We start from the raw sequence: 58,694 nt of genomic DNA on the forward strand, positions 1-58,694 counted from the left end.
TGGGGGCTGGAGAGATGGCTCAGTGGTTAAGAGAATTGCCTGCTCTTCCAAAGGTCCTGAGTTCAATTCCCAGCAACCACATGGTGGCTCACAACCATCCGTAATGGGGTCTGGTGCCCTCTTCTGGCCTGCAGGCATACACGCAGATAGAACACTGTATACATAATAAATAAACAAAATATTTTTAAAAAAAAAGGGATCGTAAAATGATGCTAGGCAGAAGCTCCAATTCCTCCAAGGTCAGTGTCTTAGGCTCCTTTTGCTGTGACGAAACACCATGACCAAAGGCGACTTGGGGAGGAAGGGGCTTTTATTTTGCTTACACTGCCAGCTAGGGAAGGAACTCAAGGCAGGAACCTGGAGGTGCAAAGACCATGGAGGAATGCTGATTACTGACTTGTTCCCCATGGCTTGTTCAACCAACTTTCTTACAGCACCCAGGACTACCACCCCAGGGTGACACCACCCACACGTGAGCTGATTATTAATTATTAATGGATTATTAATCAAGAAAAGGCACCACAGGCCAGTCTGGCAGGGCTATACTCTCTACTGAGGTTCCCTCTTCGGAAATGACTCTAGCTTGTGTCAAGTCCAGTAGCGCCAACTAGCCAGCCGTCGGGGGGACTTGAAATCAAATGCGTGTTCAAGGCTACACTCAGTGCTCAGAATGTATTCTGCTTGTCACTTGCCGCACATTTAATCACCGAATCATGTAATAATTGGAGGCTGATCTCTGATCACTCACAGGGCACAGGACCCCTTTGTGTTAGGAATAAAACTCACCGGGACCCTCTTGCCTTCTTGATTTAGCACAGCTAGACAACCTTCTACAGAAGTCAAGCTTTTGCATTGCCAAAATACTCTGGATGTGATGGTCATTTTCTTGAGACACGGGACCCATTTCTTAAGAGTGCAGAGATTTACCTTGCTGTTCTTATTGCTTAATTTAGGGTTTTATCCCTTGAGACAGTTTCCTGCTAGATAGCCAGGCTGGTTAAACCCGTGATCATTCTGCCTCTGTCTCTGGCATGCTGGAATTATGGGAACACACCACCGCACACCCAGGGTACTAGTTTCTTTACATTGCTGCATTTGAGATCTCTCTAACCAATGGGCACCTTCATTCCTTCTGGTTTTTCTCTGTACATACCACAGTGAACACATGAACCTCTGGGCACAAATGCAATGATTTGAGCTGGATCCAGTTCTAGAAAAGTGATGTCTGGTCAGCGTAGATACTTGAGATGTGGAAATACTGTCCTCCGAAAGAGGCAGTACGCTTGTACACTTCCACAGCCGTGTGGGAAGCCAGCATCACTGTGTTCCTGCTGACACTGAACATTACTGGTCTTTTACATTTTTTTCCCAGGCTTGGGGTGCTGATAATTGTTAGAGAATCTGCCTAGTATGTGTGAGATCCTAGGTTCCGTCCCCAGCACTACACACACACACACACACACACACACACACACACACACACACACCAATCTCCTAGAAACAAGCATTAATTTACTAGTGTTTTAATATTGTTTTTTTCTGGATTTGCCATGAAATAAACACTTGATTCCATGTGTTCACCATCCATCCTTCTACAGAGATCTTTTGTCTACTTTTCTATTTTCCCCTTTTGTCTTTTCTTGATTTGCTGGGACTGTTTGTAAGCCAGACTATTAGCCCTGCGGCCGCAGACATTGAAAAACGTTTTTCTCGCAGTCTGCCACATCTCTTTTGTGTCCTTTGGACAGTGTCACGCACGCAGGACTTTCTACTCTGTAGTCGAACCTCCCCATCTTTTCATCTGTGCTGAGCTGGCGTGGCGATGTTTACGAGACACTTTCATTTCCATTTTCCCATGCAGGCTGGGGTCACAGGGGATCGCTGTCCTGCCTTTTATCCGCTGTATAGATAAGAGAGGGAATGATGGGAGGGCAGGCATCTTATCGGGGGTCCCACAACTGCTTTGGGAAGAGTTGGGCGCAGAATTGAGTCTCAGACCCAGGTAAGGGGTTGTTGTCCCGGCTATCCAGGTGGGATGGTTGGTACATTTTTCTCCTGCACAACTTCTACTGCTGGAAAGCTGTGGGCCTGCACGTCCTTAGTGAGGGCACACTACCTCCCCAGGGCACCCACCCGTCCCGCCGCTGTCCTGTGGATCCCCAGAAATCCTGTTTCCTGCTCTGAGACAGCTCTGCAGTGTTGGAAAGACAGACCCTGTGGCTGTCCTGGCTGTGTCCTTAGACCCTTTGGAACAGGCTCTCCAGCACATCCGGTCTCCGCACCCCTCATTACATCTCCAGTAATATGCGTCCGTGCCACGCTCCCTTCTTAGTCTGACACGCTTGGAGGCCAGCAAGTGTGGCTGTGACAGAGACAGGAGATTCTGTGGAGGTTTCCAGAGCAGCGGTGCCTGAGCTGACCTTAAGGAGGAAAGGGGTCCTCTGTTCCAGAGGACTGTCTCAGAGAAGGGATCGTGTTGGGACAGAGGCTAGTCAGAGTAGGAGTAATGAGAGGAAGAGGGGGGTGAGGCCTGTGTTCAAAGACTTCTGACCCAGCTAGGAGATCAGGCCTAATCATGTAAGTGATGGCATCTCAGTGGCCCAGAGGTCTCCAAGAGCAATGTGGGAACACGAATCCTAAAGTCGCAGGCACACACAGCAGACACTGGGACCAGCCAGCTCTGCTACCTTAGAAGTGGATGGGGAGGCTGACAACATGCACAGCCAATCTCTAGGGGTTCCTTATTGCTGAGGCCACTGCCCACCCACATCTACGGGCACTTGGCATACTCACTAGTGCGAAGACCCTAGGTCACTGTGTTTCCTGGTGTTTATCAGCACAGGCTGGCTGCCTGGTTTCAGTTAACTCTGCCATCCCCAGGAATCTGGGTAAGGAACCACACCTCTCTGGGTCTGGATTTCATTATTCACAAAATGCTGATCGTGAAAAGAATGGAGCCTCGTGGGCTGAGATCACTGTGTGAGATAATCACACAGAGGGCCTTGCACGGGGCCTGGTGCAAAGTCTCAGTGGGTGGCCCTGGGTGAGGAGGTCTCAATGATGCTGTCGGGAGGACGACAGACAAGGACCGAATAGTTCTTCCTGAGGTAGAGTAGAGTTGAATCTGAGTCCAAGGATTAGGAAAACCTGCTGAGAGTAAAGGGACACACAGTGTTTCTGCACCTGTGGAGAGACCAGCCTTCATCTCTCCGTTTGGCTCCTGGAATCTCTAGATGCCACGTGCCCTCATACTCTGGAACCCTCTGGGCTAGAAACCAGACAACCAACATCAGGGTGGCTTGGCAGCTGGTTTGTATCAGCTCCAGGCCAGAGAGGGCTAACCACACCTGGCTCTGGGGGTGAGTGTTAAGTGGTTTCCACTGGAGGGTGATGGGTATCTCTCCAGTCTTCCAAGCCAGTCTGGAAGGGATCTCACAAGCACCTTTATGCCCTACCCCCTGCTGAATGGCCTCTTCCTCTCTGTCCCTCCTACAAACAGCCCTGAGTAGTGTGTATTTTCAGTTTCTTCCTGTGCCACTGTGCCTTCCTCCTGTCTCTGTCTTGACTGTGGATACCCCTCTTTCTTTCTATCTTCTATCTCTGTGTCCATCTTTGACATCCCCAAGGCTTTTCAGCTCTCATCCAGCGTGAGCACAGTTGTGAGGGTGGTCACTGATACCCTGCGAAGGTGACACACACCTACCCAGCAGGAGCTCCCTGGTTGGAGCTGCAACAGCTTTTGTCTTTGGCCATGCCTGGCAAAGGAGAACTCAGTCCCCACCAGATTGCATGAGTAAATGCATCAAAGGTGAACAAGCCAAGTAGAACAAGACTTCCTCGTTTCCAATAACCAATTCACTTAATGAATACTTCATATGTTAGGCTTTGCTTGGGGCTTGGGGAGCCCGGGGTTCGGCACTGGTCCCTGCATATAGAGCCTTTACCGGCCTGGGAGATGGAAGAGCAAGTGGCTAGGGTGGGGGCAGTTATGATAATAAGCTGGTACCAATAAGCATCTAGAAATAGACTCCCTGCCATGGAGTCTGAAGGTTCCAAGAACCAAAGGGGGTAAATATGGCTGGGCTCCCTACGTGTGTTCACACATCTAGCGGCAGATGCATCTTACCTAAATGAAGATCCTGGAGACCGAAAGGGTGACACGAACCTTGCGCCGATGCAGGAAGAAAGAGTTCTGAGACTACGCAACGGTGCCAGTCTCTCGACTGAGCTCATTCACGGTCTCTGTCTTCTGGAACTCACAGCCATGGAACTGGAATGGAGGCATGGGCGTGTTGCAGGAGGTCCTGAGGGCACCAGAAACTGTGCTGGGGAAGAGCTAATCAAAGCTAAGCAGGCGGTAAGAGTGAGCAGGAGCGTGGAATGTTCTAGCAAAGAGAAAAAAACGTGACAGAGGCTTGGTAGTAAGAGTGCTGAGGACATCAGAGGTCAAAGTCACTGAAAAAACAAAACAAAAACCAAAACAAACCACCACCACGAACGACAAAAACAGCCCTCAGAAGGTCCACACTCAGCACAAAGACAGGAAAGTTTGTGGAAGAGGCAGCCTCTGCTGCCTTAGGACTTAAGCAAGATGACCCTTTACCACAGAGGCTAGGAATGCCAGGTGGTAGGTGACATGCAGAGGTCAGCAAGTGTGTGTCTCACATAGCAAGGATAGACTTTGAAAGGACAGAGAGGTGGAAGAGGGAACAGCAGGGGGTGGGCTCATGGCCAGGATGGGCCTTGGATACCACACGCCAACTGGGTTGGGCTGTGAGGAGCCACTGAAGGTGTCTGAGGAAGGAGAGTAGGTGTTACCTCTGCATCACAGGTAGACAACCAGGAAGCGGAGAAACGCAGCCCTAGGAGCTCCCTCTGGCCTCTGAGGAGGGGAGGGGACGCTGACAAGCTGAAGATCTTCCATAAGCTTTGTTATTCCCCTGTGTGTGACTTTTCTGATGTCTTGCAGTGACTGCCCCAGAATCTGTGGAGCTGCAATGATAGAACCAGAGAAGTTAACAAGGGGCAGCCTGCTCCACGCCTGCCAGGAAAACAGCAGGCCCTCAAGTGGACACAGAGGAGGAACTGGAGGGTACGGACCTGCATGTCATCGCACACAAGAGAGAAAAATGATACTGGAAGACTGTATGGCTTCCAATTCCCCCACCCCTAAATCCTTGACCAGAGCTGGGACCCCTGACCAGGCTCTGAAACACCCAGAAAATTATACTCTCAGTTGTTATCATACCCCCTTAGCCCAGAGTGGGCTGAGAACCCCGTCTCATAGAGGAACCCCCCCCATCTTCATCCCAGTCGGCACCATAACCCTAGGCTCCACCCACTGTCTTTAAGGAGTTATGGCCTGAGCCAGAAGGCAATGACAAAGAAAGACATGTGCAACCCACCCAGGCCCTAAGGTTCCAGGTCATCTGTGTGTTTTTCTTCAGTTTTTCTCCTCAGCTCATGATGAGGACTGAGTAGTCCCCAGAACTTTAAAGTGTGAGATGGGGTACCCCCTGAAACCTGGGAGGGAGGCCCAGCCTGGGGAGCATCAGATGCAGCATGGGGCCATCTGCCTGGTCAGTGGCCCTGGGGCTTTGGTCAGTGAGATCTTGATCTGTGTTCCCTGCTTGCTTCTGGCTGTTTACAGTAAACCTGACAGGTTCCAGACTTCCAGTAAGGCCAGGACACCTTTGCTAGATCCAGTATTATTCTCATTCTCATGTTGAATTTTATTTTATTTGTTTTTTTGAGGCAGGATTTCTCTGTATAACAGCCCTGGCTGCCCTGGAACTCACTCTGTAGTCCAGGCTGGCCTGAAACTCACAGAAATCTACCTGCCTCTGCCTCTCAAGCACTGGGATTAAAGGCATGTGCACCACCATTTCCAGTGGACTTTTTTTTTCCCCTTAAGCTTTCTAGAGGCCCTATGTCTTTGCACATTTTAATTCTCTTTTTTAAATACTCTTATTTATTTTCCATTTTACACGTATGCATGTCTTGTTGCATGTGTACCATGTGCATTGCAATGCTCTGTGGGGGCCAAAAGAGAGTATTGGATCCCCTGGACCTGGAGTTACACATGGCTGTGAGCCCCCATGTGGGCGCTGGAAGCCAAAATGGGGTCCTCTCTCTGTAAGAGCAAAAAGGATTCTTAACTTCAGAGCCACTCCTTGAGCTCTAACTTTGTGTGTTTTAAAGGGAACTTTCAGTGGAGTGTGGTGCTTCGTGCAGCAGAAGGATCAGAAGAAGTTCAAGGTCATTCTCAGCTACATTGAAAGTTGTAGGCCAGCCTGAGCTACTTTGGGACCCTAACTCAAAAGCCCAGGTATTAGGAAGGCAGACTTTGGGTTCTAGTAACTCTTTGATGTTGTTGTTTACTGGAAGAGGGAGTCTCTCTATGAAGCTCAGCCTAGTCTAGAATTTGCTATCCTGCTTTCACTTCCTGAGTGCTGGAATTACAGTTGTACACTACCATACCCAATGCCAGGAGAGAGAGACTGAGAGACAGAGAGATGAGGAGAGAGAGACAGAGAGATGAGGAGAGAGAGACAGAGAGAGACAGAGAGATGAGGAGAGAGAGACAGAGAGAGACAGAGAGACAGAGAGAGACAGAGAAACAGAGATGAGGAGAGAGAGACAGAGAGAAAGAGACAGAGGCAGACAGACAAAGACATGGGCTTACTATGATGATCCTCCTGCCTCCACTTCCTGAGTTCTGGGATTATTGGTGTGTGCCTCCTCTCCTATATTTTTAAATAGGTTATCCTCTACTCAGTAATTCTGGCTGGAGATATATCCTACGGAAACAAACACAGATGTGTAAATGCAGCGTGTTTCAAGTCAGGGTTGTTGCAGTGTAATTTATAGGTGGGAAATTGGAAACGACGTAAATGCTCATCAGTAGCTACTTGATGCTTTAAACCTCATGCAGCTCTAAGGATGGATGAATTTATGTCTGTATGTTTCCCTGAGCTAAAATACTGTAAAGAAAAAAAACCAAAAAGGTACAAAATGCTAGTGGTAGCTTTAAAAATGATTATAACTTAATTATTTACAAAGCAAAAATGTTAACATAAATACAAAGAAGGAAAAACCCTAGATAAATGTAACTAAATTTTGCAACGAGAAAAAAAGAATTCTTGTAAGATAATTTCCTATCCCCGCGTAAGCAGAGAGGGTAAGCATTTACAGTGTTATCAGAATTTCAACCATGAGAGCACATAAGAGGGTTCGAGGGTGGTGGTGTAAATTCTATAATAATTATAAACTTAAAACACATCCACAAAATGAATGAATTGATGCAAACCTAAATAACATACTCAGATAAACAAGGCCTTATGGGGACAGGGCCCTAGCCTGGAGAAGGGGTGCTGATAGGGGCTGGGAACACTTCATCGGGGCATACAGGGCCCCACAGCCACAGCGTGTTTCAGTATTTCCATCTTTTTTCCAGGAATAAAGGACTCCTGGCTCAGAGTGGAATCTGGAAGAACTGAATGGCCCAGGTGGCTCATTTGTCTGGAAGGAAAATTCCAGCTCATTTATTTTCCCTGTGTGGCGAGGCTAAGAAGCAGGAACCCAAACAGGCCTCAGAGATTCAAGCTCCTCTCCAAATATTTTTCATTAATTTTACGCAACCTCAGTGGCACTGGATAGAAACACAGAAAAGGGCAAAGCGTACACAAGGAAGAGTCGCGCCCACCCCCACTTTGACCTTTTGTGGCCTGAGTCAGGAGTTTCTACATACAGACTAGAAACTTCCCTACACAGAAACCATATGCAGAACTATACTCTCTTCCTAAGAATACCACAAACAAGGCTATAAACACAGCTGACAGAACATGCTTAGGATAAAAACACAGGTCTTCATCTATTGGTGGAATCTGTGTAAAGCAAAACTCCTTTTAATTTTTTTAAATTTTGATCTACATGGCTAGAGAGAGTGGTTAAGAGCACTAGCTGCTCTTGCAGGGGACCTGAGTTCAATTCCCAGCACCCACATGGTGACTCACAACTGTCTGTCACTTCAGGTCCAGGGGACCTCACGCCCTCTTCTGGCCTCTGCAGGCACTACACGCACAGGCAAGCTAAACACCCATACACATACAATGAAAAAGTAAATCGTGGGGAGCAGAGGAAGCCCTGAGTATATGAAGGTCTAAGAGAATGTGTGTTGTAGACATGGACATAGCCATGTCAAAGGCCCTATAGCTTCAGACCTGGCAAAGCCTTCCTCTAGTTCCTGTGTGGATGTTGACCATGTATGCAGAAAAGGACCACTGTTCTTCCATGGATGTTTACCACCTAAAGAAAGTTCCATCCAGAGACTGCTCCTACTGAAATTAGCTTAGACCACCTGATCCCATGTATTTCTGCATGTCTGTCTGTCTTTTTTTTTTTTTTTTATTCCCTTGCCTCCCCAGTCAGGTCACTCCTGGGAGCCTTGCAAGGATGAGGCATTGTGTGTGTGTGTGTGTGTGTGTGTGTGTGTGTGTGTGTGTGTGTACATATATATGTATATATGAGAGACAGACAGACAGACACAGAGAGAGAGAGAGAGAGGGACAGAGAGAGAATTTCTACTTTTTCCCAGCATCCACAGAACAGCTCAAGATGGTCCATTACTCCAGTTATTGAAGGGGGAAGGGGGTTTCTGATGCCATCTTCTGGTCTCTGTAGGTATTGCATGCAAATGATAGCCATATCCTGTATACATAAATCTTTTTTTTTTAACTTAAAAAAAAAAAGTAGGCGTTGTGGTACCTGCCTTTAATCCCAGTAGAGGCAGAAGTAGGTGAATTTAAGTCTTTGTCTTAGCTGAAGTTCTTCCAGGAGTGGATGCCTGATGAAGTAACTGCATGAGCCACCCTGCGATTCCATTCGTTAATATAAAGACGTTTCCAGTAAAGATGTGACGAGGACAGCACACTTTTCTTCCCCCTCGCTTCAGTTATGGGCTACCTGCCTTAAACGGTGTAACTCTAAGAGCTCGGATCCCTTCCACAGCAGCTGCCGGAGCCTTTATGTGTGTTCTTCCGGCGCCCACACGGCTCTTCAAGGGCCTGCCCTTCTGCCTAGTCAGGGCACTCTGATTTTGTTGTATTTTGACTTGTCCTGAAACCCTGTTGCTCTCTGGAAGTCAAGAATCCCTTCCGTGTAGAGGCCCCTGGGGCTCTGATGGGCACTCCTCAAGCTGTGTTTAGCTGGGTTCCCCTTGGATGCTAGTGGTGGCACTGCAGGTCACTTAGCTCCCCCCTCTTCTACCCGGCACTTCTAACTCATTCTTTTAGGGGACACACAGATCCAGAAAGGCCTGGAGTCAGGAGACAAGAATTGGGTCCCCAGCTATCAGATATCTGCTTCCTCACCCACCTAAGTTGAGGTGGGAGACAACCAGACCACAGTTTCTTGTCAGCCTGGCACAGCAACCACACTGGGAAAGTCGCTTGGGATGCTCGTCTCACTTGGACTAAGTACAGTGTCCATGGGACTGAGGTGGGGGCGAGAAGATAACGCACATGCTACAGCCAGCCAGCGTTGGCATAGCAGCTGTTGGGTGAATGGCAGCCAGCGTTCTAGCGCACTTCACTCTCGGTGACCTTGACAGTTCCATACACGGTGGAGAAACTAAGGTCTGAGGGGTGTCGTGCATCTGCAGTCCTAAGAATCAGTCTGAGATGGGTGGCTGGGGATCCTGACTTCCAAGACCAGGGTTAAGGGCATCCCAGACACAGAAAGTCTTGTCTGAAATGTGAGTTTTGCTTTTTGCAAGGCAGATTGGGATGTTGCTTTATTCCATGCCTACCACAGCCAGGGCAGAAGGGTGTCTCCGCCTCGGGGTGTCCTCTAAAGCTAGGAGTCCTGAGAGAGAGGTAGCAGTGTGTAGCTAGGTTCCCTTGTCAGGCGGTTTCCCCTGCCGTGTCTCAGCTGCCTCTGAGCCGGCAGCTGTCTGTGAGTCAGGGCTATCGCATAGCATAACTCCACTCTTACTCACGCTGGGAGCCACGGCCCGAAGCTCCAGAATCCAGAGCTGCCCTCCCCTCAGTTCACACAGAGTGAGGGAAGGCCAGACAGACAACAAGGAATGACAGGCCTCAGGCGAAACTTGCTCCCATCTCAAGTGACCCCCGCCGAACAGCTGAGGTGGGAGGGTCTGGGAACCCCAGCCTGAGTTGGAATCCTTTCCCCATTGCCTGTCCCGGAAGCTCTAATGTCCCTGGTCCTGAGCTGATGTCGGTGTCCCACAGGCCAGTGTGCTGTAGGCTGCGATCAGCAGAGTGACCTAAAGCCAGGACCCAGCAGAAACCAGATTGCTTATCTCATGCAATAGATATGCCGACCCCATAATCTCTGGGATGCTGAAACCACCTGGGTCTGCACCCCTCTGTCCTCAGTCAGCATGGTTCTTCCCCTCCTGCTAGCCCACTCCACCACACTGCCCCTCAGTGCTTCGTCTCTCCCCCACCCCTAATCCTTCCTTTCTTTCTCTTGCTCTCTGGCCCTCCTGAGTATTTGGTCTGAGCTGCTCCTACCTGGGTTCCAGTGACGACTCTCAAGGACCTAGGATTCGGACTCTGGTAGGCACCTCTCCATAAGCTACCCCAGCTCAAATCTGGCTGTGGGCAGCAAGAAGTGGGACAGGGAGGGTGACTCAGCTTAGTGGCCAAAGCCAGAGCACATGGTGAGGCGGGCAGGGTGGAGAAGGCTTGGGCATCTCTGTAAGCCCACGCTCTCCTTCCAGATACCATGACCAGAAAAGCCTCGCTTCACACCTGGAAACCCAAGCACAAGACCTAGGCGGTCACCCAACCACTTCCCAGGATGGGAGGAAATGAAACTCACTTTTTAAAAAAAGGTAACTGTGAGTCGGAGCCAAAGGGACAGACCTGCCTGGAACAAACTGTCTCCTCAATCCTGGACACACAGACCGAAACCCAAGAGAACAGTCTCTCAGTGAGAAGCACCAAGTTTAATATTACATTTTTTTTCCTTTTAAAAAAAAAGTACAGATAGGAAAACTTAACAGCATATAAAATAGCACTTCTGGTGTCTAAATGTGGGTTATTGTGAGTCCTACAAGTACTTGTAAACCTAGGTGATTACATCTTTGGTACCGTTGTGAGCAGTGCTCTCCATCCTCCAGCAACCTCTGCTGCTCCGGGCAGGGAGCTGCCAGCCAGCAACCCAGCATGGGAGGGCCCCCAGAAGGGCTGACTTCCCCTACACTGTCCCATCCCACCCCTCACTCCCCAGGGTCCTCCAGTGTCCATTGGTTCAGGGTTAGTGAGAAGCCAGTGACAGAAACATTCCCGTGCAGTGCTGCCTGAGGCCTGGGACAGCTGCCAGTCAAGATGGCAGCCCCCATAGCGTCTACTTCTCATGCCCACCTCAAGCCTCCCTCTGTCCTCGCTCACTCTCTATCATGTCTGTACACACTCCTGGTGACAGTGGCCTGGGATGACCTGGCTTGCCTTCTCTGCCACTCTTGCTGACTCCAGAGTTTACCACAGCATAAGTAGGGTCTCGTGGTCCTTCTGTGTCCTCAGGACAGCTGTAGGGGGTTTTCCTAAGACGCTGACTGTTAGGCCAAATCAAGGCCTGGGCAGTTACACTTGGGGACCTGAAGAAGAGGCTCAGTTCCTGAATCCCCAGATGTGGTGTGTTTCTGGAGTCTTTCCAGAGTTCAGCTGACTCCCAGAGAGGTGGCTTAGGGACTTGACCCCACTTTGCCCGGATAACTGCAAATCCCTGGGGCACTCTGGAATTATAGTATTGACAGGGCACTCAGAGTCGATGAGTCCAACTTGTTCATTTTTCAAAGGGGAAAGAAAACTGGTACCCAGAGAGAACAAGGCACCCTCCAAGGTCTCACTGCAAGTCCAGTGCAGAGTCAGGGCTCCCAGTGAGGCACACTTCAGGGAGGTACAGATCACTTCAGTGAGGCATATCCCAGGCGTGGATTAGAGGGCCTGCAGACTCTGGTGGGCAGGTCGGCTGAGAGTGAGGAGGGATACGCTCCAGCACTGAGGAGGACGAAAGGCATGGGTACTTCTTGTGGCCAGCTGTGCCCTGAGGGATGCAGGCCAGAGCATCCTGTACTAAGCTCTGCCTTCACCCCTAACCATGTTCATTAAGCATGGCTGGCCCCAGACCAGCTTGGGCCTAGGACACCTAAGATTGGCACCAGGGCAGGACCTTGACCGAGTCTGGCCTCTGTTTGACCAGGAGCCAGGCATCAGGTTCTTGCCCAGTTCTTGTGAAGATCGAAGTGGAGTGATCCAGCTGGCTACACAGGAGGAAGTGATGAACACACTGCCTTACACCCAGCACCCTCTCCAGGAATCCAAGCTCCATACCTGTCTGAGAGCCAAGCCCAACTCTTCCTCTTACATCTGGGGAAACTGAATCCCTTGGAGGAGCTCTGGCTCAGAGTCTCATGGCCTTCCAGAGGCAGAGACTCGATCCCCACAGTTCTCTTGCCTCCTAAGCTAAATTGGTCCCAGGACCTTGGGTCCGCACACCAGGGTCCTTCTTCAAGCAGCTGGTGGCAGTGCAACAGCTTGGTGGCCAGGCCAGGCCAGGAGGGTTGGGTGCTGGGAGGCATACGGGAGTTTTGGACAGGGTGGGGTGGGTCCAGTCCCTACAGGAAGCTGTCCTCTGCTTCAGCCAGGGGTTCCTGGCAGCCCGAACCCTGTGGCTGCTCTGGGTCTGCCTCGGGCTCTGCCTGTGGCTCTTCTTGGAGCTCCAGGGGACTGTCACAGGAGATGGTCGAGGAAGTATTGACTTCGTTCAAGGTGGAGCTGGAGGAAGGAAACAAGTCAGAAAGGAGCTGGGGAGAGCCTGGGAAGAACTAACAGTATTGTCTAAGAGCTTTTTTTTTTTTTTTTTTTTTTTTGGTTTTTCGAGACAGGGTTTCTCTGTGGCTTTGGAGCCTGTCCTGGAACTAGCACTGTAGACCAGGCTGGTCTCGAACTCACAGAGATCCGCCTGCCTCTGCCTCCCAAGTGCTGGGATTAAAGGCGTGCGCCACCATCGCCCGGCTCGTCTAAGAGCTTTTTGTGTATTGACTTTCCACACTGAGAGGCTGCATGCACCACTGGGCAGCACAGCTTCAAGAGTTTATATCATCGCTCCCCAATACACAGTGATGGAGTACAGAAGCCGGAACTTGAGGGCAGGACCACCAAACTCTCGAGTTTCTTTCTCATCCTCACCTGCCTTCAGGGCCTGCTAAGGCCTACATGTACTGAGAGTTCCTATAGAGAAACGGAGGCTCACAGAGGCAAGGCCTGTCCACATTTCATAATGACAGGCTAGAAATGAAAACCAGCATGTCTCCTTCCACTCCTCCATGGGCTGAATCTCGATTTGGGGAGTCCCCACTCCAGCTTGACATCAGTCTAGGAAGCAATAAGGCTGCCCCTAGAGCCCACCCCACAATGGACTTGCCACAACCCAAGGCAGACCATGGGTCTTTTCCCCTGTCTGAATTCTAAGCTGAATTTGCAGCACCTCCATCTCCTACAACCAAGTTCTCTGGAGCCCTCTGGACATGGTGTGAAGAGCAGCCATGACCCACACTAGCAGCTGGGAAGTGTTAAATGTTTCCTCTCTGTGCTCAGGACTAACATAGTACCTGAGAAGAGTCCGCTGGGTGCACCTTTAAAAGGAAGAGCTATCTTGCAAATGGGTTCTTGAACATCTTATTTCATTCTAGAATGCCCTTCCCACCTGCGGTTTCAAGGGCTGAATAAACTCCAGCCTCTGCTGGCCACTGGGCAGGAGTTAGTCCTTTCTCTAGCTAGCTGTCAGTTTTTCTGTGGCGAGTGTAGTAAGCGTGTGCGCGTGCTCGTGCACACACACACACATGCATGCTCGTGCATACACACATGCTTGTGCACACACACACATGCATGCTCGTGCACACACACATGCTCGTGCACACACACATGCACACACACACACACACACGAACACATGCACTATTCACATGATGTCTGGGAACAAAGGGTTAGGGTGGCTACCTGGCAAGGCTGGGGGAACCTTCCAGGAGGCCCTCATCAGCAGCATCAGGCTTGGGGTCAGGCAAGGGGATGATGTAGTCATTGTCACCCTCGTTGGGCTGCACGGCGGTGTAGAGGACAGAGCTGGTGTCCAGGGGAGACCGGAGGCTGTGGAACCCTGGCAAGCGGGCTTGAGACCTCAGGATGGCTGGGTGGTCACTTCTCAGAAACTCCTCATCCACCTGCTGGTATTTCTGCTCCAGAGGACAGGGAGAGAAGGAAAAAACTGGGTGAGCGACAGGCAACATCCTAGAGACCCTCTCCCCCAGTACACATGAAAGGGGTTCTGCTCAAAGCCACACCGGTGAGCTGCCTTCCTGCCTGGTATCCCAAGAAAAGGCACATGCTCAGAGTACCCTAGGGAGGGGAGGGCAGGTAGTCAGGCAGCACCATGACCCTTGCTCCTACCCCACTTCAGAGTAACTGATAGGGACTCTTATCCTGTTGTGGTCTCCCATAGCCGTCTGTTGGGGTTGGGGGTCAGCGTCCCTTGCTATGAGATAGTGGTGAGTCCGTTCTGCCTTGATCTCCCCAGATGGGAAGAAGTAAGGAGCCAAGGTCAGGACAGACTCGCTCCACTGGCCTCGTATAAGCCTGGGACAAAGTTTAAGTGGTTGGTGTGAGGACTCAGGAGAGCCTAGGGTTGCTCACACTTCTGAAGGAGCACCCAGGGTTGTCACGGTGCGCAGGTTTGACAGGGTTATCAACCGTCTGCACCTCCCTGGGTCAAATTCATCAGTTTCCACATCTTGGTTCTACTAAAATAAACTCCTGGCTCTGACATGACTCTTCTTAGTACCAGCAAGGAAACTGAGGCCAAGTGTGTGTGAAGAATATTTCCTCCCAAATACCAGCGCGTCACCCCCAGGCCCAGCGCACAGGGTTGGGACCAGAACTCTGTCCCCCACCCGCCTTGTCTCCGTACCTTTTTATAACCCTCGCCCAGCAGCCTCTCCAGGAGCAGCACCAGCTGGGAGAAGGGGGGTCGAGTCTCAAATTTCTCTTCCCAGCATTTCTGCATGATCTCATAGCTGGGGGAAGGCAGAGAGAGGGTCAGAGTCTCTGCCTTAGAGGCAAGGCCATGCAGTAGGGTTCAGAGCAAAGTGAAGGCAGAAGATGCTGGGAAGGAGCAGCACCATTGTTAACACCATCATTGCTTCTCACCGATCTCTTGGGAAGTCTTCCCGGCTTCCCCCACCCATGTGATTCTGTGTGGTCCAAGATGCCATGGTGAGCACGTGACCCGAATTTGTCTAATAGGGATTTTCATCTTCCCGGCTCAGGCCTGGATCTGACGGCATGTGACCAAACTAAGCCCTTAAAGTTTAGCTCCGGGTGGGGCTGAAGAGATGGCTCAATGGTTAAGAGAATGTGTTGCTCTTACAGAGTAGTTGGGTTCAATTCCCAGCACCCACATGTTGCTCACAGTCCCAGAGGATCTGACACCATCTTCTGATCTCCGAGGGCATCAGACATGGATGCAAGGCACACACAGGCATGCAGGCAAAACACTCATACACTTAAAAAAATATTTTTTTAAAAGGTCAGCTTTGGGTCTTTTCCTGGAGCAATGCAAGCAGTAAGATGTTAGGGCAGTACTAACGGCAGCCACATGAACAGGACAGGCTTGAATTTGAAACCAGCCTTGAGAAAGTGGAGACCTGGGCTGGGATAGAACTTTCTGATAGCGCCATTTTGAACAGCTTGATCCAGTTCTAACAGGATGTGTCTAGCCTCTGAGCTGGAGATGCACAGCCTCTGAACCCTCAGAATCCTCCCAAGTGCACAAGGTTCCACTCACATCTCGTCAGAGGCATGAGGAGGCTGGGCCATGCGGTAGCCCCTCTTGATGGCATTATAGAACTGGTCGTTCATAGGCAGCTCTGGATAAGGGGTGCCTCCTGTCATGGAACAGAGACAGGGACATTAGTGTCTCAGCATGTGGGAAGTGGCAGGGTGTCCTCTCAGGCACACTGCCCTGGTGTATACGAGAGCGTAATACCCTTGGCATTGGAGACAGAGATGGAACTAGAGAAGCAATGATACCCAAGCAGGGTCTGTGTCTGTGCCTATGGAGTCTCGGTGTAGCCCAAGCTGGCCTGAAACTTTCCATCTTCTTGACTTCCAAGTATTGGGATTACAGATGTACACCATTATAGCTGGCTTCAAGCATGCCTTTTGATATGTCTAACTCCTTTGATGCTTAGATGGGAAGATAGAAACCCAGAACAGGCTAAGAACTTGCCAAACCCATGCAATGGAAAGAGAGGCACAGCCTGGACTTGCTCCTGAGTCCCTGCTCATGTTCCAGTGTCTGCCCCACAGTCCCCTGCTTCCAGCCTGAGGAGCAGTCAGGAGGGAGGTAGGAGCAAGAGGGTAGCTGCTCTGGGGCATAGCTTGGGGCTGGGAGAAGAAGCGGCTCACCCAGCGTGAAGATCTCCCACAGCAGGATCCCGAAAGACCACACATCACTCAGCGTGGTGTAGAGGCTGTTGAAGATGCTCTCTGGGGCCATCCACTTTAGAGGTAGGAAGGTCTGCAAGGGCAAGGCAGGTACTGAGTGCATGGAGGGTCCTTGTGGCCAGTCTCTCAACCCCACCTCATCTGGGAAGGAGGAGGCCCAGCATCTCCCACACCAATTCCATCTCTCCACGGCTCAAAGCACATTCCTGGCCAGAGTGCTGCGAAGCTGTTTCCTAACTGGCTAGCTAAAGACATGGCAGCCTGTGTTCCTGGGGGAAGCCCTTGGGGTGTGTTGTGCATAGACATGGGCAGCCATGGTCATGTCCACGAGTTCTCTTTGGTCTCTGGGGTCTGCGGTCCTTCTACCCCTGGGCTTCAAGACTTAACCTATCTTACCATATCTTCTGGGCTCCTTTCTATGCTCCTTTACCTTACATTTCCTAAAACAGGGGTGTCTAAACCCCCTTCCCATTTACCCCAAGCCCACTGTAGCTGGTTCCTTGGCCCCTGCTGTGACAGTCCTGACCCTCTCCCAGTCTCTCTCCACTGTGCACAAAGCTAGGCTCCTTGTCCTGTCCCTGCTCATAGGTAGGCAGCATTGACATCTCTGCTGGTAGGATAAGCTACCAGTGGCCCCCTACCAAGCTGAGGCCACATGAATCAGGAGAAAACCATGCCTAGTGTGAGAGGCACCTGGGGACAACCCCACGGATGATGAAGGCACTCACGCTGCCTTTGGAGATGTAGTTTGAGTCGCGCATGATGTCTCGAGCCAGGCCAAAGTCACAGATCTTGACCAGCTTGCCCTCGCAGATAAGCACGTTCCTGGCCGCCAGATCTCGATGGACACACTGGGTCAGAGAAAAGGGGGGGCTGAGACTAAGGGTCAACTGTGGAGAAGATCCTCTGGGACAGAGATTTAGGAAAAATCCGTGCCTGCCCAGGTGTGGGGTTTCTCAATGTCCAGTCCACCAGAGGGCTGGGAGCTATCTCACCCATAGACGTGGGAGAGAGTAGTTGGCTAGATGACCCCTCTCCCTATAATTCTGCCTTCCCCATCAGGACCACACCATCAGGACCACACCATCAGGACTACACTTACGTTCTTAGATGCCAAGAACTCCATGCCATTGGCCACCTGGTAGCTGAAGCCCACGAGGTCTGTGTAACTAAGCACTGGAGACTCATTGATCAAGGTGGCCCGATAGGTCCTTTCAGGGGCTAGAGAGCGCAGAGGATTATGGGTTACTTTGTGTACACCACAGGCCTAGAAGACCCCTGTCTTTAGGCTTGTAGGTGACTGAGAATTCAATACAAATGGCTACTGATTTTCTAAGTGTTCCCTTAGGAGAATGAGTTTTGTTTTTGTTTGTTTGGTTGGTTGATTGGTTGGCTTTGTCTTGAGAGACAGGGTTTCATTAAAGCTTTGAAACCTATCCTGGAACTCAGTCTTGTAGACCAGGCTGGCCCTGAACTCACAGAGATCCACCTGCTTCTGCCTCCCGAGTGCTGGGATTAAAGGCGTGCGTCACCACCACCCGGCAAGAACGAGTTTTTAAGTGTCTAACCTAAACCTCTTCTGCTTTCACTGTCCTCACTGGCAAGAAAAGCCCTAGTCCCGAAACCACCAGCTAAGGCTTGCCTGCCTGTTTCTCAGGACATTAGATGATCACACGGCCAACCCAGAGCACATGTGTCTTCCTCCAGGCCCTAGAAGGCCACCTCTACCTGGCTCTCCCCTTCTTGCCAGAGTGTGCATGCTTCTGGAACCAGTTACAGGACTCCACTGCACAGCAGCAGTGGGCAGGCAGCTGGCCTCAGTTTCCACAGGCATGAAATGAGCTCTCTGCCTTCCAGGGTTGTCACAAGACTGAGCACATGAGGGACTTTGAAAGGAAAGCATCACCGTGCACATGGGATGAGCCTACACACGTGTGCCAGCACCACATCCACTTACCAGATGGGACATAGTTGTCATAAGGAGCCATGTAGTTGGAGGGCTCGATGTCTGCATATTTGATGTCTCCTTTCATGTCCAGCATAGGCACGTAGTCTACAGATTCATCCTTGCTCATGTCCATGTAGCCGCCATCGCTCTCCCCAGTCAGGGACAAGTGGCTGTAGGTGAGAGGATGGAGTCAGAAGCCATAGATTTCTCTTCCCTCCTGCTCCTGGCCCTTGCTTAACCTGAGCCCATGTGGCCTGGTCATCTGTAGATCTCCTCAGTCACTGTACCCACTGTCCTATGGTCTGCCACAATACACATGACTGAATCAACCCTTCCAACTAATCTGTGTGGCCCTGAGCTGGACCCTGGGCTGCAGGGATGATATGAGGAAATGCACCCCCGTGTTCCAGAGGTCCTGAGTTCAATTCCCAGCAACCACTTGGTGGCGCACAACCATCTATAATGGCGCCCTCTTAAGGAAGAGACCTGGTCACTCATCATCATCAACTTAGACCATGAAACCCAATATGGACAAGTTCAACAGAACCACCATATACGGGCTGCCCATGCATGCTTCAGCATTGCCAGGGCATAAATTTCAAATTTCAGTTTCATGTGTTCTCAGAGTTCACACCCAAGAGTGATTACAGCAACCAGGAAAACAATCGTACATGGGTCTACAGAGCGGTCCCTTTCTGGGCCTTTCCAGTTCCTATCCATGCCTACAGAGCGGCGAGGTGTATAGTCTAGGGTGGCAACGAGGCCTCATCTGGACCCCTCGGGTACAGCCTCAGTTCCCCACGGAATAGTGGAACCAAACATGGCATGTGCAGGAACACGTCACAGTGCTAGGACGGGGTGCATTTTCATATCCCTGAGCACACTTTTGCAAAGTTATTATCTTTGTTTTTTTTTAAATTAACAAACAACAACAACAACAAAACAAAGTAAGTGGGGCTGAAAATATGGCTCAGTGGTTAAGAGCACTGACTGCTCTTCCAGAGGACCCAGGTTCAATTCCCAGCACCCACATGGTGGCTCACAGCTATCTGTAATTCCAGAATCCAACACCCTCACACAGACATACATACAGGCAGAACACCAATAAAATGAAAATAAATAAATTAAAAATCAAAAACTAAACAAACAAATGAAAAACAAAATAAGAAATGTTCTTTATGAAATAATCAGAAGACAGAGTTGTGTTGCCTGTAGAGAACTGGGGAGGCTGGCTTGTGGATGGTAGGGAGCTAAGGCCCAGAGCCTAGTATATAGCATCTTAGAGCCTGGCTCTCAGTTTATCACTGCCTCTGCCCCTAGGTCCCTACGGCAAGAAAAAAGGACACCCATGACACGAGAATGGCATGTGGGTTCAAGGAGTCACATCTTCAGAAGGGTTAGGAAGGAGCCTGCCTCACTGAGATGACGTGGAGTAACAGTTGATCCCTCTCTCCCTCCCATCATCATTGTCTGCCTGGTTACGACCCTGTCTCTGGGAAGTGACTCTTGCCCCAACGCTCACACCCTCATCTTTGGGCTTCTGAACATGAGTGCCCATATGCTTGGCAGGTCCTCACTCGGGGCTCCCTCCCTCATACCTGGGTGGGGAGAGCCCCACTGGCAGGGCATTGCTGTAGAGCTCAGCACTGGGTGGGCACGGCTTGTTGGAATGGCGCTGCAAGAAGGTGTGCTTGTTGCGGTGCAGGTAGTCCACCAGGTCACCGTAGCGGCAGTATTCGGTGATGAGGTAGATGGGCCCTGCAGAAGGACAGGCTCAGGGATGGACTCTGGGAGAGGCCTCACTCTTCCCAGCATGGCCACAAGGCCAATCAAGAGTCTTGGGTGTGGAGACACCAATGGCAAGATGGCCAAGAGGGCTGGCACCTTGCAAACCTGGATCCCCTCTCTGCCCTCTGTGACTGTAAGCTATTACTCTCTCAGGGCCTTCTTTTGCCCTTCTAGCCAGGGGCTAACAACACCCACCCTTGGGGTTGACATGAAGACCCCTGAGATGATGCCTTTGAGGGCTCGGCACGGGGCAAGCCTATGACATCAGTTGCTGCTGCTCTTCTCAGACTCTTGGACTCTGATCTACATGAAGTAGGTAAACGTCTCTGTCAGCACCATTTACCAGTTACACTTAAGTTCAACGCACTTAAAGCCACCCAAAAGATGAAGACACTTTTGAAATATGCCCAGTACAGGCACGGACCACGCTCTGTGTGCAATGTACTTCTGTATTTAGACAGATTACACAATACCGAGGAAAATCCCAGATCTCACAACAGGCAGCTGCGAATGGTAGCAACTTCACTATTATTTTACTATGTCCACAGCCCAAGGGTAACCAAACCCTCAAGTAAACACGATGGCCAAAGTGACTTTCAACACCCATGTGAACAACCATCCTGGTTAGCCCGCTGATGGGCTCTGCTGTCTCCAAGCCGTAGAGGCTGTTACTTTCCCACGGTTTCCAAAATGTATTGCGAAAATACAAAAATGGAGGTTGAAGAGATGGTCAGTAGTTAGGAGCCTTGTTAAGAGCTCTCACAGAGGACCCTGGTTCCATACCCCACACCTACGTGATGGCTCACAACCATCTGTAACTCCAGTTCCAGAGGGTCTGACGCCCTCTTCTGGCCGCCTCAGGCACCTGGCACACACATAGTGCACAGACATACAGGCAAACATGTACTCACATAAAACTTCAGAATCTGAAGAAAATAATGTCTGGCGAGACTTGGGTTTGGAAGCTGCTGGAACTAGTGGCCCCAAGAATCTCTCTGCCCTGAAGGTATCATGATTCTAAAACCGAACCCAGTGGCTGGAGAGATGGCTCAGTGGTTAAGAGCACTGGCTGCTTTTCCAGAGATCCTGGGTTCAATTTCCAGCAACCACATGGTGGCTCACAGTCACCTATAATGAGATCTAGTGCCCTCTTTTGGCCTGTAAGCCTACAGGACAGCAGAATACTGTATGCATAATAAATAAACAAACAAACAAACAAATAAATAAATAAATTTCTAAAAACAAAAACTGAACTCATCTTGTATTGGGACTAATGAGTCCTGGCCTTCAGCTGCTCTTCCCTCCTAGAGCCTTCTAATTGAAGTTACTAGAAGCTGTGCCTAGCTTAGAGGATCAGAGGATGGGATTTTTCACCTGTTGGCCATTGACTGTAGTATATTTAAGCCTCCATGGTGCTAATAAAGAGGGGCTTTGGTATCAGTGTTTAAAGGTCTGCATGTTGGTCTGTCTCTGCGTGTGTGTTCTCAACCTCCAGCCCCTTGCCCGAAGCTTGCGAACTGAGGTCTAGCGCATAGAGCGCAGACCGGGGCCGCGGTGCGCAGCAATCTGGGATAGTGAAGTAAAAGTAAAACAACGTCACTACTATCACTATGCCAGCAGCCCAATGGGTCACCAGTTGGTGTGCTGGGCGGGCAGCAGGTGTGTGGGCACTCCCGCAAGAGCTTCCTGTTGGTGGCGGACTGAGAGAACAGGAAAGAGAGGAGCCTCAGAGTCCTCTGGGGCGTGGCTTGAGTACCTCCTTTGGTACAGGCTCCCAGCAGGTTGACCACATTCAGGTGGGGTCCGAGGTGACTCATGATCTTCAGCTCTGACATGAGGGCTTGCTTCTCACTGCTTCGGGCTGTAGCTGAGAAGGGAAAGGGGCTCAGTCTGGGTGGGCCCCACCAGGGCCTACTCTGTCCCACTCTGATGTAGGACTAGTGTCCCAGGGTGGTGAGGACCTCCCTGGAGCAGGAAGAAGGTGGAAGGAGGGGAGAGAAGAAAGAGGAATCCAAAGAGGACGCAGTGAGGAGCCTTTCTGTCTCACAAATCCAGGACCAGGGCCCTTCAGAAGAAACCAAATGTACAGGGAAGGGTAAGGCAGAGTGGGACCCTAGGTGTGAGGAAGGGGGGAGGCTGGCTCATGTTTCAAGACTCACATTTCAGCATCTTGACAGCCACTTTCATGGTGGCGTGTGAATGGCTCAGACCATGAGCCGTGGCCTCCACCACTTGTCCGAAGGCCCCAGAGCCTAGCGTGCGTCCTGGGATGGAAAGAAACTCTCAGCTCTTGGGAACTAGGATCCTTACCTCATCTTCCCACTCAGAATGGGAGACTATTCTCTTAGGTCATCCTCCACATCCTTCCAACCAGCTCATTGTGCTCCCTCTCAGGAAGCTTCCCATCCTTTTGGTCTCCTCTAGATCCTGCCTGCTGCTGTCTGCCTTCCCTAGAGCCCCTAGAAGACCTCCTGCCTCCTCAGGAAATCACAGCTCCCCTGCATCTGCCTCAGACTTCCCAGCCTATCTCTGTACTTCCTCTTTGGCCTGGAGAGGCCCCATATCAATCTCAGGTTCCTAGGGCTTCCGTGCTATCAGGGATCATCTTGTCTTCACCATATAGAGAGGATACTGAGAACCAGAGAAGACAAGATATCAGCTCTGGGCCTCAGCTAGTCGTAAGCACGCTGGGAGCAGATCTCAGGGCCCGAAGACTTCTTAGGACTGACCGAGCACGAGCTGGTCCCGTGGCAGCTCCCAGGTGGAGTCATAAGGCAACTGTACAGGGTCCACGTAGATGTATTCGTGGCCATCAGAGCTCACAGACTCAATCACCTTCCATCGGATCTCATAGCGTGGTTTCTGCAGGACAAGACCGTCAGATGAGCTGTTTGGTCAGAGGGCATCTTTGGCCTTGAGCCTATCAGGTCTAGCGCTTAGATGACAGATGGGACAGGAGACTCTGAGACCAAGAGAGGGCGGGAACATATTTAAAGGGATACAGCGAGTGACCAGCAAAACCAAGGTCTCCATGAGTTCAGAGACAACTGGTACTAAGAAGCCCCAGAAGGTAGAAAGTGTGGCTGAGATACCCCGAGGACGCCGCCTCTGAAGAGCAGCTGACAGGGTGGCCCTCACTTACTAGAACCGCTTTATCAGCTTCTCCCTGAGCCCCAGTTACTCCTCAGATGTCAAATGTGGGGGCCCCTCCCCATGTCGGGTCTGTCTCCATGGGATCTCAAAAGGATGCAGCCTTTGAATGTGGAAATCTTAGATGCTGGAGTCACAGGATTGGAATCTTATAATGACAGGATGAAGGGCACCAAAGTCCCAATTCAGGAACTGTAAGCGTTTGGAGCTACAGAACGGGAAAATGTCAGAACAGAGCGTTGCAACTTTAGATTCGTGGGGTCAGATTGCATTCTAGTGACTCATGGGTAAGAGCTGGAAGAATCATGGGGCCAGGGTAGTCCACCCACAAAGTGCCGTTTGTCCCGCGACTGGATTGAACAGGAAAGACCGATGCAGAGGAAAGAGCAGGGGTCTGGAGTCAGTCCTGGATCCCTTGCAGCAGGCCTAGGTCAGCACAGACCGCTGGGGATGGAGGGAGATAGGGGTACTACTCGGCACCTACAGGCTAGAGGTGCTTACCTTCTGCCACAGCATGATGAGAATGATGAGCGAGATGACGGTGAGGACCACCAAGGCCAGGATGGCTGAGATCACCACCACTTTGAAAGGCAGGGCTAAAGACAGAGACCAGAGTAGCCTTAAGCAAACAGCGGCTGGAGGTTGCTCTCTCCACCACGCTGTGGGCATCCAGATCCACTGGACTTGCTCTGCCTAGCACAGAAGCCCTTACTGCCTAGATATCTGGCCTCAGGACCCTCGCTCTGGCCTTACCTGCAAACCCCAGTGCCCCTCAATGATTCCCCTTCTCAGATCATGACCGGGCTCAGGCTGGCCTCGGCATCATCGCGCTAGGCTACGAAAACCCTCTTCCGGTTCCTGATCATTCTCTGTGCCTCTCACGGCATTAGGCACCCTGAGGACCAGGCCACACCCTCCTTTCTTCCAGGCCGATGCCCTGGTGGGTTGTCATGCCTGGGTCATAGATTTAAGTGCCATTTCTAACCAAATGATTGAGGCATTCACTAAGTGACTGCTCGAAAGAGCCAACCCTGAACTTCAGCAGCCTGAAGAATCCACACCCTGAAGAGTCCGTTCCTCCCAGCCCTTCCTTGGGGATCAGCTGGTGTGTGTGACAGGGCAGTCATAGAGTGCACTACTCAGGGCACTGAGGTGAACACACAACTCTGCCTGGGTCCCCTGAGCCCTGAGTCTTCTCTAGCCCAAGGTTTCAGCTTTGCTGCTCCCCAGTCACCCTGGTTGAACCCCTGTCCTTCCCCACTTAGCAATAGCTGTTGTCTTCTGGGAACTTGCTTCTTCCGCCTATGTCCCCTTCCTGCCCTCCTCTGTTCCCCAAGGAGCCTTCCTCTGGCTCACTCCACATCCTTTCCTTCTGAGGGTCCCTGACTGACATCTTTGTCATCTCTTCCCGACAGCCCCATGTCCTAGTCTTGCAAAGGGAGCCTGCAATCTCCAGGGATCCATCAAAGTCATCCTTTGTGTGATAGTACACGGTGTCCTGTCCAGGCGTCACACAATGACTTTCCTCCTGCCTTTACTCAGGCCTAGAGTGGGTCTATATGCCAGGCTGTGCACACTCTGCTGTGCCCACTTGCTCAGGGATGCATTGCACATACGAGAGTGTGGAGGGAAAATTGTGTTTTATTTTTATGTACGTGTATATGTGTGCATTTGTATGCCTGAATGCCACGTGTGTGGATGCTGATAGAAGCCAGAAGAAAGCATTAAATCCATGGGCACTGGAGTCACAGGTGGTCGTGAGCCCCCTGGCATGGGCGCTGGGAATGCAACTGAGGTCCTTTAGAAGAACAGCGAGTGCACTTAAGCCCTGAGCATCTCTCCAGCCCAATAGGATATTTACAAAGCTCACTCATCTTCTAGGACAGGTGACAGGGATGTACATAGACAAACTTGCACAAGGCTGTGGAGCAGCCTGTGTGTGTGCGCGCATGTGTGTTTGTGTGTGTGTGCGTGCGTGCGTGTGTGTGTGTGTGTGCGTGCGTGTGTGTGTGTGTGTGTGTGAAATGCCTTTTGAAGCTCTGATTTTTCTGACTTCTGTATCTTGTATCCCCACTCCTTACCACTTCCTTCCCTATTACTTCCCCTGCCTCAGATCCACGTACAGCTTGCCTTCCAGACAGTCTGGTTTCCTTGAACTTCTCAGAAATTAATCTACTGCTAGGCCTCCTTGACTGTAACACCACCCCTCCCAGGCTAACACCTAGCCATCTTTCAGCATTTGATGTAAAGCTTCTTTTTCCTGGGGTACTTTCTCAACCTGATGGTTGGCATAGAGCTTCTTCTCTTTCGGAGCTGCTTCCTGGATGTAGTGATCCAGCCCGGGCTGGTTTACTCCCTTGTCGGCCTCCTGTGTACTATGAGTTTGGGTCCCCATAACTTACTGAGCAGGAAATAGGTGAGTGATGAAGCATGCACACACGTGTGCGGGCAGGGATGAGTGACACCCACATCTGGACTCTGGCAAGCACTGTTCATACGTACAATAATCATACACATATGTGAACCTGCTGTACACATTGTCTGGAGGTGTGTGTCTACAGACTTGTGCTCAATGCTTTTTATGTTTTATATGTTGCAACTATGTGAGTGCAGACATGTATCATGCCAATTTTCACACACGCACAAGGTTTGTACATGCATGGTTTATACACATGTATGGGGATTGTACTCCCACATGTACCTGTGTGTAGATATTCATTTCATGGATTACATACAAGTCTTAGATTTGGGCAGGCTTATATACACAGCTTACAAAAGTATACCCTGCAGTTTTATATACACGGACAGTATTGTGCTTGCAGGAGCACATGCTAACATGTGTGTTCTCTGGGGATTAAGCATCCTCAACAGATTGCATGTACACATGAAGGGTGTATGCCCAGTCCCAAGATCAGCCCACTCATGTTTACATCATGTTTACATCATGCTTATATCATGTATCATGCATACCAGTTCATTTCCTACTCATGAATCAATGCTTTTCATGTCTGTGCTGTATAGACTTGTGTTTGTGTACTTGTGCCCACATAATATGTTGTGATGTGCATAGGAACATACTCTGGTGGCTTTTGTTATGTCCCTATGGGCTTTGTGAGCGTGCTGACTTGACCCACTTTGGGCATGCAGGCTCGGCATAGCAGGGTCAAGGAAAGGGTGAAAGGTCATCAGAGCAACCCAAAGCTGGGGCACTCACAATGTGGTACCACGGTGACCTCCTGCGAATCTCTGCCCATCGAGTTCTGCAGCATGCAGCGTACTGACAGTGGCTGATCCACGTGACGCAGGCGCAGCGTGCTCACCACCTCATATACCCGTTCCTCCTCCCAGAAAGTCACGTTAGTCTCTAGCTGGTTCTCCTCCTTGGAACCGTTCCCCAAGGGTATGGGTGACAGCTTTCGTGGACACCTGCTAGGAGACACAGGGGCAATAGCTTGCATCCTCTCTTAGTTCCCCTCTGCAGATGGGGAAACCGAGGCTCAAATCAGGCTGTACATTGAGTGGTGTATAGAGAAGGAAAGCATGCTTCCTTTCTATGACTGCTTGGTCCTTAAGCAGGTTCATACTGTGTTGTCTAGATGGACCTGCAGGGGGCGCTAGTACTCCAGAACTGAGAACGCCTAAATGGCAAAATTCACTCATTTGACCCTCAAGGTTAACCAGTGTATCAGGGTTAGAGGCAAACCCTGAACTCATCCTATGTCTATGTACTAGACTCAGCTCTGGTCAGGGGTATAGAACAACTACTAGATGAATTAGACACCTCTCGGAGCCAGACCCTGCACCTTCCAGGGCTGAGGATGGCTCAGGGTCAAGATAAGAAAAGGAGCTACTTAGGTTATGCACAGTATCTCCAGTAAGGCAGAGGACTGGTCTAAGATGTGGCCTGGACCTCTCAGGAGAAGAGTCTGGTCTGGATTACCATGCACTGGGTCATTCTAGGCAGATGAGGGTATTCTGGAAGGCTGAGGCTCAGGTATGCTCACCTTTTGAGGTCTCTGCAGGTAGACCAGGTGACGTTCGGCTGAGGCATGCCCCGGCCACGACAGCGGATTGTCTGCTCCCCGTTGGCAGGGTGGCTCTCACTCAGCTCCAGCACACGGACAGGAACTGAACAGTCAAAGAGTACAGGGTCAGGGAGTGGGGTGATCAGAACAGACCTTGGGGGACATGCTCCAGAATTTCCCACAGGAGACTGTGGGAGGGAATGTTATATACCAGGAGCCACAGTGTGAAAAGTGACAGCTTCCTCTCTGGGACTTCAAAGGGCAAGGCTCAGAGTCTGTCTCTAACATCAGTCTGAGACTTGCTCTTCCCTTAACAAAGAGAGAACAGGTCCAGAGACCAAGGCCCTGGGCAGCTAGGCTCATGAAGCTAGACTTTGACACCATTGCTTTGTTTTGTTTTGTTTTCCTGATTTTACTTTAGTGGTTGTTTTATATTTATGTCCTATGGCACTGAATTTACATCTACAACCAAGATGCTAAATTTTGTCTTTCAAAATAGATTTAGTTTTAGAAAGCTAATTGACAAAGCATTAAGTCTTTATCCTGTCATTTCTGTGCACAAATCCTTCGTTTCAGTCGCAATGGAAGCCAAAGCTGTACCAAGCCCACAAGCACTCACCCAAGTACCCCCCTCCATCCTTCCTCCATTTCTACCCTGACCTCATGCCCTCCATATATGCCAGAGCCCTCTGTTCAGGCCACACTGACCTTCCTGCTATTTCTCTGGCAACGTGACGCATGATCTGGAGTGCCAGTCCCTAAATATCCACTTGTCTAATGCCCTACGTCCTCAAGTCTTCTCACAAAGGCCGACTCCAGAATGAGGTCAACCCTGATCACCACACTAGAAACTACAACCCACACCACCAACAAAACCAAACACCACTCTCTCTCTCTCTCTCTCTCTCTCTCTCTCTCTCTCTCTCTCTCTCTCTCTCTCTCTATATGCGCATGTGTCTCTGTGTGTTCTGTCTCTCTCCCTCCTTCCCTGCCCCCTACAGTTACTTCTCTTCTAACCCTAACCTTCCTCCTTTCCCCCACTAGGATGCAAGCTATAAAATGTACAACTCTGAACAGACCACCATATTGAAATTACTCATCAAAGTATGAATTATATAAGTGAAGTAAAATTGTGTTGTTGACTGATAAATGACTCAGATTTGGGGGAACACCAAAACAATCTGGTGGTCATCTTTTGCCGCTGGGGAAACAGAGGCCCAGAAAGGGGACACACCAGATCAGCTGTCTAGAGTGCAGCCTCCTTGGTTCCAGGCTCTTTCTCCAGCCACTCCCATGGGTGGATGGGCAAAGAAGGAAGGGAAAGGTTTGAATGGGGAGGGAGGGAAAGAGGGAGGAGGAGAGAGCGAAAGGGAGGTAATGTTTACCGTTGACCTGCAGCTTGAACGAGAGCTGGGCCTCTGCGTCCTCGTGGAAGGCCCGCATAGTGTAGTAGCCAGCTTCTGCCACCTTCACACGTACCAAGGTCAGTTCGGATATGTACCTATGGAGCAGGCCAGGCCAGGGGACTTCAGTCAGAACTGCAGAAACCCCTACAGCATCCTCGCCTTCCTATAGTCTGTCAGGGAAGGCATGTGCTTGCCAAGGCCACGTGTGTGATGGCAGCAGAGTAAGCATTCACACTGAGTCTTCTGAATCCCTACCCACAGACAATTCCTCTAAGCTAAGAGGAAAACTTGGGGAGGATCTCGGTATCCCTCTTCCCACAACCCACCCCCTTCAGAAGGGCACAGTCTGGTCAGTCTGCCTCAGGGACTTCCATCCAGTCATTTTGCTTTTGGCTGTCACCTGCTGTCTCCTCTCATCGCAAAGTTAACTAAATCTCTAAGCAGCCGAGCCACCAGTGTGTTTCCCCCTCCAGGAGGGGCAGAGCGGCTTACTCTGGTCCTGAGCATCCCTGGCACACAGTAGATTCTCAGGCAAAAGGTTTGTGGTATCTGAAGGCCCCTGAGCTGCCTGGCAGCTTTGAAACTTGCAAAGCAAGCGGACTTGCTGGTGCTCACCGGGTCTCGGACACGTTGCGGGTGGACAGAACCATCTCGCCGGCGCTGGAGTCACCCAAGGTACGGTTGTCCTTCAGCCACAGGACAGTGGGTGGCGGATAAGCCTCAAACACCACCTGCAATGTCCGGCTCCGGTGCAGTTCAGCAATTTGTACATCACCCAGTGTGCCCAGCAGCCTCACGTAGCCGTTCTCTGTGAAGGTATACAACAGTCAAGGGTGGGTCCTGTGGGCGGGACTATGCCCAGACACCAGTGAGGGTATAGATCCAGCTAGTGGGGTGTTCCTGGTGGCCTGTACCAACTAGAGGTCAGAGAAGCCCCTTCTAGGGGCAGGGCTTCTTGAGGTAACAGACCAGGAGTTCAAGCTTGGTCTGGAATTGGAGCAGGAGTGGAATTTGGTGCTCTTAGTGTTGGGGTCAGTGCTGAGCCTGGGATTGGAGATGAAGTTTTCTATTCTGGCTCTATATTACATACAGTATATATTAGAACTTCAAACTAGTACAAGATTGACTTTGGCAATGGGACTGCCAAGGCTGGCATCGAGGGGTTGATAATGAACTAGGAGTCTGGCTAGGTGAGAAGTCTAGGTTGGGCTTAGAGCTAAGTCTGGGACTGATGCTACATTTTATTTGAATCTGATACTGAAATAGACCCCAAGCCTGTGCCAGAGTCTGGTCAGCTCAGGGTGGGGTAGAGGGCTGACTCCCAGGTACCCACCGATCACAGTGATGTTGATGGCCTTTTCATCTCCATGGTCATTCACGCTCACAGAGACATTGCAAGTATAAGTTCCCGAATCACTCAGCTCAGCAGCCGGGATGTGCAGGATGGAGCCAATTCGGGAGGGCACCCCAAAGAGGTAATCTGTCACTGGCTCCACCAGTCGCCCACTCTGCAAGGTCAAGTCCCCAAATGAGAAGCCGGTACGAGCCAGGATGTCTGTCCTGCCTTCCAACCTTGGCCCAGCAGTACCTTCATGCGGGGGTATGTCCACTGGAAGTTGACCACATCATTGCCCATCACGATGCACTTGATGGTGATGCTCTCACCCTGGCGGACCAGCGTCTGTGCTGCGTTCACAGAGACATTGATGGATGACACTGGAGTGGGGCGAGGAGATTAGATTAGGGCCATGGAGGTCATCAACAGCCACCAGCACCGAGCTTGGGAATGGGAGTGGGTGGCTGTTGTGAACGATTTGTTCATGGGTCCTATCAATAGTAATCAAACACTGCTATATACAAACACTATTCTAGACACTGGGGCTAGAGGAGTGGACACCACAGACAGAATCTCTTTCTTCATGGTGCTGACAACAGAATAACCATCTCTAGGAATTCAGAGACATTTACCAAGCACCTATCACATGCTAGCACCTTAACCTCTTTTATTTTACCTTCCCCCAAATCTGTGAGGAAGGCAGTCATAGGAAATCAGGCTCATGGGGACCACGAGTCTTGTGCAAAGTGGTCCAAATGGGAAGTGACCAAGTTGGGATCCAAACCCAGCTGTCTGCAAGCCTGTGCCTTTGTCCCCACCTTATGAAGCCCAGACTGGCCTTTAGTGAACTGTGACTGTGGACCAACTCCATCCTTTCTCTGAGCCTCGGTTTCCGTGGACATAAAAGGGAGAAAATGCTAACTAGCTCCCTCCCAAAACTACAGGAAAATCCAACGAGATATGAGGCTGTGCACTTAGTAAACCAAGGGGCTGTTCCCCCAGAAAGGGAGCTCACCCTGAAGGCTGTAGACATAGAAGGTATCGGAGTCCACTTCCCTGTCTCCAATGGTGGTTTTGCAGATGTAAGTCTTGTCCTCAAATGTACCAATGAAACCTCGCTGGTGGTCGTAGGGTATGTGTAGGGGGATATCCACTTTCTTCTCATGCAGGGTCACCTCCAGCTGGGGGTCTGTCACTCGGCATGGAATTGTCGTCTCAGTGACATCCGTGACAAAAATGAATAGGTCCTCGGAGTCCATAGGGAGGAAGCCCATGGTGGGATCTGTCAGGAGTAGAGCCAAGGAATGAAAGTCCTGGCTAGTTTTTTTTTTTCCAACTTTGACATAAGCTAGAGTCATCTGGGAAGAAGGAAGCTCAACTGAGAGAATGCTCCCATCAGTTTGTCTGTGGGACATTTTCTTGATTAATGATTGATGTGGGAAGGCCCAGCCCACTGTGAGTGGTACCCCTCCTGGGCAAGTAATATAAGAAAGGTAATATAATACCTTTGGGTAATATAAGAAAGCAGGCTGAGCAAGCCATGAGGAGCAGGGGAGTAAGCAGTGTTCCTCCGTGGTCTCTGGTTCAGTCCCTGCCTGACTTCCTGGCCTGACTTCTCTTCCCGATGGACTTCGAGCTGTAAAATGAAATAAACCTTTCCCTTCCTGAATTGCTTTTGGTCATGGTGTTTAATCGCAGCCAGGATAGTGAGTTTCTAGCTGTCTGGTGAATTGTTGTTTGACTTTGAGCAGTCTCTTCTCTCTCTGGCTCTCAGTCCACTCGATACAGAATAAGGATGCTGCTATAGTTTTGATGTTGGTCCCCTCCAAACTGCACTGAAATATAGTTGTCATTGTAACAGTTCTTACAGGTAGGATTTTTATCATTTGACAATGATAATTGTCAGCTGAGTAGTGAAGACCTATCATCATCATCATCATCATCATCCTCATCATCATCATCATTCCCAGCCTCTTGTGAAGCTCATGCAAGATGTCAGAGGACTGATTGATTTGAGACGTGCTGAAGCTACAGAGTGACTAGGGAGATTATGTCTCAACACAAAAAAGTTAAATAGCAATAGTAAGAACTGTAGAAATGGCTCAGGGGTTGAGAGCACTTGCTGCTCTTCCAGAGAATTTGAATTTATTTCTTAGGTAGTTCACAATTGCCTGTAACTCTAGCTCCGGGGGATACAACACTCTTCTGGCTGTCATGTGGCTGGCACACACACACACACACACACACACACACACACACACGAAAACAGTGCATTCACAAACACATAAATAAAAATAGCTAATTAATTTTTTTTAAAAAAAAATCACAGTAGAAAGGTCTGGGTATGTAGCTCAGTGGTAAAGTCCTTGCACAAGACCTTGGGTTCAGTCCCCAGCACCAAAAAGAAAAAGGCATGTGTGGGGGGTGATTAGCCACAAGGGCTTCATGGATGGATGCCATTGCAGGAGCGTAAGTTCAGTCCCCTCTTGCTCTTCTTGTGTTCTCTTGCCTTTCTGCCTTTTCCATGGTATAAAGTTGCAAGAAGGCTTCCGCTGGGCCAGGGGTGTGGCTCAATGGGCAGACTGCTTGCCTAGCATGCATTAAGGGGTGCACGCGTGCATGCATGTGACTCCAGCACTCAAGTGGTAGAGGAAGGAGAATCAGAGGTTCAAGGTCGTCTTTGGCCATATAACAAATAGACATTGCCTCAAAAATAAAGGAGAAGAAGCAGAGTGTGAAGGCGCACACCTTCAATCCCAGCTCTCAGGAGGCAGAGCGAGATGGATTTCTGTAAGTTTGAGGCCAACCTGGATCACAGAGGGAGTTAGTTCCATGCCAGCCAGGGCTACATGGGCGACTCACCCCTAGGGTGGGTGGGGAGAGGAGAAGAAGGGGGAAAAAAAGTGTTCTTGCCAGATGCTGGCCCCTGCCTCCAGAACTGTCTTCTGTTATAGTAGCACAATGGTAGTCAGGAAGATGTCCTCAGAGGCCGTTTCCTGCTCTGTGTTTGATGTTGATAGTACTGGCGTTGGAGGGAGGGGATAAAAAGTCGTAAACTAAAGAGTAGCTGCACCTGGATCTCAGAGAAGAGGGCACTGGGATACGGGGCCGAAAGGAACAGGTTGGGGCCAGCTGAGAATGTGGAACTCTTGGGAGGCAAGGGTGAGAGACAGACAGGAGAGAGAGCAGACAATGAGTAGACCAAGCAAGCGTGCTCCTGGACTGACCCAGGCTGGACGCTGCTCTTTGCCTGCGTCACATGGCTGCCTCTCACTGTGTCCTCGAGACACTTCCTTTTGTACTATGCGCCGTGGAGATGAGGGTGCGGGAGTAGGCACCCAGGTAAGATCCTTACCTGGCACAAAGATATAGATGCGCACCCGTTCACCGAGCTCTGGCCCCAGGGAGTTGTTGTAGGCACAAAAGTATTCTCCGGTGTCGCCCCCGGTGACGTTAGTGAGTGTCAGCACACTGGAGAAGGTGCCGTCCTGATTCACGGCTGTCTCTTGCCAGGACACCTGGGACATCTGTTCCCATATCACCGGTGCCGAGCCCGAGCAGGTCAGAACAAAGGTGCTGGAGACGTTGAGGATGAACTCCGGCCCAGGGGGCGTGATGACTAGGCTTTGGCAGGTCGGTGGTCCCAGGAGCAACAGCAGAGACAGCAACAACTGGCCTTTGTGGAAGGGAGGGTCAAATGTCAGGGAAAAAAAGATCTTAGCCACTCCCCCAGAGTTGTCCTGGAGGCCTGTCTGCACATCTTCCCATTCCGTACAGGCCACTTGACCACTGTCAGGCCCTCAAGGGTTCCTGTCCTGGGTCTCTGCCTCTTTTGACTCTGGCCTCTAAGCCGTTCAGCTATGCTATGTGTAGGCGGTAAGCAGGAGAATGGGGCAGGAAATCCTGTGGAAGCAATCCCTAGGCCTCCAGTTCCTGCATTGCAGTTCAGGTCACTCCCTAATCCTCTCTGTAGCTCCTCAGTGAGCCGCTGAGGCCCCTGGGGCTTGAAGGATGGGGCAGGTGAGGGGGTTAAGATATGTATGTTAGATGATTGGTGACGTCCCCTGGCGGAGGACCGGGAGAAGCAGCCACCTTCACCATGATACATCAGTGTTCACAGGGAGGGTTTTAAAGGCCACACCCTCGTGTTCCCTGGTAATGAAAATCAGGACAGGTGCAGCCAGTCAGCAGGGCCATCAAACCACGGTCAGTAGGGCAGGCCACTGGCTCATCCCTGGTTGCCTGGGCATTTGCCCAGATCTTGGAGAGCTTACGGCAGGTATCCAGCGGGACCAAAATGGGATGGGGGACTGTCTCAGAGGCGCTGTGGGTGCAGAGGGATAAGTGGGGAACTTGGGCTGGTGGTTCTGGACGAGGAGTGACCTACTGAGGGGATCTAACAGACCACCTCCAAATACAGGGAAACTGAGGCTCGAGCATACTACAGAGCTTCCAGATTCTCAAGTCTTAGTGCTCCTGAGCATCACCACCGCCGGCTCGCTAGGGCATCCCTGGGATCCTCATCTTTGCCCACCCCCCAGCCTCCTTACCTTTGAGGACTGAAGCTGGCATCACACCAGGAAACCCCATGGTGCCCTGTAAAATTAAACAGAGATCAGGGCCCAGGGTAGGCAAAGGCAGTGCCAGGCCCACCTTAGACCTGGCTCCTGCAGAGTCAACCCTGCTTGGGTTTCTAACCTCATGTCTCAAGGCTGCAAAGACATCCAGGGCCCCAAGCCCTCTCCCTTCTGTTTCCAACCCTCACGTAGCCTTGGGTGTGTCCTTTGCCCATGGGCCTTAGGTTCCCTATGTATTACCTTGGAGGTGGGGAAATTGGGCTAGCTAGGGGACTGCCAGCTCTGACAGCCTGTCCTCCGGGTGACAGTTCCAATACCAGGCACTTATCTGCCAGGACAAATATTTGGGAAAGTGTGATGAAAGGCCTGGGGGAGTAGGAGGGGGCGAGCCAGAGCCTGGAGAACTCCCGCAGCGCCCTCCGCAAGCACAACAGGAAATGGGACAGGCTGTGGGAAGGGAAGTGGGGAGGGGGTGAGGGTCAGGACTGAGGAATGTGGGAGTGGGCTAACCCCCCCCCCCCCACACACACACACAACACAGCGCTGCCCAGGAGGCCCGGGAGAGAGAGGAACCAGGTTCTCAGACCCATCTAATTTATCAGGTTTTGAGGTCCTTGGAGAGCACTGAAGCCAAACTTTCAACGTCCATATGGGGAAACTGAGGCTCTGAGAAGCAAAGACATTTCCACAAGGTTCCTAGCAGGGCCTGTCTGAGAGGGAAACAGAGAGTTCGATGGTGGGAACTGAGGAAGACAGAGAGAAGATCTGAGAACCGGGGTGCTGGAGCAGGGACACAGACGGGTGACTCTTTGATTGGTCCTTCCTTCACTAGCAATCAATCACCAATACTCAGGAGGCAATCACATGACAAGGCAACAAGGAGCATCCTGAGATTGTGGGCCCAGTTTGTCTCCGCTCTGCCATGTTGCCCTTTCTAGGTTCCTCCCCAGGGCTGAGGAGTCAGGTCTCATGAACTCCACTGCCCATCTCTTGTGCCAAGGCTGAGCCTGTGGACAGAGCCGCTAGCCAGCAAGGAGCTGATGAGTGTGCCACCAGTGAGGGCTATGGTCACACATGGTGCGTGAGACACAGACAAAGCCCCCCAAAGTTCTGTTTAACACAAACTCACTCTGTAGACCGCTTCTCCTCCCTCCTTTACCCTCTCTCCAGACAGCCTGCCTGGGTGCTCCCTCAGGCTCGGGGTCACCCCCCTTAGAATTATTACTGGTCCAAACCTTCCTGATACCCCTCTACAGTCATTCCCCTCGCATCCCTCCAGGGCTGGCCCCTGCAGCTGGACACCAGGCCTCCTTCGGCAGCACAGACAGCATCGGGTACCCAGGCAGCGCCAACAGGCCCTACAGAAGCCCGTCTTCCCCTTGGTGGGTGCCCCTCTGGCTCCCCACTTCCTGCCAGAGATGCAGGCCAAAGAAAATCATTAGCAGCCCAGGCTGGGGGAGGGTTCACCCTAGCCTTCTTCCCCTCCTCTCCCAGCCTCCCTGGCTGGCCACACTGTTTATTATTCTAAAGGAGGAATTTGGCCTGCTGGCCAGGAGATGGGGGGTCACTGCAAGGAGGCTGGCCTGGCTCTGGCAGGCTGTGCTCACCATGTAGGTTAGAAGCTCGCGGCATGCAGACCCCAGCCCTACTACTTGATAGCACTCAGTTGTCTCTTCTCAGGCCCTCTCCTGCAGGGAAGAAGGCTGGGGGAGCTGAAAGAAAGACTCTAAGCTGGGAAGGAGTCTTCCCAAGTGGGAAGTAGAGAGAGACCCAGAGAAGCCCAGAATCATGACCAGGTCACATAGACACAAAGTGGGTTCCAGCTGTGGGGAGGACAGACTAGGCACATGAGCTTCCAGAAGGAGAATGCAAGTCAGTGCTAGCATCAGGCTGGCTTGATTGTCTCTTGAAACCAGCTCCCCTCACCAGATCCTTGAACCCGCTGTGACAATGACTGGGTCTCCTGCCTGCTCTGGGACTCATTTGCATATCCACTCACAGAGAGGTTGTGATGGTCATCTGTTTTGTTTGGTTTTTTGAGACAGGGTCCCTCCATATAGCCCTGGTTGTCCTGGAACTCGCTCTGTAGACCAGGCTGGCCTTGAACTCATAGGGTCCACCTACCTCTGTCTCTACCTTTTTTGACTACTCAAAGAGAAGGTTCCGACTACCATTAATCTCAATGGGGTAACCTGAGGAAGTAATGATTGGTCAGGATTGCAGACATGTTTAAGGCCACAGTACCTGGGAGTCCATGACCCACATCCCACTGACTTAGTGTGTAGATTCAGACACATTGTCTAAATGGCCTCAGTTTCTTCCTCAGTACAACTGGGAGTTGGATGGTTTTTCAGGTGACTTCCCATCAGTTGAACCTGGGGTACCTCTGGGATGGCGTGGACAGCAAACTACATGTCGAGGACTCATCAGAATGGAGCCCAGGCACCCAGCATAACCTCCTGGCCATCTCAATGTCTCTGCGCAATCTTAGCTTTCCACGTGGTGCTTTATGGAACATTTTGTGCTTCTGGAAGTCGCTGTGTTCTGAGCAACCCCAGGAAGGACCAGGCAGCTAGCTGACTTGCCCTGATGGCATGCCTCTGACAACTTCCTTTCTTCAAGAGAGGGAGTTGTGCTTCAGAAAAAAGTTACCTAGGTCACCATGGGCACCACATCAAGAGGCAGGCACCCCCAACCTGCCATGCTATCCCACCCAGTGAGTCCCCTATAGTGGAGAAAATTCCTAAATCCCACTCCTTGCAGTCAGAACACCCTCAGCATTGCCCCCGTTCAGGCAAGGTCTAAAGAGGGGGTCAGGTCAGCTTCTCCCAACAGATCTGAGGCACTCCTTAGGGAATCAGAGTGAGGCCCAAGGGAGCAAGCATGCTTGGGAGTCATCCCCGGAGCCTCAGCCTTCCCACTCACAGGCACATACAACTCCCCACTCCTTTCCCACCAACTTAATCTAAATAAATCCAGCCCATCTTGGCCACATCCGCCAGCATCAGCTTTCCTCCCTCGGGGTCCCGAGGCTCCCACGACACAAGTAGTCTGGGAAGGAGGGGGGACGCTGCACTGTTGCCAGAGGGAGGCCTGCACACGGTGAACACATGCACACAGCCCAGATGCTGCCTACGCTCTCTCTCACACGCTCTTCTCAAGCGTACACATGTGTAGCTATTCGGATGGGTGCCCAACCCTCAGGCAGGCACGAACCATGTGCGTGCCCACACAGGACACACGTGCACACAGCTCCCCCAGTGCTCAGCACATGTGCCCACTGCACAGACCGATGCCTGGGTGCTTTACCACATGTCCATCAGAGACACAGTCGTCTGTGACAGTCACTCGTATTACCCCCCCATGGGACATATACAGAACACGTGTGCACAGGACCACAGTCGCCTGTATCTGTACACAGCATTGCACAAGGAGCTAAAAGCCTCATTTGCTGTGGTACTTGGCATGCACTGTCTCACTTCATCCTCTGACAGCTCAGGGGCAGGGAATAATTATGCCCATTTTGTAGCTAAGAAAACCAAGGTGGAGACTGCTTTGGCAAATTGCCAAGAAATGCAGACCAGACAAGAGGAAAGTAGAGACCAAAATAAAGCAGTGTGTCTCTCCACTGCCTGCCACCCCCTGTAAGCTGGGCAGAGGGCAGTGGGTGGGGCCTGACGAAACAGATGGCTTTGAGATTAATGTAGCTGAGAGTCCATGGGACTTGGTGACTGCATGTCAGAGGGGCCCAAGGGGCAAATTTCAGGGATGAACTATGGAGGGCAGGAGGGCAGATGACAGGAAGAGAAAGCCGCGTTCCAAGAATGAGACCGCACAGGCTTAAGAGATGCTGCTGAGCTGGTTTCAAATGTGCAAGGTTCTGTTGGCACGGACTGGAGGCAGAGAGCAGGCCAGGCAGAAATGTAACCTCATAGGAGGGGGAAAAGCCAGCTGTGGCTCAAAGGGGCACTTGGTGCATTTGGTGTCACCAGCTTCAGTTCCATCAAGTTCTGAATAAACAAGATACCCAAGCAGGAGGCCCGGTCCTGGGGTCGCAAGGTCGGAATCTTGGAATGTCAATGCCCTGCAGCCAGGAAACATCTAACTGATCCCTTCCTGAGGCTCACTGTACAGGTGGGGAAAAGGAGGCGTGGGGCAGGGAAATGAGAAGCCCCACTGGGTCTCAGCAGGATGGGTTCTGTGCCCACCTGCCTGGAGTCCCACTCCCAGCACCTGCTCACTGTCTGGAGTCTAGCTCCGCAGGGCTCCGCCCCTCCACAGAATGGTCACTTCCCTTAGCCTGTCCCAGACGTGGGGAGCCCCGTGAGAGACTCAGGGGGTGTGAGCCGCTCAATTACTGGCAAAAAGGGGAACACAAACTTGCTTCGTGGTCTTGTCTGTCTTACAAATCAGGGGCACTTCACAGCCCCTGGATGGGACGAACCAAACCTGGTTATTATTTTCTCTCTACAAGAAAGTGGAAGAACTTTCCAGGCTGGTGGTGTGACTCTCGGGACCCTTGCCCTGTGGACTTGGAATGCCGGGTTAAGAGTGGGGGTGGAGTGAGTCTCCCCAACCCCGACCGGGATGCCATGACTCAGCTCGGAAGAGGCAGCCAGCTCTAAGCTGGGAGTGTGTGGGGGCAAGAGGAATCTGCAGCCAGGGACAGAATCCTTGGCGAGTGGCTGGACAGTGAGCAAGTGGCAACAGCCTACTCTGGACCCGACAGACTTTGGCACTTCTAGCCTTCCCGTAGCCAGCTGATGTGGGTGTAGCCTTATAGTACCAGTCAGGAAGCCCAATCCTGGGAGCCGGAGACGGGTCCGGAGGGTGAGGATACCATTCCAAGTGGGAAGAGGAACCTGGGGAGGAAGAGAGCCCATCCCCTCCATCCTATGGCACATTTTATTGGAGAAGTCTCAGCGTGCTACCCCCGCTCCACAGTGGCACTCCCCAGGAGCCTCGGAGGACCACTAAAGATGGTGGACCAGCCCCATAGGTGGTCTCTGGCTGTTCCTATGTTCTTGCCCACTCATGACTCCTCAGTTTCCCTTTCCCCCTCACCTGTCCCCCCTCTCTGTCTCTGTCTCTCCTATCCATCTGACCCTGTCATTTCCCAGACCTGCCTGAGGCTCTCTGTGGCACTCAGGTAAAGGCGGCTTCTGAGCCATGGCTGTAGGAACGTAGGAACCATCTCTCGCACTCAGGCCACTGCTCCTCACTGTTGAGGGAGGAAGGTCACCGTCCCCTCAGTGGACAGTGTCCCCAGGGTCCCACACTCATCCTGTCTTCCTCTCCCCCAGGAGGCCTCCCCAGGGACACAATGGAAAAGAAATGGCCTATTTTCTGGAAGTCCAAAATAAAACGAAACATCTGTCTGGAAGGGAGCCAGGCAGATAAAGAGCGAACTGATCCCCCCTGCAACAGCACCCCCCCACCCACACAGTGTGTGTGCTGGGGTTGGGTGGCGGGTGGAACGGCCTGTGGGAAAGTGTTCAGTGTGTGCTAGGGGCCCCAGGGAGGGAGCAGCCTGGGAAGGAGGTCAGAGAGGAGGATGGGAGGCCCAGTCATGCCCCTGCCCACAACCCAGCCGCCTGCAGAGCAAGCCCTTCCTGACCCCTGCCTCAGGCACCTTGCTGGCCTCAGGCTCAGCCCCCATTGCTTCATTCCAGGCCAGATAGCCTGGCTCTGCAGATGCCCGGGGAGCCCAGGATCTCACTCCAGCCCTCCCTCATTGGTTCAGAAGAAACAGGGACGTAGAGGGCCTTGGAGAGTTCCAGGATGGCAGGCAGCAGCTCTACCTTAGGCCATTCCCCACTGTGCCCACCACCCTTGGCACAGTCACAGGGGTCCTGTTTAAGGCCTTGCCTGCCACCAGGGCCAGGCTACTCCTGAGAATGATCTTGTCAGGTTCTCAGCCCAGTCCCCTAGGTCCTGCTACGTGCCTGTCTCACAGATGAAGAAACTGAGGTACAGAAAGGGTTCACATTATTTGCTCAGTCATGGCTTGCATGCAAACCCTTGGCAGATTGACCCTGCCCCTGCCAGCATACAGGCTGAATCCCACCCACCCACTCACTCACTCACCCACCTTTCCTGCAGGACTAACAGCTACAGGCCTACAGAAAGGACAGTGGGAGCCTGGGCAGCACCAGGCACACACTAGTCTCGAGTCTGCAGCCTGCTTATTCCCATATCTGGACTTCTCAACACTGCCCTTTGAACTAGGCCAAACCAAAGTCAACAGTCATCGGGGCTACAATTTTAGGACCAGTAGGGGTCACACGTGCCCTGTTCCCCACCTCCTGTGCAATTGCATACAGCCTGTGACAGGAATCTTATCACTTCCCCCAGGGCCCTTTATACCCAGCGGCCAGGATCCTCAGAGGCCAGGCTAGCACCCTGGTCTTATACTAAGCACAGCCCGTTTCACTATGTCCCCTTCCTCTCAGTTGGTCCTGCTTCTGTCCACCAGTTTCCCGTAACCACTGAACAATACTTTTCTTCTCACTCACTGTTTCAACCTGAAAACCAAGAAAAGTCCCAACTAATTTGGAGCCAGACATTCTGCTCGGTGAAGTGATCCAGAAATTCTGTTATATCCACACAGCAGTAGTTGGGAAATGTGCTCATTATACCCATTTCACAGAGGGGAACACTGGATCTCATGGAGGTTTGGTGACTTGTCCAAGGTCAAGTGGCCAATAATCAGAAGAGCTAGAACAGTATGCAAACCCAGGCTGGTTTGGGTCCAAAGCCTGTTTTTTTAACCACTGTGACAGACAGTTGATCTCTGAACTAAGAGCAACTCTGTCCACAGGAAACTGGTTCTACCTGAAGCTCCCAAGGACAGGAGGATCCTCCAAGGTCAGGGCCCTGCCCCTCTCCTCACTGAGGGCAGTGTTCAGGGAACTGGCACCTGCACGTTCATCCAACAATTTGAGAGACAAAGTAGAGACAGAAATCAAAGCCCTTTGGAGACATCACAGTAGAACTCAGGAGAGGGGTGACTGGCACAAACCTTTAATCCCAGCTTTGGGAGGCAGAGGAAGGAAGATCTCTATGACACTGCAAGTTCTAGGCTGGCCAAGACTGTATAGAAAGACCGTCTAAAACTCAGACATCCTTGCAGAGAAAACCCCAGTTTGGTCTCGTCACTAAGGTCTCTGAGACATAATTTAGGCAGTCTGGCTCAGTGTGCTGCCAGGGCCTGCGGATCTGCCTCTACCAGCCTAGCACCCCTCGCATAGCCACAGAACAACAGAGCCTGAATCCAGAGTTCCAGCCTTCACCTCCCCGGCTGCCCTCCCTTCCCCCCACTCTCTAGAGCCTCATCTCAGGCTGGTACCATGGCAACTGAGAACACCAGGCCCTGGCAGCCGAAGGAGCCCCTGAGAGGGGTCCCAGGCTGGGGCTGGGAGGGTGCAGCAGGCACAGACAAGCAAACCTTCTGTTTCCCTGGCCGCTGCCATCGGGACCAGCCGTAGGCTGGGGGGCCTCGGGGAGAATGCGTTCTCAGAGCCAAGTGGGCAGGGGGCAGAATCCCACTCCTACTGCCCCACCAGCGCGCGGCCTTTTCGCACCAGCCCATAAACCTGCAGACCAGGCAGGAACCACTGGTTACAGAGAAAACCCACCACAGGGCTGTGCCAACTATAGAACATTGAGATTCCCCTCAGAGCCCTCCTGGGCAGTGAATCGGGAGGCAAAGCGTCCACGTTTCTATCACCCCAGCATTTTCTCAGCATCTTCCCTATCCCATCCTGTAGGCTCTGCCCTCTGACTCTCCCTTGGACTGTTTTGTGTCTTGTCCTCTACGCTAGAATCCCGGCATGTGCACTGAGTCACAGGGCCTGTGGATGAAGTTCACACAAGCCAATGCTTGGCAGAGGGCCTGGTACCCCATAGGAAGTCAGAGACCACCTTCTCCCTCCCTCTCCACCCACGGGAGCGGAGTCACTTGGCCAGTCTGGAATACATAGCTGACACCTGGTAGACTAGATTGGTCAGAGAGAGGATGCAGGTGATCCACCAGATGGCACAGGAAGCTCCAGGGGAGCTCTCCCGTGTGTTACGCTGAGGCTCAGTTAGGAGTTTGTTCAGCTATTATTCCTAAATAAGCTAAATCTGATGGTGTCTCCCAGTCCACGGCTGTCAACTTAAGTCTTCTCTGTCCCTCGAATTTGACTCCCCACAGTTCAGGGACCATACCTAATGATTATGTGGGACCTCTCCAAATTCCCATTATGGGACTGAGCCTATAGTAGGTACTCCATTGATGCTTACGCAGCATGGGATAGAACGGCTATGTGGAGTGAACTCCTCCAAGCCGCAGGCCTTGTCCTCAACTGTCCCCTAGCGACACTGCTCTCTAGGCTTGGGACTGGGTTGGGCAGACAAGGGTGACTCTTTCCTCTTGGCAGCTGGTGGGAGCAGAACAGACAGACCTACGGTGTCTCAAAGCCAGTGAGCTAGCTGTCCCTGATGCTACCCAGGACAGGGAAACAGCACGGGAGCTCAGGCAAGTTGGGAGAGCTTCTCCATCTCCAAGTCATCTAAACCACACCCGCATCCCAGTCCTCACGTCTGACAGCTGTGTGACCACTCTGCGTGTAGCTTGCCTGAGCATGTTTTCTGAGGAGTGGCGTGACAGCCTTCTGCTATTGCTATGACTGCTCAAAGTGATGCCTGTGGCATGCTGTCTCCATCAGTACACGGTAGCGACTATGATTCCGTGGGCTCTAGGACAGATGATGTCAGGGCAGGCTAACTCCAAGGCGCTCTTGTGTAAGCCACATTGAGGAAGTGGAAAGGCGTCTGGGGGAAAGGGCAGTGATGAGTCTGTTAGGCTAGAGCTGGGGTTCATCTGCAAAGTGATAGGTGACCAGCAGGAAAAGAGGGCAAACCTTTGGGAAAGGTTCAGGGTACTGAGTGACAATTTGGGCTTTGCCCTGGGTTTATCAATATACCGACTTTTAGGGGTTCAGCAGAGATGGTGAATGACTAGCCACTGATAAAGTCATAATGGTAAGCATGGGGGGGGGAGGCTGTAGGAGAGGCATGAGCAGGTATATGAGGTGGGTTGTGAGCTGGCATAAGAATGGTGGAGCTAGAGACTCCATTTTCCAGAATGAGGCCATGCTAAACCCAGACAGAAGTCTCCAGCAGGAGCAGCTATGTAGTTTGTGGTGCAGGTGTAAAGTAAGGGGGCAAGGTAATTTTTAAAAGTTATTTGTAGGTTCAAAATGCTGCTTTGAGGGCATTATGCTAAGTGTGGGCCCTTCTCAGCACAGGGTCCTCATGAGGGCCAGAGCTGATGAAGTCACCTTTATGTCCTGGAATAAAGGGAAGGTCATCTGTCCATCATCCATCTATCCATCCATCCCTCTTGACGGCCACTAATTTCCTATTCACCATAGCACTATAGTTCAGTAGACAGACCCAGGTTGGGCATTGATAAAGGCACAGGTAATACAATATTAATGTAATCTTAATACAGGTAAGACTAGAATGGCCCATATCGTTGAGCCTGAATGTTTACCTTCAAGCCCAATGCTAAGGGTTAAGAGGAGTCAGGGCATCTGTGGCCAGTTTAGAAAGCTGGTTCTTGTCCCTCTGGAGTGGTCTGGGTATCCCTGCTATCTCTGTACTTTTTATGCTCAGGAGAAGAAGAGCTGGTGGTACCACAGTTCTTGGGGACCCACTTTCCAGGAAATGAAAGTAACAAGGTCACCAACGAAATGTGGCAAACAGCCGTAATAAGCCTGGCAGAAGGGCCGGGGTGTAGGTCAGTTGGTGGAGTGCTTGCCTAAACATGTAAAAAACTCTGGGTTCGATCCCCAGCACCACGTAAATTGGGCATGGTGGTGCACGCCTGAACCTCCACCACACAGGAGGCGGAGGCAGGAAGGTCAGACATTCATGGTTAACTTCAAGTACATATCAAGTACATATCAAGTACATATCAAGCAAGCGTGGGCTACAGAAGACATTGTATACAGGAGGAGGAAGAGACTGCAGCCATGACACATGGGAGGGGTGAAAGCAGAGCTGGGAGGGCCTCTGCAGTAACCCTTTTCCCTCCTCTTTCCCTCTTCATAGAAGAGAAAACTATGGTCAGAATGGAGAAGTGATGGGCCTGGAAGCCTTCTGACCCAGAAAACCACACCCGGGGGTTCGCATCCTTCAGGCTCTTTGGGTTGTGCCTGAGTGAGCAGAGCACTTGCCCTGCAAGAAATCTTGGTCCCCAGAACTGCATAAAACTGGGCACAGCGGGGCATGCTTATAATCCTAGCACTCAGGGAGTGGAGGCAGGAGGATCAGAAGTTCATGGTCAGCCATGGCTACAAAGCCAGTTCGAGGCCAGCCTCAGATACCTGAGACCCTGAGAGAAGGGAGGGGTGGGGGCGAGCTTTGTTCCTCTTCTGCACGTATCTGTCCTGTAGCCTTACCCCCGAGGGTTGAGGAGCCTGGTCCACAGACAACAGCTGGTGCTTGGATGCCTCTGTTTTTTTTTAGGTGATGATATGGACATGGGCATGCTCCATCACCTGTGGTCTGCATAGCTTAAGATAGATCCTTTTTTTTTCTGACTTTGGGTCCACCCCCATACTGTAGCGAAATCAAACCAAATGAGTCCCGAAATCCTTTTCATCTCTGACATTCAGGCAATTCTGGAGCCTCTGACCTTCCCCAGGGACAGTGCTGTCCATCACAGAACGGAGAAGCTGGACCTCTAGGAGATGAAAGTGCCAAACATCAAGACATCAAACAGGCGTATGCTGAGGCCGGAGTGAGGGTATTAATGTGATTAAAGCCGTACACAGACATACTTTGATTTTTCACCCACCTGCATCAGGCTGAGCATTATCTGAGCCCCCAAGAAAGTGCTTGGGAGTGGAAGAGCCTTGGAGCCAAGTCTGGGGATTCAGAAAGCTGTTTTCTGTGTCTTTGGATTCAAGACTTGATGGTGGAGGGGTTATCAGGTGGGCTTCTGTGCAGAAAGTAGCAAGTGTATGAATTCTATATCTGATCCCACAGAGGTGGGTCCCTGGGCACCCATTCCCACCACTTCTGCTAATGCCCCTCTTTGTTTGGGGCCCAAGCCTACTTCCTCTTCAAACCAAAGCTCAGCCCCAAAAAAGGACATACAGGATCTTTCTTGTACAGCCCTCACACCCTACTTCCCAGACCTCCTTGCTCTCAGGAAAACAGGCTGCAGGAATATGTCCTGGGACGGGAAACTGAGCACATTAAAGGGCCCCTCTCCTGTTTAGAAAGTTCTCCTCCTTATTATAGGTTGAGGTTTTCCATTAGCAGCCATTGATCCAGACCTCTTTCTGCAATGTGTAGAGACAGGGTAAGAAAAAACTCTTTCATTGTAAAGTTAAATATGCATGATCCCTGAGTACACAGCAGGGCCTGTGCGGCTGCCAATCTGCTCTGGCAGGGCTTGGAATCCTGGGATTGTTCTGTGGTGGCAGGGAGCTTAGTGATCATCGAGGTCAACCTCTTTGTTCAACTGAGGGAGGACTGAGGCCCATGGTCACACGGTATTCTGGGACTTGAGGCCCGGCTCTAGAATGCTGAGGACAGATGAGGCCAGTCCTCAGAGTTTATGCTGGGTCCCAGGCCCCACCCAGCCTCTTTTCACAAGGCTCTGAAATCAGAAAACCCAAATGTTGATCCCAGATCCTCTTACTCCCTATCTGTGGGACTCTGGGCCACTGATTTAGCCTCTTTGGGCACTTCCCCATCTATAAAATGGGAAGAATTTGTATCTACTCCTAGAGATGGCAAGATTTTGTTAACCTAGCAGATATGTAGGAACTTCCTGAATGCCAAGCACTGAGGACCAAAGAGAGAACTTCAAGGTTTCTTCAAGGCAGGAACATGGTTAAAACACTTATAATACCTAACTGTTTAGGACTTGGTTCTGCTCACGTTAGCTGAAGTGCCACAGAGGGACCTGGGAAGGTGCCACGCCCTTCTCCCATCTCCCTGCTTCCATAGTGAGTTGTCTATGGAAAAAGTCCCATTCCAGAGACCTACTGTTCGGGATCCAGAGCCATCTGGAAGAAATAGAAGGGCCTTTCCGGAATGTCTAGTGATTCTCTCTCTCTCTCTCTCTCTCTCTCTCTCTCTCTCTCTCTCTCTCTCTCTCTCTTCTATCTTCTCTCCACACCACAAGGCCTATCCAGAACAAAAGCCAGATTCCCTCTTACGGCCCGAGGGCATCCAGTCTCAGAGTCAGCCTGTGTACTGGATCTGGAGAAAGAGGTATTAGATACGAGTCCCTTCCATAGTCAAAGGTCTTTAGGGTTGCACATCATTTTTCTAGCCGGATGCTCACGCATAGGAAGTGGAGGGCGCATGCTCTGCTCTCAGCTGTGATCACAGGTCCCACCCGACAGGTTACAGAGATCAGGCACACACCTTGTATCTTGGTAAACCCGGTTCACAGAGAAGACAGAGGCTAAGAGAGGCAAAGTGCTGGCCGGGGCCACACACTGAGGCAACAACAGAATCAAAAGTCAACACCTGGCTACGCTTGGTAATGCACAGTTTTGATCCCAGAACTCTGGGAGGCAGAGGCAGGGGATTTCTGTAAGTTCAAGGCCAACCTGGTCTACAGAGTGAGTTCCAGGACAGCCAAACAAACACCTGGTTGTTGACCATAGGGCTCACAACCCCTAGGTATGGACAACCCCTAGGTATGGAGCAACCCAGGGACGCCCACAGGGTGCTCATGCAAGAATAGGCTCAGATTTGGATCCCCTGGGCTTCCTGCTGCCTCCCTACATCTGCTAGCAATTACACGTCCATCATCCCCCCTCCTCCCCCCCCCCCCCCCCCCCCCCCCCCCCCCCCCTCCCCCCCCCCCCCCCCCCCCCCCCGCCCCCCCCCCCCCCCCCCCCCCCCCCCCCCCCCCCCCCCCCCCCGCAGAGGAAAGAGGGCTGCTGATAACACTGCCATGCTGTGGTCTGAACTGCTTCCCAGACAGCCTCCCTCCTCACTCAGGACCAGAGATGGGGGATCTTGGAGCATCTAGGCCTGATGCTACAGCTTCTGTTGGGGATGATGGAGGCCGGGAGGAAGCACTGCAGGAGGAGTGAGACTGCCCAGATGATGCAATGCCAGGATGTACAGGGCACAGAGTTTGGTTTGCTTCCCCCTCAGCCTAAACACGAGCGCTGATGTGTGAGCCTGGAGTCACTTAGCTTTGGTTTCCTCGTCTTCCTCGTCTGCAAACAGGGATAACAACACTGACTCTGAAGCCTTGTTGCAAGGCATACGAAGTGGGTGTGCACCCGGCTTGCCTGTGACAGTGCCTCTGTGACGGTGTGACCCCTATGCTGGGGCTGCAGGGGCGCCTGCCTAAAGACAGGGGAGCCTGCCTGGAGACAGGGGAGGACTGATCACTTTAGAAAGACCTGTCAGAGGCGTTAGGGAATCCTGGCCACCATATTCTCACTTCCAACCCAGGGTCAGGCACTGAGGCTGCAAAGCAGCCAGAGCTGGTTCCAGACAGGCTGTGGTGGGCAAACAGTGAACAGCAGAGAGGCCAGGTGTCAGGGTGCTAGTAGGAAAGGCACGGCAAGCGCCTGAAGACTGGAGGAAGCAGGGAGGGCTCCCTGGAAGAGGTATGGTTGGAGGGACCAGGAGAAGGAAGTGATGAGGAAGAGCATTCCAAGCAAGAGGGATGGAGGGGCGGGCAAATGCCCACAGGCAGGGTGGTGCAAATTCCTTTCACAGATCCTGGAATCTAACCATCTGGAACCAAGAAACCAGGCTGGAACCAAGGGTCCCAGTTTGTCTGGGGCAGTGGGGTAGAGGAAGTTTAGAGTCACTTCAGCCCATGGGCTGAACTATGGTTCGGTGGTCATCACATCAAGGTAAAGGAAGAAACCATCCCTGCATCCCAGAGGACATTCAGAGTGCTGGGACATTCCTTCTGCAAGAGGAAGCTGCAGAGAGATCTGGGCAAAAGGGAATTGTGATGAGACTCAGTTCAGATTTTAGGATAGAGTAGAGGGGAAGGAGCAGAGTCCTCAGGGAGAGAGCGAACTGGGAAACAGACCTGGAATAGCAGGAAATGGGCCAGCCACCAGCCCCTTCACAGAGCAGCCCCCCAACCTGATAGCCCCGAACTAGATCCCACCCCAGCCACAGCACCACTAGGCCGGTTGGTAAACTTCCCTCCATCCAAAACTTTGGGACCCAGAATTTTCTCAGTGGCTAGGGTTTTGGAAGGACATCTTAGGAATCTGGAAAATTTGCAAATCTATTTAAAATCTCTAAAGTCGGCCTGGCAATTGACTGGCCTAAAGCCAGCCTAAGTCTTAGGCACAAGACTTGGTCCAAGGGACAGGGGCTAGGATCCTGAGGTCCCCACTTCTGCGAAAGCTATTAGCCACCTCTGGATCACCCTCCCCTGGCCCTGCTATCTCTCCCATCCTCCACAGTTTTTGCTGTGCCTTAGAGGTCCTGCTCAGTTGGCACCCAGGAAGCTCTGGGGATGTCCGAAGAGGTCTGGCAGGCAGGCAGCATTGAGGGAGCAGCAGGTAACCATGGGGGGGGGGGGAGAAGGGCAGCCCTGCTATCAAGGGGAGTTCCTGCCCTCCTCCCATCTGATTTTGTTACAATGTTTCCCTCCCCCCCCCCCTGCACAAAGAGGCACAGGCTGGGGTGGAGAGGAGACAAGAAGACATGGGATGGGTTTTCTGCTCCCTGAACTTACCAGGCTACAGATGGCTTCTGGTGTGGGCTATCACCCCCTCCAGGAAGTCCTCCTCACTGTCCTCTGTTATTTTGCTGGACCCAAAATGGACAGCAGTAGAAGGGCTGGCCTGATTGCGGCAAGCCCTGGGAGAGTCAAGGGAACGGCCAGGGTGCTCAGGGGCGAGTTGCAGCCCGGGCCCCTCCTCACTCCAAATGCATCCTTTGGGAGGAGCGGAACAGCCTGGAGGGGCCGCCCTGGGTCTCGCTGGCAGGCAGAAGGCTGACGACTGGTCTGGGCCCGGTCAGGCTCTGGCCTCCTCTCTGTTCTCCTCTTTCTCAAAGTTACTCCCAGAGCAAGCTTAAGTCTCAGATAGGGCAGCCGGGACTGTGACCACAGTCAGCCCCAGCGCTCACACCACTGTGGGCTTTACGTGCCTCCCCCCAACACCACACACTTTGGGGGAAAGGCTGCAGGGCCGATTCTGATTGGCCAAGCTGGGGGAAGGGGGGGGGGAGGTGGAGCAGGGAGGGTGGATGGCGTGTGTCTGTTTTCAATTTCAGGGTTTTTTTCCCCCTCTCTCTTTCTTTTCCCCCAAGTTTCTTGTTTTTCTTCCTCCTTTCTCTCTGCTCCCTCCCTCCTCCACCGGCTTGCTCAGGATGTGAGGGGATGTTTAGAAATTCCGCTGCCCACGCCAGCCACTGAGTCACTGTATTAGACTGGCCTGTTCTACTTGCCTGCTGCCTGTCAAAAGGAGTCTCCCTTCAGCACAGCACCTGGGGTGGGAGGGGGTGTGGTGTCCCTCTATGCCTTAGTTTCTCCATCTGTAAAGGAAGGGCTGATGAGCTGTGTAGCAAACTCAGCTGTGACTCAGTGAACAAGCCCACTGAACATTCGCCCTGTGTGAGGAACTGTACTATAGTACGAGACCACCTGAGTCAGAGAGACATTCCCAGACAAGCAGGGACCCCCTAGAGGAGTGGCCGACAACTCCATAGAGGAGACCTGAAGGAGGCTAGAGGCGATCAGACTTGGTCATAGGGCCTTCAAGACTGCTACCTCGGAGTCCTGACTTTTCACCTGGGGCTGGAGCTGTCTCCAGGCTGTCTTACACTTTGGGTCTGATTCCTGTCCATCTCTGCATACAGATGAGTCAATCACCAGAGGAGTGTCTGACTAAGCACTCGCCGCAAGATAAGAGCCACGAAGCCGCTGAGAGTGGTGGAGCATGCCTGTGACCCCAGACAGGCACACCAGAAGACCAGTCTTAACTATACAGGGAGACACTGTCAGAAAAAAACAGCATACTCTTAGATTCCAGAAACAGACAGTCTTACAGGCAGACCACCCCAAGCGTGATGGGATTCTCGCAAGCTGCTGCAACCTCCCAGGAGCCAGTGGGACCCTAGAGGACCAGCCCCACGAGCACGAGGAGCCGGAGCACCGGATGGTGGGAGACAGCCTGGTTTGTGCATCCCCTCCTCCTGGTCCCTGCTGTAGATTATTCCCCTCTATCTCTTGTTAGTTCCACAGACAGGGCTTAGGAGGACAGTGCCTATCTCCCTGGAGATACAAAGGCTTTCCTGGCTTCACTGCCACGTTTCTGACTGGACTCTCCAGGCGGCCCTGGCAGAGCCTGGTGTGTTAAGCTCTGGTGTCAAGTCTCTGGCCTGGGGCCCCTGAAACTCTCCCAAGAAGGATAACATCAGCCTTGTTTCCTCCAGAAGAAACAAAGGCCCAGAGGTGAACTGGCACAGGAGGGAACAAGACTTGCCCAGGTTCACCCAGCACATTGCTTCACGTGTTCATGCCTACCCCCTTTTAACACCTTAAAGTCCCTGAGGAAACAGGAAAGGTATTATTTGCCCTGTTTTAGGGCAAGGAAACCGAGTACAAGTTCAGTGAGCTTCTTGAGCTCCCACAGCAACAGCAAGGGTGGAACTAGGTTGTCTGGAACCACACTCACAGAGACAGGCACCCTGACCTGCCTTTCTCCTAGCATAAGGTACCACCTATGGTGTTCCTGTCCATCTCACTGCTCTTCCTCCCAGGAGCCCCTGGCTGCTTCTCTTCCACTCACCTCTCTAATTCCTGGTCTTTTGTTGTTGTTGTTGTTGTTGCTTTGTTTTTTTTTTTTTTCAAGAAAGGGATTCTATGTAGCTTTGGAGCCTATCCTGGAACTAGCTTTTGTAGATCAAACTGGCTTCGAACTCACAGAGATCTGCCTGCCTATGCCTCCCGAGTGCTGGGATTAAAGGTGTGCGCCACCACTGCCCGACTGATTCCCTGGTCTCAAACCCCTAGTCCTCAAAGATCCACTGGGTACTGTTTCAAAAGCACTTGGAGCCTTGAATAGAGCCACCTCTCCCCAGCCCTGGGGAAACTGAGTTCCAAGATGTGGAGAAGGGGTGTCCCAGGTCATGCACAACTAAGTTCTGTCCTCTTTTGACCTTATCTTCTGTGTCCCCATATCCCAACTTCCCCATCTCTTCTCCAGTCCCACCAAGGTCTGGAATCAGGGGCATCTGAGATCCCATTATTGAACTTGCCACCACCCTATCTCAATAGCAATTGCTCAACAGAGTACTGGGCGGGACTGTGTGGAAGAGGGGACTCTGACTGGCCCAGACCATGTAGGGCAATGAGTCTCTAGAAGGTGAGCCTGGCCCAGGGCTTGGCGTCCACACAGGGTCATGGGGGAGCATGGATGATGCCGAAGGCCACAGGGTCAAGCCTACACAGGAATTTCCTGTGCCAAAGACTCCACCAGAAATTGCCAACTCCCTGGGTTTGAGCCCCAAATCACAAAACAGAGAGAGGTGAAGAGAAGGGGGAAACTGTATCCTAGAATTTCACTTGGTTGTGCTCATCTGGACTCTCAGACCAATCGCAGGGACCAGAATAGCTTACAGGAAGCAAGGAGGGTCCACTCCTTAGTCCCAAAGGAAGTGAGGACACCTGGCCCTGGACTTTCAGTCACTGGATGGGTCCCTATCTTATCTGAGCCTCGGTTTCTCAGTTGGGGGTCACTGCTGCACAGGACTTTGGGATGTTCTTCTGCAGGCCCCCTTCATGGCCTGACATTGACTAGGGAGGGGAGGATGGCAGGCATTGGAACAGGGACAGCTGGGGGCCAAAGATGCAGCACAGAGTGGAGGAGTGGTGGCGGCGGCTCCCCAGGGGAAGCTGGGGGCTGCCATTTCCGGCCAGCCCAGCCTGTCCGCTGGCCCATCTGGAATCACTTAGCTCTACCACCATTAACCCTTGGTGGGCACAGGAGCTGTTTCTCCTCCCACTGATGGTGGTGGGGGTAGGAGATCCAGAACTACACAGAGTGCCACAGGGTCCTTCCGCAGGCCTGGATCATGAGGCTAAACTGTCACAGCTGAAGGTAGATTTGGCACCCAGAGACTAAAGTTGGGTCAGATTCCAGCCTCTCCGGTCCAGGCTGGAGGACCTGAATGAGCCTCAGTTTCCTGCTTTAGAACACGGGTAAGTCAGGGGCTGCCGAGATTGTCACTGTCCTCCAGAGCAGCATGGTGCCTGGAAGAGCGACAGGGCAAAGGTGGCTTCTCTCTTTGAGAGTACCCCATCACTAAGTGCCTCTGTATTTGCTGCTTCTTCACAGTTCTGTAGGGATTACGTAGTACCATCATGCTGGGGTACAAACATGGCCCTAGCCCCACTGTGGACAGAGCAAAGCATGCACATCCACTCCCTGCCCATACCCTAGGAGCTAGTTTGGCTACAGTCAAACAGTGAGGGTGATGGGGAGAATCAGAGGGGGCTCGAGGTTTTGGGGCACCACACTTCTCACCCCTACAGTCTGGCGGTATACTCAGGGGGTAAGGGCTGAGCTCTATGTTCAAAGTTCCAAACCAGCCCAGTAGCTTCTTAGCTGTATGACCCAGCCTAGGGACTTTAAAATAGGGATACAAGTGCATAGCTCGCATGCTAGGAGAGGCATACAGGACCCACAGAGTTTGTGGCAAGCCCGAGGCAGAATAGTTAAGAGTGCTACAAAGAATAACGGATTCTCAGGTATTCCCAGGAGGTGCTGTCACAGGAGTCCATGACCAGAGCTGGAGGGAGGCCTCTCCACACACTCATTTTACAGCTAAGGTAGGGGCCGTGGCAGAAGCGGCTCATGCCAGGCCACGCGATCCTGCAGTGTGGGTCCAGATGTGACTGCAGCGAAGGCTGGCTCTCAACGTTTACACTCACACTCTGCCTTGGAGAGGGCGTCCAGACTATGTGCAAACCCTCAACATCTCCCTCACCGTCAGAGCAGGAAGCAGCACTCCGTGGGGTGAGCCGAGGGGCCGGAAGGGGAGCCCCCGTGGGAGAAGTCCCAGCATTCACAAGGCAGGGCCAGCAGCTACCACAGCTGGCTCTCCCACGCTCCTGGAGCTGCCCTGAAAGCTCCCAGGGCAGGCATGGGGTGTGAGGAAGCAGCGCACGTCCCAGACCTTAACTCGACCATCTCAAGTGTCAGAAGGGCATGTTTAGCACGAGTCCATGGATGGGTCTGGAGGATGGAGGGTTTAGGCCTGAGTTACAGGAACCCCAGCATCCTTCCCTACTACATGCAGTGAGCAGATAGTAGATCCTCTACCCATAGCAGGAAAGCCAGAGACTTAGAGCAGAAATCACAGCATGGTGACTCTTTGAGCGGGTGAGGGGAACAGTGGGGACACAAGTCACCTTCCACAGAGACTCTTGGGGCTTTTCTGACTGGTCCAGGCTGTAGCGAGTGAAGCAGGCCAGGATGGCAGGAGATCTGGAGTTCAGGACATGTCCATTCACACTTACCCCAGACCCCTGATTCATACTCCCCCATGCCATCGCGGTGCCCCAGGACCAAAGGGCCCCATGGTGCATCCTCCTACCACACACAGAAGTCTTAAAGACAGTTGGTCAGTGGTGGCGCACGCCTTTAATCCCAGCTCTAGGGAGGCTGAGGTACGCAGATCTCTGTGAGTTCGAGGCCAGCCTGGTCTACAAAAGCTAGTTCCAGGACAGGCTCCAAAGCTACAGAGAAACCTTGTCTTGAAAAACCACACACACACACACACACACACACACACACAAAGTCTTAAAAACATAAAGCAGCAGGGCCCTCGAAGACCATATTGTTTCTCCCTCATGGGAACACTGGCTCTTAAGGTTCAGAAGGGGACAGAACCTGCTAGAAGGCACATAACAGGTCTTCTGTGGGGCCTCTCACGCCTACACTTAGACTGTCCTGTTTCTCCCATCATGCATTTGCATGAAGGAAGTTCACTGGGCACCTACTATGTGACCTGCCCCTCCATCCCTCAGAGCTCACCAGCAAACATCGAGGAAACAACACTGATACTAATATGTGGTTGGTACAATAAAAGAGATTCAGAGAATACCGGGTTGAGCAGATGAGGGTTCTTGTTCGGGTCTCAGAAGCTCCTTCGGGGAAGACATATTTCAGCTCCTACCTGAGGTTGAAAGCTCACACATAAATGGGAACAGTGTTTGAAGCAAAGGGAACAGCCTTTGCAAAATCTCTGAGGCTAGAAAGACCTTGAAGTGGGAGATCAGAGGGAGAAAAGGTGAGGCTGAGATCTTATTATGGATGGGGAGGTAGCTGAGGGCCAGCCTGAAGGCCTTGATGGCTATGGCAGCCTGGCTTTTACCCTGAGATCGGTAAGTCTCTGCAACTTAAGGATAGATACGACCAGGTACAGAGCGGAGTTTGAGGCTAGGCTGGCCTGCTGGGGAGCTTTCAGGCAACTGGGAGCCGGAGTTGAAACTTCTGGGTCCTGTCTGAGCTTTGACCACTGAGTCTCTGACAATTGTCATTCCTGGCACATCATGGGCGCAGGACCCCTTCTGACGAAGACAGTCTGTGCTTGCCCTGGGCCCTGGCTCTTGTGTCTCCTTTGGTCTCTGGGGTGTCTGGAGAAGGACGCTGCCTCTTTCCCAGATTAATAGTGGCTTCTGTCACCAGAGACTAGGCAGTACGGGATAACTCCTCGTGTAATGCTCCAGAGTGACAGCAGGTGGCGACCGCACCTCTAGAGGGGCAGAAGGAGCACTGGCCAAGGTAGACAGGCTGGTCTGAAAGGCAACAATAATTCCAGGGAACCCATCCACGCATCGAGGTTCCTCTCTACCTCTGAGACATGGACAGCCACCCCCATTTCCAAGGTGTAGCAAGGATCCAGAGAAGGGAATTGACGTGCCCAAGGACACAGAGCAAGGCTGAAGCTTGGTCGGCCCTTGGTCTGCTGTCTAGAGAGGGGCTCAGGAGGCTAGGGGTGGGAGCCCGGTGGGTCTGACACTGACCCTGGTGCCTGCCAGTTTCTCTTAAGCAAAATATTTTCAGCAGAAACCTAGACCCAAACCTTTCTCTTTCAGAGCCATAAACCAAGTTATCAGTGAGATCTTTATGAGGCCTTCATCAGGGCACCCCACCCCGGGAGGCCCTGGTGTGAGAGCGGCCTGGAGTGAGAGCTTCCAGAGGGAAGAGGGAAGAAGGAGGGGCCCAATAAACAGCCACACCCAGAGATAAGGGGGCTTCCCAAAGGAAGAGGCTGGTTTAGGATAGGCAGGGACCATGCACAGTGGTCTTGCCATCTGCTACTACCCGTCCCGGTGGGCACATGGGAGGCGGGGGTTCAGGGTCTCGAGGTCAGATGGCAGGTCAGAGGTCAGAGGTGGAGGTATGAGCGCTACAGTTTCCAATCGGGGCTTTTAAATAAGGTTATGATATCTTTAGTTATGGAACTGGGGGGAGCCACATCCATGATGCTAAAACCTCTGATTGACGAGGGGGGTCCACCAGGGGTGAGGGTGAGGAAAGCCTAGAAGCTCTTTTGCATGAAGAAGCCTGAGGAGGAAGAGGAACCAGCAATTTGTTTAAGCAAAATCCAGCTATCAGGTCGTGGGGTGGGTGGGGATGTAGACACACATTCGGGGTCACTCTCTGTGCTTACCAGTCAACCATCTCTACAGAGGAGGGGAAAACTGCCAAATAGGTCATTGACTTGCTGTGTGACCCCAGGAAGGTGACTTTACCTCTCTGAATCCATATGTTAATCTGAAAGAGAAAGCAAGGGTAACAGTCACCTCCATTTCCCTGGAAGGTGGTGAGGATGGGTGGAAGTGATGTGTGGTGTGAGACCTCCCTCTTAGCACCTGCTCAGTGCGTAGAAATGTCACTGTCACAAACCAGCCTGCCGCTTCAGAGAGAGGCAGCGAATACTCAGAATACTCAGGAAAGAAGGTGCACCCCAGGAGTGCCTGCAGAGTGAGGACATCCACCCCGGGTTCCCTGACTGACTGCTCTTCCCTGCCATTGTCCCCTGCTACACTGACCTATCCCTAAGCCACTACCAAATCCTGGCTATGCCTCAGCCACTCAGGATCCCTCTCCAGGTACGAGGGGTCGCGTGGGGCTCTCAGACGGTCCCCTTCTCCCCACTCAAGACTGGGTTATCAGTACTAGGGAAATATTCCTGGAACCCTCAGGGCCTCTGTTTGTACTTGGAGGACATTACCCTCCCCCACTCACCAGGCCCTCCCCCACATATCCTTCTTCAAGAGTTCTCTAGCCTTCTGTTCCTGCCCAGAAACAAGATGTAACATCCCCTTCCCTGTAAACATTTAACACGCCTGGTCCCCAGCACTGAAGGCCCTCTGAGCACAGTGTCAGTACAGGTATGTAGGTCAGTCTGTACCTGTCAAATGAATGAATATGGAAACCAATGAATTTCTAATTTCAAATGCAAAGCCTCTCCACTAGGTGTGAACTAGAATACTCGGGGTTAGAGGCCCTCACCAGAATGAGATTTCTCGCTGGAGGTGTCCAGCAATCCCTTGCACACTTCCCCTTGGTGGCAAACTCACTCTCTGCAACCCCTACTTCATGCTAACCTATCGTGAGCACTTCCTTCTGGACAGGTAGGTCAGGCTCCACACCTGCAGTTTTCCCGCCCTCAGGTCCCCGCCCTCCCTGCCAGGCCTTCACTTCCCACAACAGAAGCAGCCCTGGTTGTCCCAGCTGAGAGCAAAATTCCCCCCTCCCAGGCTTCATCTTCCAGGCCCCCCCCCCCCCCCCGTGTATCTCTTGGTTGGGCTCTCAGCGGAGCTCAGAATGTCAGATGTCTTCCAACGTGGGGAAGTGGTGGCCTCCCCTGCTGAGACGGCTGTGAGCTCCACTGTGTCATACACTCAGCCGTGGTTAAGAAGCATGAACAGAGTTTTCCCTCTCTTCCCTGGGCCTCCCTGCTTCCATCCATTCAATGGGCAGTTTCCCCGGAGCAGGAAGAGAACCGCTAGGCTTACCGCTATGTGTAAGTGTGATTCTCATCAGGGATGCCTGCTCCGGCCAGTCGTCTGTACAGTCACACAGGGTTCAGCTTCAAAGGACCGCATGCTTGGCTGAATCCCACCACCTTGAAATGCCAGGTCAGTTTTGAACAACAGACCTGCCATGTTCATTTTGCACCGGGTCCTCCCTGCAAGTTGCAGTGTGACCTTGACTCACCAGCCTGCCCTGAAGGGATGCTGCCTGGTCCTGTGAAGAGAAAGAAAGCATTAACAGCTAAGACCTGGTTCTGCCTTCCTTTGAGGGCTCACGCATCCTGCACATCTCATGGCGCTAGAACAGGAGAGAAGATCAACTCTCAGAGGACTCTTTTGCACTGTTCCCTCCCTGGCCCCGAGCGCCATGCGGAGGGGTATCTACACTAGCCTTCCTGACCCAGAGACATCTTTTCAGAATCCTTCCCCAATTCCTCGGCCATGCCCCCCCCCTCAACTACCAGTCTCAACGATCCCCTTTCCCATTCAAGCAGCTGTGGGTTGTCTGCCTGTTTTCAATGGAGTTGGAGAGAACACACACGGACATTTAAAATGCCAGCGGGGCCCCACCCGTAGCCAATGAGGATCGGTCAGGTCAACTGTAAAAACACTCTTTTTCCCAATCAGTTGGAGTGCGTTGGCTACAAACTGCATTAGACGATAAACACTCAGGAATTTGTCCATGTATTTTAGAGAATCAGGCAGACACGTGTGGGGGTAAAATGACATGAAGCCTGAAATTTGTTTTAAAATGCTTTAGGAAAAAGGCAGTCGATGGCGGGGGGGGGGGATGACAGAAACCTTATAATTACGGAAGCTGCACGGCGGGTTCATGACAAAACTCTGTTTTCATGTATATTTGAAGCATCTCAACCA

At 51.9% G+C, this 58,694-nt stretch overlaps 1 protein-coding gene across 2 annotated transcripts; it reads right to left on the bottom strand.

Moving 5' to 3' along the window:
- Positions 1 to 10,951: 10,951 nt before the first annotated feature.
- Positions 10,952 to 49,896, bottom strand: Pdgfrb (platelet derived growth factor receptor beta). Of its 2 annotated transcripts, none has more exons than XM_050157983.1 (23): positions 49,500 to 49,896; positions 34,733 to 34,778; positions 33,538 to 33,858; positions 31,198 to 31,464; positions 30,435 to 30,562; positions 30,180 to 30,354; positions 29,462 to 29,654; positions 28,826 to 28,941; positions 27,420 to 27,543; positions 26,630 to 26,841; positions 23,917 to 24,011; positions 22,995 to 23,127; positions 22,425 to 22,529; positions 22,022 to 22,132; positions 20,076 to 20,235; positions 18,487 to 18,647; positions 17,632 to 17,750; positions 17,258 to 17,380; positions 16,491 to 16,602; positions 15,868 to 15,967; positions 14,992 to 15,097; positions 14,028 to 14,260; positions 10,952 to 12,803 (listed from the first exon to the last, which is right to left on the bottom strand). In XM_050157983.1, the coding sequence occupies exons 2-23, from the start codon at positions 34,770 to 34,772 to the stop codon at positions 12,644 to 12,646; spliced, it is 3,294 nt and encodes a 1,097-aa protein (XP_050013940.1). In that variant the 5' UTR covers positions 34,773 to 34,778; positions 49,500 to 49,896; the 3' UTR covers positions 10,952 to 12,643. The 2 variants fall into 2 exon arrangements, with proteins under 2 accessions (XP_050013940.1, XP_050013939.1); XM_050157982.1 differs by having other exon boundaries at positions 26,630 to 26,844.
- Between the last annotated feature and the right edge of the window lie 8,798 nt (positions 49,897 to 58,694).

The sequence above is a fragment of the Alexandromys fortis genome, unplaced genomic scaffold, assembly GCF_014885135.2.
Source record: "Alexandromys fortis isolate MF-2015 unplaced genomic scaffold, M_Fortis_MF-2015_v1.1 scaffold_94, whole genome shotgun sequence".
In the NCBI taxonomy this organism is placed as follows: Eukaryota; Metazoa; Chordata; class Mammalia; order Rodentia; family Cricetidae; genus Alexandromys; species Alexandromys fortis.

What these genes read in the sequence shown, in the direction of transcription:
- Pdgfrb (XM_050157982.1), bottom strand. Translation starts at nt 34,772, where the DNA reads ATGGGGTTTCCTGGTGTGATGCCAGCTTCAGTCCTCAAAG. An exon ending in TCATCATGCTGTGGCAGAAG is followed by an intron (nt 23,128 to 23,916) that starts GTAAGCACCTCT and finishes CTTGTCCTGCAG; the next exon opens with AAACCACGCTATGAGATCCG. An exon ending in GTGGGGCTCTCCCCACCCAG is followed by an intron (nt 18,648 to 20,075) that starts GTATGAGGGAGG and finishes TCTCACCTACAG; the next exon opens with CCACTTGTCCCTGACTGGGG.